We start from the raw sequence: 72,089 nt of genomic DNA, 5'->3' as shown, positions 1-72,089 counted from the left end.
ATCATGTCATAAAGTGCATGATTACAGCATTTAACACTACACATATTTTCTCAAATTCTCTAATGATTATAATAGTGCTCTGCTCTTACATAATGCTTTTCACCGATGGACCTCACAAATGGAAAGAACCATTTGGTAGGCGAGGAAGTGGAGGCACCGAGTGAGTACGAGGGGCAGCTCGCTTCAGAGCACTGACAAAGTCCATGACACAGGATATCCAAGCACTCATTCAGTGCTTTCACCCCTAGGCAGCATGGTCAACCTCTGGCCCAATCTCCAGCCAACAAGTGCAGCCTAAAGATAGCTCACAACAGAGCGCCACAGAGGAAGAAATCCTTTCTTCCTACCTCTGCAGTAACAGACTTTTAATAGCACTTCTTCCCAATGAGGGAAAAATCTCAGCAAGGTCACCTACCTTCTGTAACTCCCACCAAATCAAAACTGGTGCTGGGACCTGCACGTAAGCTCGTCGTCCAAAGGAAAGGGCATGGCCGCAGAACCAGCCCCCTGAGGAGCCGCTGGCGGCTGTGTCACGGCACGCTTTCCTTCAGATGGAATCGCTCCCAACGTAAAGCGATCAAAATTGGGAAACCTCTCCAAACCTCTTCATAAGCTTAGAAACCACAGTGAATGTCACAGCACTACAGAAACAAAAATAGTCTCACACACTAGGCAGAAATGGTTTCTTTCCAGGGTATTAATCAGTCAGCCTTATTTTAAAATAAGCCTATTATTAATTTCTGCTGTGGTAAATTTTAGAGTAATGCTAATTGCTTAATATTACAAGCCAAGAAAAGTACGGTAGTTCATATTGCTAGGTTTTGGGGTTTTTTTTTCCAAAGGACAAAATACCATGGCATCTTCTATTTTTATCAGCTTCCTTTTGAAATTTATATTAAGCTGGGGCATGATGACCATAGTAGAGTCATCCCTAGCTTATAGTACATTTTGAATGTGGTCTGACACCAATATTGGAGCTTGTTACAGTTACAGGTGCTAAGTCTTTTAGCTGATAAGGGAAATAGCAGTCTTCCTCACAACAGATGTTATTGCAAGCTGTACGAGAGTTCTTTATTACACATATAACACGACAGCACAGTGTCCTACTGCTTTTTTGACTTCTGCACAGGTGCTGTTGTATTCCTCTCTGACAACCCTACACAAGCACAGAATGATATTCCAGGCCTAGCCTGCAAAGTATAAGTGAAGTCCCTTTATACTTTGTCAGATTCGCTTCTACTTTTGCATTTGATCAGATATAAATTGGCCTTGGAGTAGTGATGGCCTCCCTTTAATTTCTTATGGTTAATTATTTTTTGCATGCTGTACAATAAACATAGTATAAAGACAAACACAACTAAAGTTTACTAAAAAAACACATAACACACAAATCCCAGCTGCTGCTCTGGTTAGAGTCTGACAGTTTCCAAAAGAGCACAGGGACACTGCTTAGCAAGACAGGACTTCTCCTCGATTTTGGCCACTTCAGCACATCCCTACTTTATGTGTGCTAGGTGCTTTTAACTTCTGACATTCCCCAAGCAAGGTCTAGGCCACTCTAACCTTCGCGGTGCATAATCTGTCACCTATTTTGGTGGCACCAAATTTTATATCAATTTTAATTTGAGCTTCTCTAGCTTTTTCCTCTTGACTGCCTCTGGTTTCTTGATAATGCATCTCTTTCCTTGATGCGTTTTCTTCCCTGCAGTTTCATTTCATGGCACTGTTTTGAAACAGATGCTCTGGCTACTTGCACAGTCACTCCTGCCAGCTTCATGATTCCTCCTTGCTGTTTTTGACTGTAACCCTCAATTTACTAAGGCCTAATTGTAAGAGATAATGTGAAAAAAGATCAAGTAGGCAAAAGAAATGTAATGTAATGTAACTTCAGCATACATTTTCTATGGCATATTTTATTTTTCAGGAAAAGAATTTCTGGGTTCATGCTTTTGATTTTGGATGAAATAAAAATATGTTCTTTCTGTAATTTAGTTAAAATAACATGAGCTATATAATAGGATAGAACCTCTTGGAAGAAAATTGGGAGATACTCTTCTGCTTCTCATTTACACCTTACTTGAGTGTTTCACTTAGTTCAGAATTATCAGCATGGTTGCTTAAAGCTAGGTGCATAAATCTGTATTTTGAAACATAGATTGCTTGCTTTATGTATAAGAATGACATATAGTATCACTAATACATAACTGAGGAGTCTGTATATTCAACATCTCTGAGAACCAAGAATGTCCATATGACATAGGTATCTAATTTTAGGCATCCAGATTTGACATTTTCAGCCTTAATGCTAATCTCACTTTTTAGTTCGTGCAAAAGTTTCCCATAAGCACAGCAGAAAAGCCAGTATTTATCTACGGAAATTTTTATACCTGAAAAGACCTTGGATTTCAGCATTTATGACTTGAATTTTGGTGTTATAAGATGGCAGTACATTTATTTGTAAAATGAGATATGATTTCCTAAAGGAAGCGTAGACAATTAGTAAGCTTTTAGCAAAAACTTTCCTATTCACATTTCTCTTTCTGTGATTTTTTTTCTGTCTTCTAAGGAGAAGAAATGGGCTCTCTAGACCACATTTCAGTCAGTGATTTCCAGGAAAGCAGACTGCTGCTGTAGTACGTCTGTGCTCAATGGTTTGCACTGGCCATTGGCATTTATAGTTCCTAATGTTAAGACCGTTCATTGCATATGAGACCATTCATTAGTCATAAGGCCACTACACAGAAGCCATTAAGCATGCTTCTGTCAATTTCATATAGAAAAGTGTACTTGACCTTGATGATTAGAGATGACATTATGGAAAGATTCAGATGAAGAGATAAAGGTAAAACTATGTGTTAATTAGCCTGGCTTTACCTCTCATGACAGTATTTACACCAATACAGCAAAAACAGAAAACATTAAAGCAAGACAGACTTTTTCAGTGAGAACTTCAAAGTCTAAGGCATGAAGAAGGCAAGATGTCGTCCAATTAGATTTAAAATGTTAAGGTGTTTAGAGAAGAAGAGTGATCTGAATACCATGGGGAATGTTTCTCAAGGCAAAATAAAACTCCTGGTGGTTGATGTGGTAAAATAAAACCACAGATAGCACCAGAGTTCACATATGATTCCAAAATTCCTGCACAAATACGATTTTTCAAGCATATGCTTCCTCATATAAAAACTGCTGGGAAATAAGAAAATCCATAAAACTATGAAGTGCTATTTGTAACCCTGCTGTATATGAAAGTCCTGTAGCTATTTTGAATGTAGCATTCATTAACATGGGTCAGTTTTTTAAAATGTGATACTATAAGGTTATGCATACCCTAATAATTCAAGCGAGATGGATAGTTAAGATAGGTTAGATGATTTTGACCTCAAATCAACAAAGTTCATTGTTTTTCACTGGGTTTTGGGTTTCATTCAAAGCTGAAACTCACCACAGAACTCCAGGGTACTTCTCTGTGTTTTCTTGACCTTGAGCATGTTGCATTTCTACGTCATGAGGTAGAGTAGCCTGAATGAGCTAACCTTTCCGAAGTCCTCCAGAGCTGCTACCTTTGTTGATGATAACCAAGTTACAAAGGAGAGCACTGCATCCCTTCCACACCAGAATGAAATTAGAGGGGTCCTTTTTATGGGAACCAATCCCTTTGGTAGGCTACACTGGATTTAGGGATGGCACAAAAAGTGACTTAGGCAGCCGGAAGAATCTGGGCTGGGGAGGACACATGTATATGCATGAAAAGCAAAAGAAAAGTTTACACAGAGACTTGGAGAGAAAAACTGCAGTGCCTACCTTTCCTGTAAAAGCAAAATATTCCTGTGAGAAGAAACGGGTTCAGGATCTCTTCAGGGGTACAAATTCCACAGAACATGCAGCTGATCTGCCCTCAAGCCCCATATATTTATGTCTCAAATGAGTTGGTCAATGGTCGGTCTACAAGCCAGGCAGAAAAGCTGCAAGCAAGCCTGGATGGTGATGAATGCTTAACTATAAACTGGTCACAGTCTGTCATGTTATTCATGCCATTGCGAACCGTTGCAATTTTAAATGGACTATATTTTACTTTGAAATCTTAAACAATAGAAAATGTCAGGTTCAGTTATATGTTTTCAGATTTGAGGAGTAAATAGCCTTTTATACCTACAGACACACTATTTTGATAGAGGCTGTAAAACACATGTACAGCATGGAATATCAAAGGAGTGGAAAAAATAAATGTCACACGATTATATTCTGCACTCAAGCTGAAATTTCAGCCTTTCTCAGAACACCCACAGTCAGACATCTAAAGTTTTCTTTGGAGTCTCACAAAGGGTTAAGGCAGCTTGTTTGGCATTAGATATTTGTATAATGAGCTTTTACTGAAGTAATTAAAATTTGTTTATAATTAATACAGATGAATTGGTTTCTGCACAATAATAGTTAGGAGATTAACAAAGGCCACATTTTGGCAACAGGACTACATTCTTTTCCAAGTGCTGTGGGACTTTATCCAATGAATGTCTGTCCAATCCGGCTGATTCTTCAGAGATGCCATATGGCACTGCTATGCATTACAATTTTTTTTTTAAAAGGCAGCCATATGACATAACTGATCTTCAAAACGTTGTCAGAAGGCATTACCTAGGTAGGCTGTGAGCTGCTTTCCAAAAACTTAGCAAGCACAGGGGCTATTAATTATGAGCAAAAGAAATGTGCACACACACGCTGGAAAGTTGGCATCCTTTCCTCTCTAGTCACAGCTGAGCATCTCTTAAAACTGCTCAAGCTAGGAAAGTGAAGAGGGTTTTATCCTTTTTTAACTTTACACATCTTTCTCTAAAACATTAATGCAGCAATTTCACAATCAAGTTATCTCAGAAGTGTCAGCACATCTGACCCTAAGTACCCATGAATGTCTTATTTTACCAGCAGCGTGTGTTCTTATATTAACTCACCTGCTTTCACAAGCACATTTTCTTAGATCAAGAAATTGTTGCATTTCCTCACCCTCACATATGTCCTCTGAAACCAAGATGATCCTTGAAGACAGCTATATTACAGAAAAGGGACTAAAGGTCCCAATGTCTGCAATAGCTGGCATGAGTGATGTCGTGAATGACACCTGAAGACCTTGATGTTGGTCCTTCTTATAGTGCAGGAAATGCTGCATCACCGTGGGTGGTTCATGCGGCTTTTCTTAGGATGTTTTTTTCTTAGAGCCTTATTAGCCCAATGGGCACAACAGTGCTCTTTTACTCTGAAAAATCTCCTGAACCCGTCAGCACTAGGGATCTGTCAGAGCAGCTCTCCTACAACTTACACTGGGGACCTTTGTAGTAGTTCTCAGGTTGGAATAGTTCTGCAAAACTGGGAATATGTTAAGGGCTTGCCTGCACTGTAACTGGCACTGATTTTCAACTAACTCTTTTACTCTGCTTTCCCATGGAGGCAAGCCTTTTGCCTGAAGCAGAAATCATTTTTAATAGATTTACTTAGAGGTGGGAATAGCATATAGGTCTCTCCTACCCACCCCTCCACTTTCTCCTGATCATTAAAGTATTTGGGCATGTCTGCACTTAAGATTTGCTGTGTGCTTTTTTGTATTCCTTAAAAATGTTAAATGATCTGTAACAACTACTGAATGATCTTTATGGCCGCACTATATCACTGTTGTCCACACTTCTATATGATTTTGGTCTCAGATGGTGAAATTTTAGCAGAAATACCCTGAATTCCAATTATATACCCCAAAATGCATAATGCATTGCTCAGCTAATGTTTTGTGGTTCTTCATATTTTCCACTGTAGGATTCCTAATAGAGAACAACAAAACTGTAGAGGTTGGAGTCAAATGAAATTATTAATGTGATTCTTCTTCCCTCATACTGCTCTTAAGGTATTGCCAGGCCATGTGAATATGCTCTTCTCCTGGTGATTAATAAAATAGGCTTCTGCCAGGCTATCAACAAATCATAAAGGGATTGGAGAATTAAGGCATGAAGGCTCTCGAAAAGAGGAAGCTCCTACCAAAGACCTTCCACATGGAACTTTTAGCCTGAAGTGGCTTTACGTTTTGCACATCAGACTATGCTGAAGGATTGGTGTGATTGGCATTGCAGAAGTGGTGACAGAATTACTGCATGCTGAACTGTCTCCATGTAATAGGTTTCTAGAGCAGTGAATGTTTTACATGAAAACTATCCACATGCTACAGCTATCTGCAAGCCTGACATATTTCATGGCTACCAATGTGCAGGAAAGGAGTTCGAGGCCGATAAAACAGCTTGTGACATTGGTGTAAAGGATTTATCAGGATGATGCTGGACCAAAAGACAGGGTACCATACAGAAGCTATTAATAATGTTTCATGATTAGGTTTCCTGAAGTGTTTAGTGGCGGTGGGTGAGATATATGTTCTTTCCCTTTTCTCCTTACACTGGACTTTTGAACTCGTAAATGGAAACCATTATCTCTTCATGGTGTTTGAAAACCAGGCTGACAGCTGCTTGGAGAGCTCGACCATGCTGATGGGCTAGAGAACTTCATGACTTTTAATTTACTGGACATTTTCTGCAATGAGAAATGGAATTTTTGTTCTCTTGGTCTATATGGGAAGCGGTATTCACTCAGTCTTTGCAGAAGCTGCAGCTTCCCTAGGAAGATTTTCCTGGTCCCCTCAATGAGAGAAAAAAACTATTTATCTTTACCCTGAATATCTGTAGAAGAACGAAATGTACATTTAGGGGACTGAAGGAGAGAGGCTGATTTTTAACCTAGAATGTCACAGCCCGAGAGCAGGTTCCTGCTCTAGCCAGTGGTTACTTGGAAACCTGGAGTCAGCCATTTACCAGGTTTCAGAGAGGAAGCTGGGGACATCTGTGAGCAATACATGTTTTTATGTTTTGCTCATGATTGCAGCACATTACGTTAATGTGTAATTGCAGTGATGCATGCATCTATTAATGCTTCCTATGTGGGTTTTAGTATGATGTAACATATGTGAGTATTCTAGGAGTGTACGTTTGGATTTTAATATAGTGCTTGCTAAGGTGCAGTGAAAGCTGTAGCTTTAATAAAATGGTTTATGAATGAGGATAGAGGAGGTGGGCATTTTTATTAATCATTCTAGATTCAGAACCTCAATGGCAAATTAACATTTAATAAATAATGAATACACACATTCCTAACTTTGTCAGCAATTAAAAAAATGTCAAATGGACATAATGATTTAAAAAGTTATAAAGTGTAAAAACAGCAGAAGTGTTTTGTGGGTAAAGTCACAAATACGCATAAGCCCTCTGTGCTGTGGCTGCTGGTAAAATGGTATATTTCTTGATTGGGGTAGGACTGAGAGGAAATTGCTATGTCCAGAATTTTCCATATTGTCCTGTGGCACAGACAGTTTAGAGCGGGATTTCTGTCTGGGTGATGCAGGGAAAGGTGTGTCTGAGGATGCATAAGCTGCAGAGATAAAAGCCTGGAGGGGACGTGCAGATGACTACAAAATCCTAGAGAGAGCTCGCAGCTGCCACGTTCTCTCGAGTGTACGGCTGTCAGTCCCAGCCGCTTTGCCTGGGAGAACGTACTCTTTTTCTGTGTTTTCTTATTTACCCTTTGTCCTGTTTCACGAGCCCCGGCTAAGTGCTTTTCTGAATCAGGATCTAGGATACATCATGGGTTATTACACAGGGAGTTGTTCTAACACAAAAAATTATTGACTGTAACAGCTGTTTCATAAGTGTTAAAAGTTTACCATGAAAGCATGAATTAAGGCAGATTTATGAATATGTTATTTTTAACATCTCTTTGGGATAAAAGCATATTTAGAATATATGCAGTAAAACTGCTTATGAAAAGTAGTTACTTGACATGTAGAAGACACACTCTTAAAAGTTTAAGAACTTGTTACGTTTAATAACACAAAAAGCAATTAGAATACATTATGAGCTAATCTCATGTCAAACTATAACCTTGAATGGAAGAGTCATTGATTTATAGAAATTTTAAAAACGTCTTGAACTGATAAAATTTTTTCCATTTATACAATTGAAAGACATTCAAAACATCCAAGCCAAAGCTTTCTTAACTTCAAAAAATCTTTTTTCTTCTTCTTTTCTGGTGCCAAGTTTCATCTTGGAAGGAACTTTTATAGCTGATTTAAAACACTGTAGAAGAGGATTTATAATGGAAATCTCTACCCTTACTATAACAGCATTAGCGGGTGCCAGGCTCTAACAAAAGTCCATGCTTTGCCATGATGTACTGGAAGTAATGTGAATAGAATGCCATTATTTGAAGTGAGAGGAAATGAAATTCAATTCATCTACCTTAATAGAATAGTCTTATACTTAAGAGATAATGTCAGTAGAATAGAGCATTGTCACAGGAAAATTAACTGCTGCTGCTACATAAACGCCAAGGCAAAGCTGAGGTACTTGAACAAAATGAATTTTGGGGCTAAGCTGACGGTTACTTTTGAAACAGGAGATCCTGGTCTGGTGACAATGCTCCGTTATACAGGCTTCATGTTTATCCCGAAGTGTGGCAGAACCGCAGGACCAAGTGGCAATGGTGGCTTTAGAAGTCCCTGTTTCCCCTGCCCATTCCAGGCGTTGGTTCTCGCTCCCATTGCGATGTGCGCTCCTTTCCTGGCAGTTGGTTCGTGGCGATCTGTGCAATGGTGTGGGTTAGCAAGTACCTCCATGCTACCTCCCTGTTTTTTTAGGGAATTAATTTTCAGTCACCCATTTCCTGGTCTAGTTCCTCGCCCGGCTCCACAAAACCCTGTGTTGACACAACTGCAGCAGCAGCTCCACTGTGGCATGGGGAAATGACAACCAGCAACACCAACATCGTCAGTCATTAGCGTTGCCTCCAAAGTCAGCAGTGATGGAGCGATGGCCCCCAGCAGATGCAGACAGGACCATTTCGCCTGGCAGCAGATGTCGTGGCGGCGGTGCCCCCTTCGGCTGCTGACCTCCTGGGACGAGTGCACACAGGGGGGCTTAGAAAGGCAGTGCTGGAAAAAGTCCAAGGTGAGTCCCCTCTGCACCTCTTTGTGGTGCAGCCGAGCACTGAAACCAGGTGCAAAGCTTTTCAGCCAGGTGTTGAGCTGTGTCTTGGGACATTGAACCAAAGTCTGAATAGCAGCGGGGCTTGGGGTGTGCAAGAGATGTCTGCGTGATTTCAGTTCTGCCACTGGTGGCCACCGTGCGGTCCCTGCAGAGGCGAGAGAAAGCTGCTGCGGGCACTGCTCAGTGCTGGAGAAGGGCAGAGGGTTTGCATCCTGCCTCTGTGGCATTAACCCCGCTATTCTGTTACTCACAACACTGTTTCAAGCTTTATGAATACTGGCCAGAGAGGCAGGGACCAAAGCCTTTTCATCTTGGTGCCTTGTACAGTTAATGTACTATTTATAAACCGTCAAGTTGCTTCAAAATAGTGTGATCTGTCATTATTTAAAACCCTTTTGCACTATGGCATTCTTTAAATAGGGCGTGATTCTTTCCCTGGGCAGAGTGGCTAGTAATGCCACTGAAATTAATGAGACTCGCCATGCATAAGGGTGACAAAATTCAGCCTCTGAAGATCAGCAATGCAGTAACCTGAATGGCTGAATGAAGCCAATTTTATATCACAGATTTCATTTATTTTAAGGCCAGAAAGGACCACTGTGATAATCTAATCTAATTTCTTCCATTACCCAGGCCATAGAATTTCACTGAATGATTGCTGCATATAGTTCAATAATCTGTAATTGAGCCAGACTATTATTATTTCTCTCAAGATATGCAGACAAGGTTCCACGTGGTAGAGAATTACCATGGACCTGAGAAGTATCTTCCACTATTCAGTTAAACTCACATAAATTACAATTTCTAACATTATATGTGTATATTCCTAAGATTTTACCCTTTACCAGCTTTCTTGGCACTGACAAAAATGTTTTCTTTCTGTAGTAATACAAAGTTTGAATATAGATGACAGGTATTATAGGGAAACTTTTATTAAGCCATAATAAAACTAAATTATTTGAATATAAAATACTCCAACATATTTTGTTCTGCCATATTGTTTAACACTAATTCAAAGTTTGTTTATATTTAGTTATCAATGAACAAGGAGCTTTATGTCTTGATAACTGCAGTGATTTACAAACATCTGCAAATAGCCTATTATTGTTTTATTTTCCATGATTCCTGGCATTGCTCTCAAATATTTCCTTCTTCAGACAGCAGAAGCAAAGTCTTATTTGAATCAGCAATGACATTAAGCAGTGCAGTGGAGTTGAGGGCTGCTGGTTTCCAGTTTCTGCCTTCTTCCTTTCTCAGAGGTCTTTTCCCAGAAAGCTTCTTAGAAAGGTGTGCAAAGCAAACCTCGCTCTTCTGTGCCTCCTATCATCCCCCAGGAAAGCAACTATGAAGCTGCAAGACGCGGAGCAGTCAGGCTGGGCTAAGTATTTCTTCTAAGTAGTTGCTCTAGTAAGTGGAGCATTAACAAACAGACCAGTAATGGCCCTGATTCTCCATTCCCCGGATGAGATTTCACATGAGTTCACTTCAGCTACAGTGATCACACACTAACATCTATATAAGAATAACTAAGGCTGAGATGCTAAAGGAGATGAAATTAAAAATCCACTAAAAAAAAAATCCAGTCAACTAACGAAGCAACAGTGAGCTTGAAGAGGCCTGATATTTAGAGGCCTGATATTTAAATATCAGAGGATTGATATTTAGATTTCTTGGCTTCCTCACTGATAACTATTAAATCAGTGGCAACATATCAGATAAAAGTGTGTTAAGTCACATATCTTGGATAATAATGTCTAGCAATTTTAATCTTTCTCAGCAATAAAATATATAGTATCTTCTTTCGCCTGCAGTCTGTTCAAGGATGGTGTGTGTAAAGATACCTTCTCTTACCTTCTGTATGAGGAACAACTGCGTGGCCCAGGACATTTTTGGCTGGGAAAAAATGACTGAAGAGGAATGTGATGCACATCTCCATAGTCATGAGGGATGTAACGCAAAGCAGAATAGGCATCATATGAAACAGCAGATTCACAACAAATGAACAAAAATTGTCTTTTATGCGATATGTGCCTAAGATGTGGATTTCCAGATTGTGGGACAGATTTTAAAACCTCACATGCATTCACATATGATACACGCAAAAAGTGATTGAAAAGTGGACAAATTCATTGCAGAAAAACTCACTAAAAGGCTATTCTTGTGCCACACCCCTGTCTCAGAATGGCCCCAAGATACTGATTTTTTGAGACTGGGAACATATTCTGGGAAGATATCACTACATTTGCCCTTTTTTTAAGGAACTGTTGGTGCTTACTCTCAGGGGCTGACTGCAGGCTAAGATGAACTTTTTGTTCTGAACCGATACAGCTATTGTTATGTTCTCTGTTAAGATGTGAATTGTGCCATTTGATACTGAATGTGGTACATTCCAAGGGTAAATCAAAGTCATAAAGAATATAAAACTATTAGAATTTAAATGCTCTGTCTGGTTAGATTACATAGAGCTGACTGTTGGAGTGATGCATTTTGGGGGGGAGGTGTGGTTCAGTCTCAGTCTGTCCTTTCAGAACTACTATCAAGTGAGAACTGCCATAAATATATCACTATATATAAAACAATTGGCACTCAATCAGTTGTCAAAAGACTTGAAATTACGGATAGATCATATCTTCCTTTATCTGAGAAACCTCGTAGATATGTGATTCAGAGACAGGCAATTACTAGTCTAACAGGACAAGAACAGTTACAAAGTTAATTACCTGTGATTATCTTACAAAAGGTGGTGATTATATAGCTGAATGACAAAAGAAGAGTGTTCACAAAGACAAAAACACACAGTACCATAAACTGATAAAAACAGGGCCACCCATTGTTAAATTAGAAATAGCCCACTTTAGTTTATGTTTCTATTACAATAACACCTTCCCCTTTCTCCTAAATCTCAGTGCTTTTTCTCAAAGAAAGCACTAACCTCGTGAAAGAGCTACCATCCCTCCTTCACCTAAAGTTCTTTTTTTGTCTTTAAAGTTTCAATGTGATTTTTAAGGGCTGCTAAAGTAACAGCCAACACAGGGTACTGCTGGGAAAGGAGCAGCAAGTACCACGCAATCTTCTCCCAGCCTGTTGTTCATTTACCTTAATCTTCTTGACTTTATCATACCTACTTGACCCATGCTTTAGCCTGCTGAATAATGAAAATAATCAATTCAGTGAATTCTAGTTGCTGAAGAGTTAATACCAAGTCTGAATCCCTTTCACAATCCTAGCCTTGCCAACACAGGTGATGCCAATGGTAGGAATATGAATGCAGCAAGGCTTCTGAAGAATTTTATTCCAGAAGAAAACCTCATGATCAAAGAACCACACTCAAGGGAGAGTGTTCCCTAATGACATCCGTGGGGGAAATTTTACTTATCCAGTGCAAGAACCCAACCTTCCTCAGACAAACTGCCTTTGAAGTCTCACAAACATTTTGCCTTCTGTGGGATTTTTACTTCAGTTTAGAAATCAGTTTTCTTCTCAAGGTTTAGCATTTTGGCAATTGCAAGTTCCTGTGTTGGGGGTGTTAGATGGTTGCCTAATGGGAAAAATTATTCATGAACATCTAGGTGAGTCAGAATGTGGATGCACTGTATTAGTGCTCCTTTGGGTTTCTTTAACACTTATGTGAACTAAAGTTTTATTATACAAATATTAGTGGGATTCCGAATGTCCATAACTAGATGGTCCTCACGGCTTCCTTGTGACTTCTCAGAAACATGCCCATAGCACAGTTAGGAAGAACACTAGAGACTGTGTCCCTCACACCCAAATGCAGAGACTTTCATGAATGCAGTTAAATGTGATCAACATATAAAAGTGTCTTGTCACTGAAATATTTGAAAATAATCCAGCCAAATCCTGGGCACCAGAGATTGAAAAAAGACAATAAAATTAAGCCATACCATTGAAGATGGGATTGCATAAGCAGATGTGTTGACTATAGCCAGGTTTGCATGCTTGTGATATGGAAATAACTTAAAATATAACTCCAGATTTAAATAAGTGATGGAGCTACAGTTTCTCTCAGTGTGAGTAAATGCTCACCATGCCAATGTTGCCCCAGTTTTCAGAGTTTACACAGCTACTCTTGAAAGGTGGGAGCTGCATTACCTCTACAGTAAAAAGAGTCACTGTGCAAAGCTTCCAACCCTTGGATATCGCTACCTTACAAATGCAAAAGTCAGATCTTAATAAATGCTCCAATTCCGTCTGCCATGTTGTGCCTCAGATGTTTCATTTCAGTGGGTTATGGTCTGGATAAATTCTTAGGAAATTTCTTAGGAAAAATAGTCCACTGAAGACTACTAAACATGAAGTGCAACTTCTGGCCATCCCTGAAATGCAGCATTTTGGAGCCTGGGAGCACACATGGTATAGAGAAGTGTCGCTCGGCACTCTCTTTGCTCTTGTGCTCTTGCCCTAACTGCTCACCCCAGCCAGCCAGACACCGTGCACCACCTTCCTGGCTGGAAACCATAGGGACGCAATGTGGGAGCTTCTTGAGCAGTCAGGGAAGCAAAACAGCTGAGCCAATGCTGACGCCAGTCCTGCTGCACTGTCCTCCTGCTGATTTCAGTGGGTGTTGGATGCGCATCTTTGAAGGGCAAATTTACCTCCAGCTTAATAAGCATGATAAGTCATGGATTCACTAGGAGCGGGAGCAGAAGCCCTCCCGCATCTGTTAGCACATTATTAGCACAGCTTGTTATGGGGCCTCACGTGACTCAGTCCTGGTCGCGGGACGCAATTATGGATGGATTCCTGCTCTGCCTCCCCCACTGACTCAGCAGCACAGCTGGAGCAAGCCATAGTCACATTGCAGGAGGTGAAAGGTACTCTGAATTATAGATTGCCTTTGACCCTTTTTGGTTTAAATTAAGGATAACATTCAGGAAAGTGCCTCCAGCCAGGACACTGCTTAAACATATGTTGAATTTCCACCAGGGGCTTGTGTTCATCAATGGAGATGAAGCGCTTGCTTACAGTATATGCGAAGATGTTACCCCAGTGATGATTAAATGCTTTTCTGAACAGGAGCATAAATGACTGTTTCCTTTACAAACATGGTAACCAGCATAGCTCTTGAAATCCAGAAACATTCTCAAACCTATGAAAATATTCACTTAAAATTAGGAGCAGATGCTGAATTTCAGTCATAGCATATAGATACATTAAAGGGAAGCACTATGAAAATCATATGTCTTTAAAAAGATAAAAGAAACAAAGACCATTAGTGAAGAAAATCAAAATCTGATGGGAGTATGTCATCACACAGGGATCTCTGTCTGAGCAAACTCCCTTACGAACCCACTAAAAAGGAATTAAGGTCGATTTAAAGTCTTTTCATCAGACTGTTTTCTATGATAACTTTGTAAGTGCTCTTAATATATAACAAATAATCTCAGGGCAAAGATCTGTTTGAAGGAGATATGATTGATGACCTATCATCCCTAATTCACTGTTTATACTCGTAGTGAGCCTACTGGGAAAATACCTCATTCATCAGGGTATTAGTGAATTCAACCAATGTATGGCACCTTCATTTTAACAAACTAAAGGAGAAAAGCTAAATGGGGGAAAATTGACAACCATCTCTGATTCTATGATAATGCAATTAGGTTGCTCCTCTCCAGAGCTTTTGCTAATTCACAAAACAGCTTCAGTCGGCAGGTCATAAATATATGATCATTTTTCACACTTTGAAAAGTAATGATGCCTTGACATGAATCAATAAATCTTGGTGAAGTCATTTATACTTTTGTGATATGCATACAAGTCAGTTTTAAAACAACTATATGTTAATTCTGACTTTTTATATAGTCTTTGTTTACACAAACTAATTTTGCAGAGACATCTGCATGGCTTGTGTACCCCAAACTCATCACTGCCCTTTTTCAGAACTCAGGAATTATAGATCAGACTTTATGGTTTTTCATATATTTTCTGTCTTATGAAAATGTAAAAGGAAGAAGGAGGGTGAAAGGGGAATGAGGCAAAATAGCATTCTCTCTTATTTCCTTCTCCTCTAGCCTTGGCCTTCCCTCTGAAATATATTGGGGTTTTCCCAGTAAATATTGATACTCTCATTATTAATTTATGTAAGCTCCCATGCTGTACATTGAGTGCTTTCTGGGGAAGCACAGGTTTTAGGCTAGCCATTGGTATCCTAGCCTACTTTTTTATGCATTGTAATGTTGTTATGAGGAAGAAAAGGAGAGAAGCAGTTCAAGAAGAAAGGGTATGAGGGCTTCAAAACTTTTCCCTCGGTCTTAGGAAAGACGCTAGAAGAACCACACCCAACGGCGGCACAAGAACTGAATTTAGCCAGGTCTCATTTAGCAGAAAGTTTAAACCCTGACGCTCTTTCTAGTGTAATCTCACAGGATTCTGACATGTTATGTGTTAAGGTAAATATAATAAAATGCCAGATATATGTGAGTATGCCAATATGAACAATGCATGTCTGTATTCTGTGACAGATGAGAGTTATTTCTTTCTGTCTCCTAAGTGTTGCAGTTAATAACTGAATAAAATCTGACTATGTTCCTTATATCATGTGAATGATAGAACTTTATCTGAGGTGGACCTGTGCAAAGATAACCAATAAAATTGAAATACTAGCCCCCGATTCAGTGATAAAAATGCTTTGTACAATTTTGCAAAACATAAATCACATCATGCAATCTCTCTATACATTCAGAAGCAGTACAAATTCACAAATAGGTACTATGGTACACAAAGGAATGATCACGAATGATCCACAGTAAATGTGAAGATGTGCAAGCTGATAAATACCTCAGGTAGCTGCTAATGTTTGCCTTGTTATTAAAATATCTACATGTTGCCAATTTACAGCAGTTACACTGTATGGAATAGAACATTTTTACTTTTTATACCTGAAATGCTTGACAATTTTGCAGCATGCAAAGAGAAATGACACTAAATCACAAGTGTACCTGCTGTGCTGTCATTTTCATTAGAATCTCTCTTTTGTTTAGTTTATTCACTGCTGCTTGTTCTTTAAGAAAGCGTTTTTTTAAGAGGGGTGGACAAAAACCCACATTATCAGGGGGCCGAAAAGAAAAACGTTTTTAAGTTGAGAACAAAAACAAAATGGCATTTGGATTCTTCACAACTCCAGTTAAATCATTCTGAATTGCTGATTAAAATAAATATTGTACTGAAAATTGTTTTTGTAGTCTCTGTGTATTCTGCCCTGTCTCCATTATTTGATCTCTGTTACGGTAAGTAGCCAGTTTGCGATACACTGTGCAACTAAGCCAAATGCACACAGTATATTGCTGAAAATTTAACAATGCATTAAAGTGCAAGCTCTCATGTTTATGTAATTTAGATTTTACAGACTTAAGTAATAAAGTAATAATACTTTAGACAAAGACAGGATGTATTTTTTTAATAGACATAAAATACAGCATTATGAAATGATACTTCAGTAGTAATTTTACACAGTGCTAGTTTCCAATCATATATTCTGTAATATGTATTTTAATAAAATACAGAGGACTGGATCTCGAGCTGATGGCAATTAATCTGGCTTTGCTGAAGTTAGAGGGAATTTATCACATGCTTAAAGTGTATGTGATTTTCTGAACCGGTGCCAGGTGAGAATCTAGTCCATTGTGTCTCTCCCTCATGCTTCTCAACCTCGTGATTTTTAAATTTCAAGGGAGCAAGAAAAAGTGCCTCAATAATTGTGTCACTGGCCTGCTTACCAGAGACCCCTGCTGCCCTCCAAGCATCCATAACTGCATCATCTTTTGTCACTTTAACCTGGTTCCCAGCTCTGCTGAAGGTGTGGTATGCATTTTATGAAGGTTCTTGCAAGGAAAATATTTGGATTAATGATATAATTTAGTGGCAATTTAGTGACAGTAGGTCTCAGCAGAGTGACAATAGGATTGAAAAAGTAAACCAGTGGGATATACTTGATTGTGGCTGTTGGGCCGGCAGCAGGGAAGCTGCAGGGGTCACACTGATTGGCATTGTCACTTTCCCCATTCATCAGGCAGGGCCAGACTTCCCGAATCATTTACCAGATGGGGCAGCTCGTCAGTTTAAACACCTGATATGAAGCCATCCGTCATCTGATAACATGATCGTTCGGCTGCAGCTGGCTCGGTGCTCTGCAGCCTGAGTGCACATGTGATGGACTGGAGCCAGGGAAGGCGGCTTAGCGGTGCTGCACTCCCCTGATAGGATTTGCAGCCCTCCACTGGACCATGGAACAGGTGGAGACGGAGAGAGAATGAAAAAATTACCATGTGTTGCAGGGATTAGAGAGCACACACTTACCACTCCACTTGAATACCAATCAAAGGACAACCTTGAGCCAGACAAATTTAAGGCCATCCGTGATGTAATATGGAGAATATAGGTTTGTGCATATGCTAATATGCCTTCATTTTCCTACTGCATTTTGGACTGATACCCCCCAATACTATAACTTGTATTTTGTTTTCTCCTACATGAGAGAGAACAGATATTTGGAAATTTGGGTTTTTTTCTTCTTTTCCCTTCTTTTTTTTCTTTTTCCTCCTTCCTCTCTTTTCCCTCTTTCCTCTTTTCTTTTCAAAAGGCATCTTAATATAGGTTATCTCTTACCAAAAGATTGTATATTTCTAGGAACTGATCAAAGATCTCATTATTTTTTGCTCATCAAGGCAAAAAGCTGTGAGAATGAAGAGAAAGAACTATGAACTCAAAATATGATGATGATGCTTACTGAAAGCCAGTCCCATGCCCAGATTCTCCCAGTTAGTGCAGTGGTCGGATCTCCCTGATTTCGAAGGGGTTAGGCACCTAAATGGCTTTGAGGATCTGTCTTTTAGTGGTTCCTCTAGAGCCATATTTCAAGTACATTTTAAGTCAAGAGACACCAGGGCTTTGATCTTTACCTCTTGGTAAAACTGCTTAGAGGGAACTTCTATGCCATAGTGTTAAGAGGTACACTAAATGTACCTCTTAGTACACACAGATGCCTTCTAGAAAGTGAGCTGCTTTGCAGCTCCAGCATGACATTTACACAGTCCAGGAGATACGTCAGAATGAGGGCAACCTCCCTGGGGGCTTCAGCACGACGTGGCTGCTTTGCAGCAGTGGGCACAAATGACCTCGTGTAGAGGCATCCTGGATCCCATCTCAGCACACCTCCTCTGCAAAGCTTACTCCATGCTGGTGCGAGAAGGACCAGAAACATATAATTTAGGTGGCCTTTGCCCAGCAGGCAAGGGGTTAAGGGAAGAGTGACAGTCTCTCCCCATCTAGCTTGATGACAAATGAAAGTCTCAGCAAATCAGGCACACACTTTTTTCTGACTCCTTGTTTTCACACAATTGCAGCTTCCTTAACATCAATGGAATTTCTCCCGATTTACAAAGAAAGGAGAAATAGAACCAGATTCTATACCTGGGACATTAAATTCAATGGGAAGGATCAGACCCTTTATTGCTATCAAGAAATCAGTATAAATAAGTATTTTCTGACTTCGTCTTCTTTTAGCCATGAATACACACTGCCTGTATATGTTCATGTATGTGTAACTATATAAAAGCACACACAAAAATGCTGGGGACTAAGAGGAGAGGCTGGCAGAGAAACCAAAAAGCTGTTGCCTCCTCTGCTCCCTCAGCCCTGAGGACTGCTGGGGACAGAGCCCAGGAGCCTGGCGCTGCGGTCAGTGTGCTGCCGTCACCGTTCCTCTTCCCATTTCCACCCCAAGGGTGGCAGTGGGTGCCCGCACCGCAGGGGCACGGCACCAGTGCATGGTGGGCTGCAGGCTGAGCCACCAGGCAGCTCTCTGCCCCCGGGCTTCTAATCCAAGTAGCAGGAGCATTTTGTCCGCCTCCTTCCAGAGAGCAGATCCCGAACGCTCTCTGGTCTTCAGGCACCATCTCGGCATGAATAACAAGTCTACGTGAGTCTACCGGCAGGATCAGCGCTGCAGCCATTCAGGGACGGGGGCAGCAGGGAACCTGCCCCGGCGGGCGTCACGTGGCCAAGGGCAGGCCGCAAGGTGCGTGGCGTCGGTGTGCATATGCCTTTCCCTTTAGAGACCATCGCCTGAACAAAATTCCTCCCCGGCTGTGCTTTTTCCTTCCTGAAGGCTGTTGTCTGCTGGAGATCTGCCTGTGGGTGGAGAGTGACTTCTTTCACTTCTGATCAGGTATTATGAGGGGCCCTTGAAACTGTTTTGGGATTGAATTGCTCCTTTTTATAAAAATACTATTTTAAGATGTGCTGCATTTCTGTAAACTGAACTAATTATATGATTTTTATTTTCCAAACAGCGGCAAAGGAGACGTTGCTGTTTTGCTTGTTAAAAGGTTTTGTGTTCTCTTGAGAGGTAAGTTGCAAACACAATATGAAACGATTGACTCCTTTTGTGGGAAGGAGACCATATTTTGCAGGAAAACACTTAGCCCAACCTCAAGATGCTTAGAAGGTACTACATGTAGAAGATACTACAACTCATATTTGAGATTAATGGAGTAAAATTGTAAATGATTTGTAGAAGAGCAAGTTAAGAATATGTTCTTTGTTTATTGTTATATACCGTCTTTCATCTTCCTTTGTCTTTGTTTAGGCAATGGCATATGACACACATATATATATATACACACATGCTCACACACACACACACACACACACATGTGTATATATGTATATTTCTACAGGGCTTACTCTATTTGACCAGTCCTGCTTCCTTTCCTATTTTAATGAATCATCTTTTGTAAGATTGAAAACAGGGGACTATTTCAGGGGATAAGAAAAGTTTAAAAGACGTATAGAAGATGTGTTTAGAGAAACAGCATTAAAACTCTCACAAACTGAACATAGGAAATATGCCACTTTCTGAGAACGAATCAGACCTCTTTAGATACATACAAAGATATCCCTCATTCCAGCAGAAACAGCTGAAAAGTTTAGCAGAAACCTGAGAATGAATTACTGGTAAAAATAAATGCCCCCATGGCTCATTAGCAAAAATGATTCATGATATTTTAGAGCTGAAACAAAAGGTTTTATGCTGGTAATATACCTTTAAATCTGTTTCTTTTGCCAACTGCTTTTATCTATCTGTAGAATAATAATTAGCAACTTCAAACAACAGCTAGGCTATTTTATGAGAGGAAGCATTACTTTATTACCAGCATAAAAATAGGGAAGCTGAGGCAGATGAAGTGAGTTGATATTCCTGTGAGGATTAAATCAGGTGCTCACAACACAGATTTGTTTTTAAGCTGGTTATATTTCCCAATAAGAAAGTTTGTTTGGTTGTTGGGGGTTCTTTTCTTTCTTTTAATATAGCAGCTAAATAATACCCACAGATGAATTACTTACAGATGACTTGTAAAGAAAACTTAACCTGCTGCTAATAGTAATAACATGGGGTGTTATAGATGTCATGGTGTGTGGCAGTGCAGGGCGGGAAAATAAGATGGAAATGATAAAATGTGTTAGATGGTGATGGAAGGTTATTTTCCTTTTAAATTTGTCTGTGTATTTAAGAGAGAGTCTTAGTTACTGATTTAATCTGTGGGTGCCTTTAGGTGCCTGTATTTCCCAAGTACAGTGTTACAGAAGCAAATAGCTGAATTAATTTAATTGTTGTTTCCCTGATTTTATTTTTCAAATCGTGAGAAATCATAATAAACAACTCCCCAAAACAACATCAGCTGTTGAAATGGAAACCGAATTTTCAGAAGCAGGCAAAACAGAAAATATTCAACTCTGCAACTAGATACCCCTAAACATAAAACATCCCAGGTTTTCAAATGAATTCCTCACATCTTTTGGGCCTTCATCCACGTCCCACTGAAAGGAATGGGAGCTTTTTCTCCTAGATGCTGAAGACAAACTGAGTCCTCTCCATACAGCACCCCACAGTAATATAATAATAAACCCAATAAAAATAGTAGTTGTCATGGTGTACAAAAAATTGTAAAAGATGACCAAAGCAGTGAAAACTACATATTTACATGTCTTCTCTGCATCTTTAACACAGAAGTAAAATTTATGTCTTGCTTATAACCTTAGTGCCAAAATGTCAAACATTCTCTTTTTATTCTTTCTTTTGCAGTTGCAAAAAAGCGTTACAATCCTCATATGCAAATTCTATAAGCTTTACTGTTCTCCTCAGGTGTGCATGCCAAGTTTTCATTATGAAGGCTCCCTGCTGTGAAAAAAAGGTACATTTTCACTTTCATGTGTCTTTTCCTTTGTGGTAGAAAGGCTTGAAACATTAATGAGTAAACTAAACTAAAACTGTACAGACATTCCTGCAGGAAATTGGGTAAGTTTCTGATTCTGAGGGGAAGAAATTCAACTAGGTCAATAAAATTGTGTGGTTTTTGACACTGTGAAATCAGTTGTCACTAAGGAATTACCCCTGCTATTTTTATTCATGTTAATGGCATTTTATGCCCTGGTGTTTTTGATTTGAAGATTTATCCCACTGAACCAGAAGAATTGCAAAAAAACCCAAATGCATGAAAAAGAAAAAGAATTTCTTTGCAAGTTCATACAATCTACCCTTAAAGATACATGTCTGTAGTGACTTTTTACTTTCTCAAACCATTCTAGTAAGTCATCACACCATGTTACCTTAAGGTATGTTGTCAGATATGGCATTATGGGGAAGTATGATATCTTCATTAAGTCATTATTATATACGGCTACATAACACTGTACATTAGGTTAAATAGTTTAGTGACAACATATTTTTGAGTCTAGTGTATATATCAATATTTTTATATATGCAGGTTAAAAACAATGCCAATGCTTTTTAAGAAAAAAAAGGGGGGGGGGGATATTTTGTCCTTTCCTAGCTGCTCCACAGGTAAGATGCATATGCAGCAGAGCTCATTGAAAATTATACAGAAAAATGGATTTGATTGACAACGGAGGAGTAGTTGATTAAAAAAAAGTCATCTTAGAAAAATGTCTTTTCTGTCAAGGAAATCTCTTTGAAATGAGCAACCTAATGGAAAAAAGAAAAAAACTTTTAGCTCTTGGAGAAAACTTAAAGCTTTATTTTTAAAATTTAGGTAGGAAATAACTCTTTTCCAACCTGCTCTAGAATTTTGGTTTTCTCATGGATGAAACAGACACTGAGGCTGAGATTCAAGAAGGAATTCCTTGTAGACAATTCAGTCTCACCAAACCTATCACAGCACAGCATCATGAATTTCTTCTGAAACAAACCCCTGGGGATCCAGATCCTGCACTCAGAATGACAACTAGCTCTTGCCTTAAAAAAAAGAAAGAAAGAAAGAAAGTGGCTGCATCTTAGAGGTAACTCTGATTCTTAAGTGTTAATGAAAATAGGCTTAATTAATGATTATTTCTTAAAAGAAAAAGAGAAATGTAATACAATATTCAGGACACATTAGGAAGTCAATCATCACTCCATATTATTCTGGCTAAACCTGCAATGGAAGTAGGAGAATAGTCTTTTTTCCCTCTGAAAGGCAGTTGGGCAGCTCAATAGTCTGATAAGCAGCTGGGAGTTGCCAGCCTGTCCTTAATTTCAGCCCTGACCCCTGCTCCCTGTGTACAAAAGCAGCTGATGGCTCACACCCAGTCTTTATGCACAGCCTAAGGCTAAGGCAAACAGTGCTTATATCCAGTAGGACTTTATTTGACAGTAACAGAGGCTGTTTGAAGTTAGCATTCTGCTGCCAATCGGTTGGTGACACAAAATGCTGGCTGATTCCCCTCTTCATTTCCCTTCAATAGTTAAACGTCTTTGATGACAGGGGGAAAGCTGGACCATACCTTCATGCCAGTCTTTATAATTGCATGTAGGTCTCTCTATTTCTGTATGGCACGTGTCTCATGATGCAACCTATTTGAGTGGAGACACCTGATCGTGGACAAAGATCCCTGTGATACCACTGTTTTCTGTGGTGTTATAGAATCACATCTGCTAAACGATATAGTAGTGTAATTTATGATCTCAAAGTGCTTGACAAGCATTTTTGAATTACTCTCCATACCATCATAAGACAGCTAAGTTTTATTTTCCACATTTCACAGATGGAGAAAGTGAGAGGTAAGGGTGATAGGTGACTTGACCAGAAATCAAATAAGTCCTGGAGCTGGAAATACAGGCCCTCGTGCAGGAAGGCACTGAAGCAGATGCTTAACTTCAAGTGTAGAAACATTCTGATTCCAGACAAACACTCTTAACAGAAGGGCAAAATACTGCATGGAAAATTCTCCAGTCGGCCCACTGGTCAGCTATCACAAAGAGAGAATATTAGCCTTAACTAGTCATCTAACAGCCTGTAAATAGCCCCTGACATACAATACAATAGTATTGCACTCTACTGTCTATTCACTTTCCCCAAATAGTATTGATTCCAGCTCTGGAGCACTGCTGAATCCAATGTAGTAGAATAAAGGGAGCAGACATATTGATTTTTTTTTTAAGATTTGGATCATTGCTTGCTAAGGAAGGAATCCATCTTTAGATACATATACTGCAAGGGGAACAAAAGATCCTGCAGAGTAAAATATTACAGGATGCAATTAAGTGTTTTGTTAGTGATGGATTACTTGATTCCTGCTCTGTCTCTTTAGGCGTGTTTCTTTGCTGACAGACCTAGTCTTATCAGAAGCTCTTGAGATTCAGCTGGGATAAGCATTCTGACTTAAACAAAATCCCTTAGATTCAAAATTATACAGTAAATCTCAGGAGAAGTGTTCATCAGATCTACGGTAAATTTTAGTATGGACCCGTCAGAAATACCTGAGATTACCTTTTTGGTGTTTTCTGCCCTTGACAAGGGTCTGAGGCAAGAAATGGTAGAGTATGAACATTTTAAACACACACGTAACTCAAACTTCTTAGCGCCTAAGGAAGAATTCAGTTTAAACCTGGTTCAACAAACTTTTCCTCAGTAAATATGTCAGTACCACAGTTATAAATTAGAATTTGAAAAGAGCAGCCTTGACTTTGAATCCTAGCACCCATGACTCACTTCTGAGCATGTGAATAGTGAAGCCTGTTCTTCTGTAAGTTCCTAAGGCTTGACTGATCCTTGCCAGCAAAGGGAGGGAAAAGCAGATCCTATTTTGACCATGTAGAGTGCACTGCTCTTGAGAAGCTTTCTGCCAAAGCCCACCCTCACAATTTCGCTTTTTATGGGGGCTCCAGTTTTGTTCTTCAGGCAAGAATGCTGCAGTGATGCATCTACCCAGTGCTTCCCTACCATCCCCGATGAGCGTCGCCCGTCCTTTGCATGGTTTTGTCCATGGAGGATGGCAGGGTGGAGAGAGAACTGCAGCTAAGTTGTGCCACTTCAGCTTTCCTTTAATTAATTTGTCTTCCATGGCCTTTTAGGGTCTTAATCCACAGAGCCAGGAGTCTGAATACACAATAGCTAAATTTGATTCATACACACTAGCTTGGAAGTGAATATACCCTTATGATATGTGTGCTTGCATGTAAATCTATTATGGGACTATTTAGAGCCATATACAAGGAAGCAGGCTGAAACCATGTGTGTAAGCATGGGGAGCGAACTACGCATGACGAACAAATTTGGCCATTTCCTTTTTATATTACCTACTAAATACTCTGTATTTAGATATTTAGCTATTTATTCTTTTTTTTTTTTTTTTTTTTTTCAATTGTGTGTGCTGAGATGGCCTCCTGAGGGATCCTCAATTGTTTAATATGAACACAAACTACTGGGACCAGCGGAACATTAAGATCTGGGATAATCTCTAAAACTGTATTTTGGTGTCTGTCATTTCAAGGCTCATCTCAGGAGTTTAAAAGCTGTGTGTGAGAACTCACCATTCATCTGTTTTAAATCTTGGAAGGGAGAATGAACATGGCAGTGGTAAGACCACAAAGTCTATAAAGTGCCCAACTGGATCATTCTAAGAGAATAATAAATATTTTTAAATACATGAATAAATATTTCTTATTTTCTAAAATTTAGCATGGAAAACAATACTGCCTACTCACTATTTCAACACATTATCTGGGTTTAATATAAAGATATGGGACTCTCACCAAAAATCTTGATTCTTTCTCAGCTCTTCAGGAGTTGTAGAATTAATAGGCTGCTTCCATCAAGAGAATATTTTCTTTTTTTAAGTGTGGTTTTAAGTAACACATGGACTATTTCCTATGATCTTGATGTATGTTGTAAAGAAATGACAAGTACTAGGTACTTATTTTTAGATGACAGTTATTTTAGGAGCTAAGTGCTATGAATACTGTGCAGCATATATTCTAACAATACATCTAACACTGATGTATGTGACTGATTTTTAATAACAGAACACACAATATTTGAAGTAGATGAGGTCTTTGCTGGATATGAATTCAGGTAGTATGAGCTAAGCAGCAGCTTTTCTTGCATTTATGTTAGAAAAGTAGAATAGTAAGGTGTTAAACCTCTTCAGTCTACCTGTGTAACAAACCTGTTCGCTTATAATAAAGGTGTCATCTCAGCCTCAGTTTTGCTCAAGTAAGATAATCACAAGTTTGAGTAAAAAACATACTTTATTCACTCAGTTTATGTAACCCTACTCTTCTCTCTTTCTGCCAGCTGAAGAGTAAGTCTAATTTGCTGATGAATACAATTAGAAGCAAATGATCCATTACATTAACTTTAATGAGCTGCAGCAGGTCACTTGGTTATGGATGGCACTATGCAAAGGTTACAGTTCAGGGCAATGCTAAATTTCTAACAGTCATCCACACCTTTTATGCAGTAGATACAAAAAAGATACTTTCCAAGTCCTGCTCATGGAAATGATGTATTTCGTAGCCCTTTGCTATATGCTATAGTTTTAATTCTACAGTTTAAGAGCTTAATAATTCTTAATTAGCTCTTAAAAGGGCATTAACTTAGAAGTGGTCTTGTAGTGTAGGGGTGTGAGAGCAGGCTTTTCATATCTAGCATATTTTCTCAGATGAAGTTCAAAGAACTCATTCCAAGTTTACGTTTACTTCTCAAGCACTGAAAAAGTAATGAACAATATAGCCATAAAACCCAAAGTAGTCAAATGCAACATAAGATCTCATCTGTACTATCAAAAGGAGTTAGGCTCACAGAAGGAATCTTCATTTCATAATATTAATATTGATAAACTATAAAAGGTAAAAATAGCTGAGTGAATGACTTAAAATACTGGTATACAGTGTTGTCATTGCTTAGGTAGTATTCTGTGACTAAAATCTTGAAGCTCCAGAATGTTGTTACGGGAGGAAGCAGCCTACTCCATATTCACATCTAGGTACTCCTTTTATTCCTCAAACATGATTACCCTGACTGAGCCAAGCTTACTATGGGCATAATCAGATAACTTCTTATGGATCCAGTCTGAGCTCCGCAAGAAGTTACCGTCCAAACAAGCTGGAGTCTCTGAGCTGAGTCGGCAGAATGTGGGAGCCTCCTCTCATGGGCTCAGGGCAAAGTAGGAAGCTTGTCTGGGATCATGGCTGGAGGAGATCCCAGCTAACCTGGGAATCACTTAGACAGGTTGGAGTGAGCTCAGGCTATTTATTCTGCTGATCATCTCCAGCAGAAGGGAGGAAGCAGGCAACTGGAATCAGGATCTGTTATGCTACCACAGCTGTTTCTGACCACAGATGAGTTGAAAATTTATTCTAGTTTAGAGATTTTTAATTCCAGTAGGTATGTAATATTAAATGTTGATTTCTAGGGTGATTGCAGATAGATTTATTAATCTGAGGCAGATAGATTTATTAATTTGAGGTAATATTCACTCATATGTTGTCCTTTATTCCTGAACTATCTACAAGTCATCTTTATTTTGAAAAGGTTAAATTTAATAGATGATTAACTATTTTAAGACCGTGATGAACGGCTTAATTTGACTGCTTGTTACTTATTTTCGATTCGCATTTGATCACCTAGGTCATGCACCTTGAGTGGACAACAAACACTTCAAAAAGGGGAATAATGGTAGAAAAGCACAAATAAGCAATGGTGAACGAGGAACACTCTTGTTCACATACAAATACCCTTGTTTGCACATGAATATGGGGTTTTGTATGAAAAAGACCCATTCTCCAAACATGCATGTGAAGAGAAACCCATTCAGCGTGAATGTTTGTGAACCCTGAATAACAAGTGGATGGACAAGCCTGAATCAAGCAGCCGTTCAGACTTTGAGCAAATGGCCGCCAGGGCCAGTTGGCATTATCTGCGCCGCCGGTTCTGTGAACCGCCATCTGCTCCAGAACTGATAATGGACATGGAAGTTGGGTTGTTTGGTAGATATGGCTCATCGGAGAGACAATAGCTATCTCTTTGCAGGATTTCTGCTCGGTCTGTTGCAGGGGGAGACTCTGTTCTTGTTGATCTTTGATATCGGGTTGCTCGCTCTCTCCCTTCTGCCAAGATAAGGTTTCGCTTAATATATATTTTAAAATAGACTTGTGTGTAAAAATACAGAGAGACGCAAACACACCTACATGCATATATATTGACTGTTGCTGAGTCTTATGTAATATTTAAAACATCTTAAATTCAGGCACATGAGTATCTTATTGACTAAGGTCATGTTTTCAGGCCTAGATTTGTAAAGATAAACACCTGTGTATCTTTGAAAATCTGTCTTAAGCATCTTCTAAATTTAAGATCAAATGGAGTAACATTTTGCAGGATTATACTCATCTGTGTTCTGAAGAAAATAACCTGCACTTTTATCAGTGTTTTATAACCACAGTAAAAAAATCAGTACTTTTCAGATATCAGGACAAAGAGTTTGAAACAAAAACTTCCCCGTGCTGTTTCTGAACCAAGTCCTCCTCACTAATTTGAACCCTTCCTATCCAAGAGATAATAATTTTGCTCCACCTTTTTAAAAGTGCTTCTATGTGAGAATATTTAAATACAGACAACTTGTCTGGACTGGGTAGTGCAGTATATTTATCCCAGGTATTTCAGTGAATAATGAGCCTGTTTAAATCTATACAGGGGTTGTAATTGCTTTTGTTCTTCCTATGACAGTTTGGTAGCTATATTTCTATGCAACTGATTTAGTGTAATTTATCTTAAAGTCTGAAATCTTTCCAAGTACTTTTATGGCTTTTGTAACCCCTAAATGACATATTTCTTTTGGGTTAGAAAACATCAAAGTAATGTCTGCATAAAGTGCCAATTTATATTTTTGATTACTGATCTCAGCTTCCTGTAGTCTTAACAATATCCTTTATCATTCCTGGGAGCAGTTGGTTCCATTGTCAGGGCAAGTACCAAAGGTAAAAAAAGCCTAGCATATCTATCCATCAAATATATTTCCAATCAGTGCGGGGTATTCATCAACCTTGTTTTAGCACTTGTTTAGAATGTAAAGTAAAATTTTTCTTTTCACTCTATCCCCCCTGCAGCTTTCTTACCCTAAGGATGCCTAAGTGCACTTCTCACAACAATTGAAATAATTATAAAAGCAAGGATATCATAAATTAAGATGATAGCTGCACCTGGTTCCTAAACTGTACGTCTCTAATTCCTTGATTCTTCACTTTGTCAGCACAGCTATAAGCTTACTCTAACATGCATATGATTCAATATTTACACATTTCAGGGAACTAAAGAATCAAATCTCTATACACAAACTTTGTTCCAACATTCCAATGTTACTTGTAAAGCAGTTGCTCCAATTCTAATCTGAAAATTACAATCTCAGCAAGTATACATAATCATACCTCAGATAGAAAAAAGAGAAACAATTGATTACAAGTTAAAAAAACCCAACAGTTTCATCTCTATTTAATGTGAAAAAAGATATATCATACATGGCAAATATGTACACACCTTTTCAGTTTTACAGTGACAATTTTAATAACAAATTAACACACTGAGTTAGAATTGTAATATGTTTTTTTCAATGCTATTGAAAAACCCACAAAGAACTGAAAGGAAGGGTGTTAGAGAGTGATGATGCTGACTTGTGATAGTCTTGCAGTGCATGTGAATGCAACCGTAACTTATGATTACCTTGCCTTTTTAGAATTTACCTTGCACTGTACAAGAGATTGGAGTATCTGTAGCTCTAAAGCAGTCAGTCAAGTGATGGATAGGAGAAATTGCTTGATTTAAAAAGCAAACAGTATGCAAAAGTAATGGCTGGAGCTATTGGCCAGCTGACGGGTGATGAAGAAAGACTGAAACGGCACTGATCCCAGGGAGAGTCTATTTTCAGCAGACTATTTTGAGGAGCAGTTCTTATCGGAGTTTTAAGAAACATTGAACATTTTTTATGAGAAACAGATTCTTTGGTGCTCAGCTGTTGAAAAGGGGGTGGCTGATCGGCTTTTTGCTTTTCCAGTAAAACCTGGAAAATGTAAAGAAGCAAAACTATCCCATGAAAATACTCTTCTTACTCATTCATTTTTGTTAAATAATAATTTTAGCACCCCCCACCCCCACGCCCAGCTTTCTGAGGCTTGGGGCTTTTCCCGGCGAGCGTGGCGTGGCTGCCATCCTTTGCCGTGAGGACTGCCTTTTAACACTGCAGAAGCCATCTGCGTGGATGCCTTTGTGTCCAAACGAATTACGAAGGATCAATGATACGAGCACATGTTGCACGTCATTAGAGGCTGGATGCGAGTGTGGTCTCTGTGGCACTCTCAGAGGACCGGGAGGCTAGAAAGGAAAGGCTGCCTGTGTGCAGTTTGGCTTCTTGAAAAACTGCCATGTTTCCAGGGAAAGCAGGAAAGTCCCTTTCTGGAGGAAACGTGGGTCATTTCCTTTAATAATGGGCCTAGACCTTTCCTGTGTTTTTACCGACCAAGAGAGGTTCAAACCAGTGTCGCAAATTGGTGGGTCGGGTACTCCAACAGGCGTAGCAATATTTACACAGTCAGAAAGTCAAGCAACTGTGAACAAGTATGTATTATCCAAAGTTTATAAAGAAAATCTTTGTACGGCCAAATGTCAGATTCCTTCATATGTAGTAAAGGGAAGAAGTATGTATTTCTCCTTGTCCATGGGGAAACCTGGCTCCCAGAATCGGCCTGGGCCACCAGGACATGCCCAGCTGAACGTAGCTGCCAGCCGCAGCTTCCCGCAAACCGCAGAGGCGCTGGCGCTGCCAGGGACTTTCCTGGGCGAGGGGGACCTGGCGGCTCACCCGCTGCCAGCCGGGGGACCGAGGCCTCTCCGTCCCGCCAGAGGATTTGTCCTGCTCTTTCTGCAGTAAACTCAGCTGAGCTGCAGCATTAATTATTTATTTGGCCAACTTTTCGTCGGCCGTCTGTTTTGTGTTTTTGTTCAAGGGCCTCAGCTCCTTTCTGGAAGACTTCTCTGGCCTGTTTCAGACCTAGCGCTGGGCTAAAAACATTGCCTCTGATTACAGCCTTGGCTGCATGCCAGATCATACCTTTGAGTACATTACGAGGCTGTCTGAACCCTGTAGAGTTCAGTTCACAAAGGGGCTTGTGAATTGAACCATGCTGCTTAGGGGCTGGTAGCAAACCTGCAAGAGCAAGCTGCCCTCTGCTGCACCTCCACCCCTGCGAGCACTGGTCAGGCCCCCAGCTCTCGTCCCAGCACATCTTCCTCCTCTCAGCACCTTCGTGAGACTTGCTGGGATTCAGGAAAAGGACAGATGTCTGTTCTGGGGGTGGAGGTTGCCAGCAGTCGCGGGACATGTCGTATGAAGCTTGCCAGGCGTACGCTGAATTTGAGCTACTGTAGGAATTACTGTAACGCTTGCTAACTCCTCCCAGTAAAACTTTTGCTTTAGATAAAATATTATGAATTGTTAAATACATATCTTTACTAAATGTGAATTCTCCTGATTAGGAATGTGAATTGTCTCAGTTGTGATAGCTTCTTGCTTAAAGACTGCATTGCCCAACAAATCTTTGCTATCTATGTCTTTTATTTCAGCTTCAGAAGAAAATGAGTTTTCACAAGAATGATTTCTTTGCACATCCAATGTATATATATATATACAATCTGATATATAATTTGATAATAAAATATATAATTTGAGCATGTTTTCCTTGAGTTGGATTTATCCATCTCTACGATAAAATCTTTTTAAAGATATTTGTTACTAAAACTAAACAATGACTAGAAAAACAAATGCAAACTGATTGTGTCAAAAGAGACATTTTCTGATTGATCGTTAAAATATAAAAAATATGTTTGCACTTTAATAATAAACATAGAACTAACAATAAAGCTTTATGTTCCTATCTCTGTGTTTACAAACTAAATGATTTTGGTCTTTGCTTCTCAGTCAGTTGCAGAACCCAAAATGGTTTGTTTCTCCGAAATTTGCTTAATGGAAGGAACACTTATTAGGTATTGATATATTTTTAGTCAAATTAGGATCCTGACATCCTGCCATAAAACTCTTATCTTTAGTAAACAAAATATAAAGAAATGCATACATACAAACACATGTAATTATAAACCTATCAGTATGTGTACATACACATATGTGCATATATGTATATGTGTATATATATATGTATATACATATATATGTATATAATCTACAAAGTATGCACACACAGAGACAACTGCTTAATTTCACAGGACAGTAAGAATTAAAACAGTTATATCAATGATTTCCTTTTTTTCCTAAAGGCAGAACACTTCTGTCGTTACTCTGAAGTATTTTGATACTATTCAGTAAAGTCCCTATGACATGCAACTTCTGTATCTTCCATACTACATTTAATCCAAACATAAGGGAAAATCTGTTTTTGGGACAGTGGACTAAAGCCATGCTCAGTTTATATTCACATGTAGCATGTCAATCTGATAAATATGGTCAAAATCACTGGGACTGACCCATAGTTGCTGCCGGCTCCCAGTAGAAGAGGGCTGGAGGAGCATCTCTTCGGTGCATAGACAGAGCTTTTTCTGCCTGAAATCCTGGAAGCTCACACCCCAGGAGGAAAATGCTGTCCCTAAAGACATGTGTATTTATACCTTTCAGGTGTGCAGGGTAAGGTGATCCTGCTTGTCCCATTAGCTAACCGGTACCCCCAGCTCTTCTTCCTCCCCTTTCCACACCCCCAGGGGATGAGCATTTCTCCCAGCTTCTTTGCTGTGCCCTTTTATCTCCTCCCTAAAAATGTCACCTTTTTCTTTGCCTCTGCCTTGTTTCCTTTCTCTAGCTAACCAGCGTGGGTGTCCATTAACACCCATGAATGTTATTAATACATTGGGAGTGGGATTACTCCTTTGCATTCTCCATGAAAACTGAGGTAAAAGCTCCTACTACTCCCATTTTTGTCTGTCTTTTCTGGAAGGGGAAGTCTTAAGTCTTCTCCCCTAAGAATAAAGGTAAACAGCCCCGATTTGGCTTAGCTTGTCTCCTCCCGGTTCCTTCTTGCTGATCCAGAAGGAGCACTGTTGTTCGACCGGGCAAGCAAAAGGCTGCTGGTAGACAGCTGGAGGCACGGTGGTGTGGCAGCTTAAGTTCAAGATCAAACATTTGCCCTACTAGAATAAAAAACATATTCAGGTGTGTGCAGTATTAATTGTACATGTTGAGACCCTGAATCATCTTCATTCTTAGCCTATCAATAAGCAAAATAGAGTTTTATGTTAATGTTAGTTTCAATGGCAATTTTACTTATTCTCTCCTTTATGATCTTTTGAGGATAAACTGAATATGTTTTTACTTTGGCTTTAATAAAGTTACTTGAATAAAACATGTAACAACAGGAGAATAATACAGTGAAATAAGTGTGTCCTTCTGGAAGCACAGGCCCTCCTATGGTTACAGTTTCTCCTGTTCTGACTTCCTGGTGATGCGTTTGGGTGAAGTGAGGAGCACAATCAGTTCAGAGTTAGTCTGGTAAAATCAATTTTGCCTACTTAGACGGATGTGTTATATGAAACAGTGAGATAAATAAAGTAATATGGAAGATGTAATAAAATTCAGAATTGACAGACCGTGTAATGAAAACCTTTAATGATCCTGGATACGAGCGTCACACACATGCCTGTGCTCTTACAATGCAGTGTAGGCAGTGTAGGTGTGATGGCAATGCAATGCAGTGTAGGTGTGATTTTGGTGTGATTTTGGGGGACCAGTGAATGCTCGGTTTGTCTCAGCGGGAGGCACTAAGTGAGAAGCCCTATGGAAAAATCAGGAAACCCACTTTGGTGCCTACATTTGGACTGAAGAGCCTAGCACTATAAAAGACAACCATCCTTCTGCAGGTTTGGCTTATAGATCTTGACCAGAGCGTTTTCTCAGTCAATAAGCTGATACTGATGAGGGCACTTTTGGTACCCCGATCTCCTCTTACACAGTGTATGAAACAGTGGAGCCTAAGTTAGGCTCTGTCCATTTGCAGGCAGATCATCTCAAAGTTAGGTTCTTAAATTTACTAGCCTTTCTGTTCCTCGAGATTTTCTGTATTGTGCCGTTATAAAGGTGCAATTATGTTCACATTTATGTAACTGTGACATAAAGATTCGGAAAAAGAATGATTTTCTTTTCAATCTGACCTTTTAAAAGTCGTTGTGTTATTTTGATTGGTTTTATCAATATTTTTGTGCTATATCCCATTTTTATCACAATGAGGTCAGTAATTGATTGGTTTTGCCTACTTTCTGTATTCTGGGAATATAACTAGGGGGGAGTAAATAACAAGAAAGCAAACTTCAGATCCACAAAAGACTTAAGAAGGAAAAAAAACCCTGAACCCAAAGCGGTAATAATGTAACTTAAAATCCAATACCTGGCAGAGTGTTTAGGAGATCTGAAGCACTGTATGGTTGTCTAAAGAATCAATGATTCATTTGTGCACTTGCAGCTGATATTTGGTTTAGTATTTAATTGTGTATCCCCCTGTGCTTATAAATAGCATTGGTGCCTTAGTAAAGCAGATTCTGAACTTTTTGCGTGGCACCCTCCCTCCCAAACAATTTCCTGTCACTTGTATAAACTGTCTCCAGTAATACCAAGGCAAATTCAAACACTGATTCATATTTCAAAGCTTCTTTGTGAATTGGACTGCATATGATGATACCCATTGCAGTGACCAGGCGCATCCCTCAGGGGAGTCACAAGGCGAAACTGCTAGCTTCACAGGAGCTCGTGCGGATCCTAAAGGTTATGGTGGGCGCAGGGTTTCCCCTCATGAGGTCTGTTGCCCTGCTCCTTGCTCTTACCAATTAATGTTCGCTCCTTAATACAGCACAGACAACAGCTTAATTGGTCTCAGTGGTTTACAGCCAAATGAAATTAATACATTTTCAGGCACCCAAGCGCCACAGTTACGGAAGGAAACCGTATGCTGAATAGCTGACCGACCAAACAAAGTGTAGTTATTTAACTTTTTAGCTATTTAGCTTTGGGTGCTCCCCTCCCTTCCCGAAACTTGAATTGTTATTATATATTGCCTTAGAATATACCTGACCTTGTCTAAGGCTGTGAAAACACAGAGCTTCATAACAAATATGCTTCTTTTCGTTGTTGCACTGGTACAATTTCTACCCTGTATATCTCTGTTTGACTTTTGCAGCTGACACAGTGACGTTGCATACCTTCTGCACACATCAGCACGTGCAAAGGATTACCACCGGTCTGTGTTAGTAATGTGCCTTGGGCTGGGCTGATTCATGCTACTAATGCTGCTGTTAGAGAAATAGGTCCTAATTTCCAAAGTCTTCACATCAAGTGGAGTACTACTTCTCTTTACAGGAGCTGACCTGGAGGAGGAAGGAGACATTGATAGTAGATTTACTCCTGGAGCCCCACAGCTTTATACCTACAAACTGGCTGAGTCCTGAGATGAGTGCTGCTTTTTAACTTTGCCTGCACAGTGGGAAAAGCTGCTGCCAGTTGGGTATGGGCACCTGCAGGCAGGTATGCATAGGATCATGGACTTTCTGCCTATTCTTCTTTTGCTTTCTACTACATATCTAGTAAGATTTTTAGCTTTACTTAGTAGAAGGTCCAGCTTCAGGACCATTTGTGCTGCTGTTGGTACTTATTTAAATTAAGATTTTTTTTTCTTTACACATACTTAAATTCAGTATCTTGCCTGGTTCTTATTTAAGTGTTTGTGTCTTTTTCTGAATATGCCTAATCAAATATAGCACCTCTGTTTTTCTTGCAGCACTACTGTATACTACCAATGGGGTAAAGTAAGCCAAGTTTCTTCTCCATGTAAAGTCTGATTTCTTCAGAAAGAAAATAAAAATTGCACAAAGTACAGTACTGATTCAATAAATATTATATTCAATCACATGGCTGAATCTGGTCATCTCAGCTTGGAAAGAGTGTAATGACTTCAGAATCGGGATATACTGGTAGAATCAGCAAATCCAAATATCAGAATCTTTGAAATATAGCGTACGCTCAGGATAGAATTTCATTATGAAGGTGGTGATCAAACTCCTCCCTCAGTGCAATGCGTCACCAGTGTCGTATTAAATGGATAGTGAACACCTTTTTGCCATAATAGGCATAATATATCACTACTTGTCCAAGTCAAGTTGACTGCTATTTGAGGGGATCTGGTACACCTTCATTTCTGGAAGTCCATCACATATTGTTTGAAAGAAGCTTGTTTTTTCTGAACAGGCTGAAAGTCCAGCCTCAAATATTTCAAGTTACCTGTTCCTCCTCCCCACCCAGCAACTCCAAAGATTAAATTACCCCAAACCTTTGCTATGCTTCTCAAAAGCTTACTGTTTTGCCTTGTCTTGAAGGAGTAATACAAGATTAAGTCAGTGTTTTGGAAGATTTTTTACCTTTACAATGTATATTTATGTCATCAGGTTGTTACTGTTTGAGCCTCTATTTAGGAAAAGGGTGCAGGACTGACTGACTCGGAAGCACCTTCTCTTTTGTTGTCTGTTTCTTCCTATTTAGCTCTTTCCTTATACCTGCTTTACCTAATAAAAGGGTTGGGGGGTTTTCCCCCAAAAGGAAAAATAGATTTATTTTCAAAAAACACGGCTATCACAAAGACCTTAAAATAGTCCTGACCATTGCTAAGATACACCAGGGAAACACTAAAAAAGGAGGCAAAAATAATATGAAGAAAAGTTGGAGGTGTTACAAGTTCTGCCAAAGCAAACAACCAGAAAAGGAAAAACAAACACCCTCCCCCTACTTCCCCAGAATGCACATGTAAATTCAATCACATTTACAAATAAATTTGCTTTGGTTGTGCTTACACCTTTACATGTGTGCTTTACATGAGTGATTGTCAACATTTACTTATGTAAATACCGAAGACCTGTGATTTTGATCTTTGTATATGCAAATATTTACGCTGGAAGTCATGTAGTAGGATATCACACCTCTGGAGCCACCAGCTGACGGTGTTCTCCCACCATTTGTCAGAGCCTTGGCGCAGCAAAGGCAAAACAGGCCGGAGAAATACTTGACCACGGGCTTTGAGAGCAGGATGGTGCAAGAGCTTAAATCTGTGTCTGTGACGCTGGAGTTAGAAAACAGCACAGCAGGAAATTCAGTGATACCCTTGGAAGCTTTTTTATGGGATGGAAAGCTCAGAACTTCCCTGAATTCTTTGCTGGAATAAAATACGTGAGCCAGATAAACACCATATTAGGAATCCTCCATTGCGCTGTGCAAACTGCCAGGAGAGACTCACATCTGAATCTTCACACTGTGCAGCTTTTTATTGAAAGTGATTTCTGGGAAAGGTATGTTTAGCTCAAAAGGGAAACTTTATCACCATTCATGGTAAGTTTTCTTTAGGCCTCTGTGCATTTGTCATCTATTCAAGAAAATAAAAAATGTAGGGAACTTAGATAAGTCAGCATAGCTCAGATTTAGTGTATGGACTTCGGTGCTGTTATAGGGAACTGTTTGCAATTCCTTCAGATAGGAGAAAAAAATTCCACAAAAATATAGTAAGTAGCTTTCTGCAATCAAGTTCAAGGTAATTTCTGCCTTCTTGAATGAAAAAAGGGCAAATGCACCACATCAAAGACTGATTCTGAGTCATTTGTTCAGCTTCTGAGCCTGGCTTCACATGTAAAATGTTCTGTCCCACACATTCATTTGTGCTTTTATTGTATACTTTAATATCTTCTGTTTGCAATTATAATTTGATCACACAAACAACTTCACATGGGCCAAAAGACTAGAATGCAAAAAAGGATGTTTAGGTCAACAGAAGAGGATGCAGAAGACAAGTTCTTTGTTTCAGTTGTTCTTTTCCACTGGATTTTGTTCTTATATACTCAAATGCACTCTTCTGAAAGGTCGCTCCTGATTCATATTAATTTACCTAACTCCTCATCCAAGCAATCAGCCTAATCCTCCCAGTTTGGAAGTCTTTCTTTTCCTTTTAGCTTAAAATTTTGGTCTGCCATCCTTTGCTGACATTTTCCCAAAGGTACAATAAACCTCTACTATCTTGCTATGTGTTTTATGTTTAAAATAATAAAAAAATAAAATGTGTTTAAAATATCCAAGTTTGCATTTTCATTTTAACTCTACAACAATATACTAACCCTTTCAGCTTAAGGACACACTTTTCAGAGAGAGCGCTGCTTCAGCCATTATTTCCAGAACATTTTAAGGCAGGTTCTGAAGAACATTACAGAAACTGCTAACCTGCAATGATGTCTCAGGCAATAGCAGGTTTTTCCAGGCTTCTAAACAGATGGTAGCCAATCCAAATTCAGCAGTGCTAGCAAGCAACACTCAATAAAACTGTAATTGATGCATATGGTACCTGCTAAGCTGTTTAAAAACTGGCTATGTGGCATTAAATGGAAATTGTTTAAATGTCCTGATAGAACTAGACCTGAATTTCAGAGCAAATCTATCAGATAAGAAGCCTCCACTTCATGTCTTTAGCTTCTAAATAAACCCCTCTGGTTTCATGTTACAGCAGCAGAGCGTTTCTGCCCCTCGTTTTCTAAATACCTGCCAGGGAAACCGTATCTAACGCCACGGTGAAGACGTGTATCAGGTCTTTCAGACTGTAGCAAGAAGCCAGGCAGAAGGGGTCGAGATGTTTTGGTGTGATTCCAAAGCAAATTGGAGACAAAGGAGCATAACGTGGCTTTTTCATCCTGATGATGTGCCCTGCTCAGCGTTTCACAGAAAACACCCCTTTCAGCAGTTTGCTCTCACTGTAACAACAGTGTCAGAAGTTGACTTTTTTGTGTCTTGCCTAAGCAAAAGGAAAGGAAAAACACAAGCATTCAGCTCTGCGTGACACTGAGACTGACTAGCCCACAGAACGACCTGGGAGAAGGTGTGCTGCACCACATTATGAACCACAGTAAGATTTTAATGGCGGCTGGTGAGGCCCGAGCTCACTTGTTAATTTATACAATAGCATGTGACACTGGATCTATTCCTAATTTGTCTCTACTAAAGAAATGAGGACAACTGCAATGTTCTTTTAATTGGTGAGATATTCTAGTAACTGGAATTCTACCCTGGAAATACCCAACTATCAGGTATCAGGGATCTGTTGAATGCATAGCATCCATCAGAAGATACTGGTTTTCAAATTCATCATCACAAATGCTCTCTTTTACCAAGAAAATGAATGAGATTCCTCAGTGCTTAAAGTAAGCAAAAATCTATAGCAAAGAGATATTTTAAGGTATGTTTGTTCTGCAGAGACTAATGCTGTGTAGAGAACCTTAAGCTGATTCTAAATGAGACTCCAGGAGGGTGAACTAGCCCCATTTTGACTATGTTGCTTCTGAAGCAGGCTTGCTTGTAAGGCCTGTCTGGCTCATTGAAAGGCATGTAGGCATACACATAGCACATGAAAAACATTTGAACAGACAGTGAAGGCCACTGAAGCTGCTTTACCCTTTTTTTTTTCTGTTTTTTTTTTTAAAGTATATAGTGACAATCCAAATTGTAGTTCTTTGGGTACACAAATTACGAAAAAATAGGGAGCATGACCTGAGAAGAAAAAAAGAGAACTGGAGTGAAACTGTGCCAGAGTATAGTCCTGCTTGAGAAGAAAATGAAACAGCAGTGGCAGCATGAAGGGTGGGAGCTTCTGCACAGCAGTGTCTAGTCACCCTGAGGTGTTCTGAGACATTGTGGAAACAGTGCTTCAGAGGAAGGATCTGAAGAAAGACAATGAGCAGACATTTACAGGACCTTCTTTTTGGTGTGGCCAGCAATACAGGAGAAAAAGGATGAAGATGTTTGTTGGCTTATTGAGGAAGTGACAGAAATAAACAGGAGCTGAATGGGGATGAGAACCGTCCTCCTAGCATTCACACCCTGAAAGATTATAGGTAGAGATAGGCCATGGTGATTTTGAATGTGGAAATAAGAAGACATTAGAGAGATTCCTAGCAGAGATGATGAAGTCCAAGTGATAGACTGGAAAAATAATCTGAGCAACTGACTACTGTTGGGACTATATTTCATGTAACATGGCAAAACAAAATAATAGAAAGGAGATGCAAGATGATGAGAGGCCAAAAGGATTCTTTTTTCCTAGGGAGATCAGAGAAATCTTAGCTTAGACATATCCTTCAGGTAGTGTGTGGGAAGCTAGCTCAAGCTGTAAGGTCTTAGGAAGGGATCTAAGCTGAGCTGGATACCTGAGTTACAGGCAGGATTGTGCTATTGTTGAAGCTGCTGTAGAAAGCATGTAGAAGGAGAGCTTGGTATAAGTACTGAAATCTCTATTTTAGCCAGTCTGAGCCTGAAGTAACAATTAGACACCCATGAGAAAGTTTCCAAGAAACAGGCCAAGATTTTGATTCGGGGTAGGCCTAAAATAGGAAGGGGTATCTATCTAGCTGTGTGAGCCTGGAGTAGAGAGGAAGATTTGGGGTTATCAGTAAGATTACTGTAGTCCTACTGAGAAAAGAGAAGGGATTTACAACAGAGTTTTGTGGGATCTTCACAGAAATCCAGAATGAACGTGGGGAAATTCCTGATTTAGCGCCTCCACTGCCTGCACATGAAGACAACCAAGAAAGCAAAGAGTTACAGACATTGAGGGAAAATGTGATCTCAGGAAGAGCTTTCAGGGGAACAACAAGGACTAAGGCAGAGCTCCCAAACGTGGCTAGAGACACAGGTAATAAGAAGTTTGGGTGGTAAGTGAATGTCCTTGGAAGCCAGACAGGGAAAGATGCCCAGTGGAGCTGTCAGGGAATCCCAGCCAGCAGTCCTAAACTGGACATGTAGCGAATTCAGAAATTAGGAGAGAGGCTGGATAAGGAAGTGGGGAGTAATATAGGATTAGGGGTGGGTTTTTCATTTTGTTTTTGTTTTAAAATGGGAAAGGCTAAACTGTGTTTGCCCTGTGAGAGAAAAGAGGCAACTGGGACTGAGAGGTAAAGGAAAAAGCTAATTCTGGAGCCAGTTTATCCTAATATGTCCTCAAAAGATTCATTTGAGTTGCTTAGAGCAAACACTTTGTAGCTTTGGGTTAAAGCCCAGGAGTATACTTTTTATCTAAAGAATCTCTTGATGACAACTCCGGTGCTGGAAACGTATGATGTTTTAAAGTTACAGCCATTTCAGCAAGTGCTAGAAACCGAAACCTGTCTGAGACACTACTCTGTTTACACTGATGAGTGGTAGCCTGTAGCAAATTGTTCCAGACAGCCTCTGGAGACAGATCAGGTATGGGCAAAGATAAAATGCTTGGCAAGTGCACAGGCATGCAGGAGATCCACAACCTTTCACAGGGGCTTAACAGTTCCAGGCTTTTGAGAGACCACAATCCACTAGCACCGGGTCCTGACAACTACCACGATTGTATTATAAAGCTCATGATCATCTGATCTTTTCTTAAAGTGCTCTGGTCCATCCTATTACATTAGGATATTAGCTCTCTTTTTTTAAAAAAATATTTCTAGTCCTCATAGTTACAGAAAACCTTGAAAATGTCCCCTAACAGCTCTGAAAAGAGGAGGCAAATAAAAAGAATTATGCAAGTACTACTTTTTAATATTTTGTGAGTTTTACCTCAAGATTTTTGCACAGCATGTTTGCAACGCTGCTTACTCATAATGAAAACTGAGCTAAGAGACCCTTAGAGGCTGGCTCACCTTTTATGTAAAGTTTAAAACCTACTGTAGAATATGCACTAAGGCAGTGGCTCCCAAAATGTCATTCGTCCATCAGATTATGGTAAAATGTCTACCATTTGCTGGATGGCTTTAGACTGTAATTCTTACAGTATAAGATGCCTTTATAGCATATTCAACTAAAAGGTGGAAGATAAGCCTTCAAAATGATGTGAGAAAGTGTAGTAGCCATTGTGAAATTCTGAGGATTGACGACTGGTCCAAAAAGCTTAAGAACTACTGTTATGAAGGTGCATTTTTTATTGCAAATGTAAGTGGGTTGTTCATTTTCAAGCTGCTCCCTTCCTGTTAGTCTGCAACACAAGAGAGCAATAATATTGCTGAGCAATGTGTGAGTTGCTGTGTTCCTATAGGTACCTTGCTCTCTTGAGAGGGACAGGAAAGCTATTTCTGTGCTTCATTCATGTCTATGTTTGCAGTGTTTTGGGAACCTACCAAAGCTACATTTCAACTAAAAGGCCCAGGTTGCATGAGAGTCTAGCCACAGCAGTAGGGAGCTTAATGTAGGTTAACCACGCAATTATTTGCCCTGCTTCCCAAGTGGGGTTTACAGCACATGCTGAGCCCTCTGCTACTGCAGCTATTCTGTGATCAGAATCTAAACTAATGAGATTAAATCTAGCCCTGAAATCTCTAGCATAGACCACTCTAAGATTTCTGAGGTGTAGCACATTTCTTGCACTGCAGTGGAGTTGCAGGGAATGGGTTCATTTGCTCATTGCCAGGGAGCTTTTATCTCCTTCTCTGGATGCAGAAATAAATAGTGGAGAAAAATTGGAGCACTGGTGGCCCCTCAACAAAGCTAATTTGCAATGACACTGCAGAAGTTTTGTGTTAGTACAAGGTAAAACACAAACACACTCAAAGTGGGGGTTTTCTGAGCAGATGTGACTTGAAGTAAGGTTTGGGTGAGTGCTGACATGTGGCCAAAACCAATCAATCACATTCTTCAGAAGAAAAAATGGACATAGTCATGGGAGGGTCTTGTAAAGTGAGAAAACAGTCAAAATGGAGAAACCAAAAATCTAATTGCACGAAGCTGATTAGCACAGTTATTTCTGCTGCTCAGGACATCCATAGCATTAGAAGGAGAGTGATGAAAGGGTTCAACTTACCACACGTGTATACTTGCTTCACAGATCTCTGCATGAGAGAAAGGTCTTACGAAGGCCTTTCAGAGTCCCAAAAGCACTCTGGTAGCAGTCCAGATGAGGGAAAAGCCCAACTATTCAGGCTAGCTTGTGAGCAGTCACCATGGCTACATTCTCAAGACTAGTGGGTAGAACATCATTTAAAACATAATACACTTAGCCAAAGCAACTACAAGGAATGAGTTATTAAAGGCAGTGGTGAAGAGATCACAGTCAAGAAAAAGACCAGTGTGAGCTGTGTAAGGGAACAGGGCAGGCAGAGGGACAGGCACTACTAAACTCACCTACAAGAAGGCAAGATAACTTTGCTAACTGTAGAGGTAAATATTAATTGTAGATGGCTTTAAAAAGCGTGAGTCTGAAGGATATACAATTTAAAGGCAGTGACAGGTGTTTTCAGTGGCAGTCTTTGTCTCAGAAAATTCAGATTTACTGAAATAGAAATAGGTGATAGGTGTATTCCAGCCTTGACAAGCTTCCCATAGAATGTGGAAAAGTTGTAAAGGAAATGTGCCTTATGGTCTTTTAATCTGTGCATTTTATTGCCTTTTCACTAATATGGCTTCCACATGCTTTTGCCACCTCAGTCTGTTGAGGTTCCTAGAGAGTACAGAGTTCAGAAGTATCATAGTTTTCAGATAAGCGATAATTGAGAAGCAAAAATTCGATTTTAAATTTGAGGGAAAATTAGACTTCATCTTATTTCGGAATGTTAATTTTTCTGAAACTCCAACACCTTTCATGAAAGTGAAACAAAGCCAGTTTTGCCTAGCAGATCACCTACATCTCTGAATGTTGAACTGTGTGACTCAAGCAGCAACAGTCACCAACGCCAATGTACGTTGCGGACAAGAAAAAGCTATTAATTTTGATTTTTACGTAACTAAGACCAGGGAAGAAGTATATTTCGGACCTTTTCTGGGAAAGAAGTGTGGTGTGAACTTTTTACAGCTAGCGGATGAATGGCATGAAGCAAAGGTGGCTGGAGAAATCCTGACGCATGTGCACGTGTGCACCATTTAGTGTCCAAACCTCTGAAGATTCCTCATGGGGAGAAAGCAAGAAGGAAATCTTTGTGATTTACCATTCACATTTATCTTGTGCCGACAAACCACAAATAACAATATATGTCTGGCAAAGGAGTTGAGCCTAACAGCAGCCTTATACAGGGACTTTAGCAGAGCGGGTGGGGAGGGAGGAAATGATTGTTATTTGAGCGGTAGCAGCACTGCTACCTGACGGACAGGTAGTGCTATGAGTTAAAAAAAGCAGCAGCATTTAATAAGGAAGACTATTTAAAGACAAATGAAACAAAAAGACAGACTGTAACTTGCTACCTTCTAGGATGAGCACTTATTTAAAACATTAATTTCTGTTCAGTCTAAAACAGAGAACCCACAAATGCACTTCCCAGACACACTATTGATTTCTGACCTACAAATTACTCTCCTTCAAGGAGGTTTGATGCAGAGTACAGACAGTGGGGGGAAGAGGGCTGGAGTAGACTGGGTACTTCTCAGCTGCAATCTGCATAATGTTTAGTATTCAGTGAGTTAAAGCATGCAATGAAAGGGAACTGTCAGCGCAATCTAGAAGATATAAAGAAATGAAGGGGTGAAAAAAAGCCGTATGCTAATAATCCACTCAGTAATTAAGTGAAGATCGCTGCCAAGCGCCACTGCCACTTTCAAAGGGTAATTTGTACAGGAAATCATAGAGTCATTGTCAAATCATTTCAGGATAAAAGGAAAGTCATCAACTAAGATAAGATAAATGCTGGGTGTCTGGCAGCATGTGCCCTAGGAAATGCCTTTGCTTTTTTATATTAAAAAAAAAAAAAACTTGCAAAAGTGGGGCTAGGAAAACTTGACATGTTGAAATGCACATTTACTATTAATAATAGGGGTGATATATGCGTAGATGCCTTATTAAATAGGTAACTGGAATGAAAAAAATGATCAAGTGAGCCAGCTAAAGGGGACTTAACTTTCGACAATCATACGTGACTTTCAAGTTGAACCTTCAATAAATCAGAGCATACTTCACATCCCACCCCCAAATTTTTCTTTTATAATTAATATAGTTTAATATTACTGTCTTGCAAGTGTGGGATAATCTGTGAGAGAGGCAGTTTTCTGCAACAAAAAGTTATTCATAAGAAAAGATTTGCAGCTTTATAAGGGCTAGTCCCAGTGCCTGCACATTGCCGCGCCACAGCAGCCTCAGAGCGGCCCAAGTCGGTGTGGCTGTGTCGTGGTGGTGGTGCAGCGAGAAGGAGTTTTTGGGACTGCAGACCCCACCTCCTTGCAGACAGGCATTATTCACCATTTGCTTAGGTGTCTGTTTTTAAACTTTCCCTATGTGTTCGGAGTGGCACAGATTTTTCAAAAATATATTTTCAACCATCAGCATGTTGTATTTAAGGCTCTGCTTCTGCAAAGGATGTGCTTTTGCTGGGGCTGTGCTCATGTGCGTCTAGAGCTGGCTGTTGGACTAATCAGTGTTTAATGTTCAAAACGGGGTTTAGTGGGATGGGGCCATGTATTAAGGGCTGGACTCAGGAAGGTTGCGATTAACTCCCGTGGGAGCTCTTCATTTCCCTGAGAACAGGATTTCAGCCTGTACATCAAATGTGGCCACACTTTAAGTCTGTCTAAGATAGCGTTAGAGGATGAAAATAAGAAGTTCAGGCATTTTAGTTCTTCATGCCATGTATTGAATGTGTTTACTTCAAATGAATGAAATGCCTGGGGAATGTCTCATGGATAATCATGTTTATTCTGCTTTATATTTAAAGATACATGGATTTACCCAAGCTTTTATACCATTGTACAGGTGATTTTTGACTATACTGTTTTCTTTCACCACATCTTGAAACCTTATAATAAAATTAGACCAATTTCTGATTCATATAATTAACTTTTATGTAATGATATTTGAATGTTGTTAAGCGCGTATTCTGTCTTGCGCTTAACCTATCACAGGTGTTCAATTCTATAGATGGATTTAATAATCAGAAGAAGGTATTTGTTTTCAAGAAACAGTGTTTACCAGAAGTGTAAAAAATCCTAGTTCATATATTTTTCCAAATATACTAACTGATCTTGTAAAAAGCGAGCAGGAGGCTCTTCAGATGTGCATGCAATTTTATTTCATGCCAATTATTTTGCACCTAATTCGGCAATCCAAACACAGAACCCAGATCTGAGAAACAACACAGACTCCTCACTGTATTTAACACAGAAGTCTAACACTCAGACAGCATGAGGGCTTGTTATGTTCTGGAGAGAGTTCTGATTTCTTTAAAACAGTGATAACGTTTCAGCCATCCAGATTTTTTCATCCATGACAGATATAGTATAGATCAAACAATTTGCATCATAAATAATTCAAGTCTAATTTAATAAAAGTTAATGATCTGCAATAGAAATAGCTTTAATTTTACTTTTAACTGTTTCACAACACTGTCCGTGAATGAAAAAACAGACTGGAAATGGACTCAGTGATAACAGACATGCTCCTGTGCATGTTTTAATGTACTACCTCTCCCCAAGAATAAATTTCAGAGTGTTTATAAAGTAATGCATTAAGACTTCTGCCAAAGAGTGGGAAGTCAAAAATGATCACAATAATGTACTAAATAACAGAGAAGGGAGAATAGAATGTCCTTCACACATACATTCCTACATTTTCTTTTGCTCCTCCCAGTTTGTAACATTATTACCTTATTTTTATACCTACATTTTTTCTTTTCTTATATGAAATTAGACTTCTGAACATTTTTATGTTTAGAAAATATCTTTTTTTTATTTGAAGGTGGAGTTATTTCTGGGTTCACTTTTGATTAGGATCTCACTTACATTGCATTTCAGACTAAGCCGCAGTAAAAGGATTCCCAGAATATTCATTGACTGACTATTATGTGATTATGGTGAACAAATATGTATTGGAATATATTATTTCACACAATGCAATATAAAACAAAAAAATAAAAAATGCTTTACCTTTCTATTTCAGGGCTATGCATATTTTGATCTGAACAGAGATAGAAGAGGGTCATATCTGTACTCAGCACAGAACAGTAAATCTCTAGGTATTAAAAAAAAAAAACATCAAAAAAGACCTGTTAGTGATCCTCTTGCTAACGAAAGTGATCTAAAATATACAGTGGTACAATTATACTCATATCTAATAATATGCAACATAGTTCCTGAAGAAGAAGAAGAAGAAGAAGAAAAGACTATTCACCAAGCCTTTTTTTTAGGATTAATGCATGTGAAGGATTCATTTGGGCCAAATTTCTTTCAGTTATATCTAGGCATAAAGGATCACTTGGAAAAAAAAATAGGGGTGTAGATGGCTGTATTTTCCACACTCTGGCAGGTGCTCAACTACCTCTGCCTCGTACAGGAGCTGCTTTCACGAGTAAATACCTGACATACAAAAGTGCAAACCCAACATAGGTCGCCCTTCCATGGCAAAGGAGCCCCAGAACGAAGCTATACAAAATCACAGGGCCAGGGTTTCAGTGTAGCTCCAGGCCCAATCAGAAATTTGGCTGCAATTGGATTTTACCAATAGGGAGAAATTAGCTGAAAGTTTACGAGGTGAAATGTTGTATTTCCTACAATAACAACGATGACTAATTTGTGATTGTATGGCGTATCCTAACAGCTGTGGTATATGTTGCTTTGAATTCATTTAGTTGTAACAATATTTGTTAATTTTTTCCCTCAGATGCCTGTTGTTGATATTTTCTAAATAAAGCCAAGGAAAAGAAAACGCCAGCATTTTAAAACGTAAAGCAATCTGTAAAATTAAAAAAGCTTTCGCTTCCCCCCACCTCACAAATGTATACCATATGCCAAAGCTACTCCTTAACTATAACCGACTGTTGTTACTGTAGTAATCAGTCTGTGTCAGAGCAATTACTTAAAATCATCCGTCCTGGTTGTTTTCCGCCGGCTGCGTCACACTGAGCCGAACAATGCAGCTGACAGCGCGCGCGGCGCCCGTGGCATTAGCGCCCCACGCGCGCCGCCTGATTGACGGGTGCCCGCGGGAAGGAGGCCGGACCCCCTCATCAGCTGCAACGCCGCCACGCGTGGCCCACGGCGCGGCCAGGGCGATGCCGGGCGACGCCGGGCGGGCAAAGGAAAGCTGGGGAAGCGTGCCCAAACTACTACGAGCATCCAAGCCTGGGTGAGGCAGGAAGAAGAGATGACCCCCCCCAGTAATCCTCCCCAGGGTGTCACATGTAGGTGTGCCAAAAATCATCCCAAATAGCGTGGAGCTTCAGCACGTCGAAGCCCCTTTCCAAGTCCCGCAGCTTAGGCATCACCAGTTGAAACACACTTGCTGCCCTTTCTAGCCTTAAGAACATACTTGTGCAATAGAAGAATAATGGCCCCCTAATCTCTATCATTTTCCCTAGCAGTTCTGAGATATTTTACTCTACACTACCCATGGACAGATTTTCAAGCACTTACTCACGTTTCATTTTATTAACAAATAAGCTCTGCTAGAAGAGAAAGCCATGCAAAATCAATTGGTAATTGAAAGGGTATGTATGCATTGATTTGTGCATCAATGATATATTGCACCAGTTATTGCGGAGTGAAATACTGTATAGGGGTAGGAATTGTTATACATTTATTGTTGCTTTCTTACTTTTTATTATTATTGAAAATTTTCTATTAGAGTGATGAGAGACACACAGTTGCTTCTGGATCTGTGAAGCAGTCGCTAACACATACAGGGGAAAGAGCACAGAATCTACAAAATGATAGTGATTTTGAAATTTCAAACCTTTGAAGCTTTTCTGTGGCCAAAAAAATTAAGAGTAAAAATCGAACATTCAGAAACCATAGCAGTATTAAGTTCACAGGAAGGGTTTGTTGCTCTGTTAATTACTGTCACAGTACCTGGTGAGATGGCACCATGACTGGAGTGCTCAGGATACTGCAATTGAAATAATAAATAATTATCTGACGTTTCTTAAAAGGCTGGCTTCTCTCTGAGTGCTGTTGTCTTTTATCAGCCTGCTTCATGCCTTTATCGCATTTGTTTTCATTCAGATCAGTGAAGGCTTTCATTTCTTCAACAGTCCCAAAAGCCAGGACTTGTAGGCTGTGTTCAGATTGATCTAAACCCAACCTAGTACAAAATAACTACAGAAGCAAAAAGGTGTTGCAGGTTCTTTTTTTCCCTTATGTCTTTTGACCACAAAATGATGACTGTTTGTTTTGGAGAAGCATTTTAAAATAGACTGTGTGTGCGTGTGCTCTCTTGCACACATACTGGCTATATACCGCACAGACCTATCATTGCAGATGCAATAGACCAGCAGAATCCTAAACATTAATACAAAGAAACACATTTTTTCTCAGCAGCAGAAACATCAATAAAAAAGCCAATTAGAAGAGATGAATTTTTATTACATGCTGATGATTAAATCTACATTAATCATAAACATCCACAGGCCACCAACAGGGCTTGTTTAATCATTTTCAACCATTTGTGTCTCTCTCTAGCTCCCATTCCGTTAGATTTTTCTACATTACTTCCATATTTGGTATTGGGATGTTAGAAAGTGAGAGTATACTCCTGGGTAATCAGAATTGCATGCAATATGACTCAGAAAAACATTCACAAAAGAACTCTTCTAAAAGGTTTCCAAACCTATGATTTGATGGGTCTTGCAGTTACCCGGCACTGTTTATGGGGCTCTTGTATCCCATATGACACTAACTGTGGAATGCATGGAGGTTATTTCAAGTATTAACTAACAGTTGAATTGGGTAGAGAGAAAACTCTATAAATGGGATAGATATAAAGGACATAATGCAGAGTGAAAGGTCAGGAAAGCCCCAGGTACAGTGACCTGAAGAGGACAAGAAATGACTTTAATATCAACCAGAGAAATTGTAATGAAATTTGTTTTGAGCAGCAGACTAGAAAAAAAGAATATATCATGTTGTCTCATTGCTAGAAGCAAGTAAATAATGCTACAGAAGAGTTCAGACCTAATTGGGAGTTGGAATAATTATAGATGATGATAAGCCAGCCACCAGAGAAATGCAATATTCAAGATGTGTGGTAACAAACACATTGATTAACATAAGCCAGGACAGGAAAGAACACAGCTTAGAAATACAGTGTGTAATTTATGACCACGGCAAAAATGGATATCAACAATAGATATCTAAAGAAAGAAATAAAATCATTAGAATTTCTCTCTCCCTTTTTTTTTTTTTTTTTTTGGATTTCACAGCGGTTTTGCGAAAGAAGAGCATTTAGTGAAGATTTTTCATTTAAGTATGAATTACATTGAAACTGAATACAGCCTTTCCCCTCCTCTCTTCTAAACACGCACAGAAATTTCACAGCAGTTTTTGGTGGGATACTGAGAAGTTTTTCTGCATACAGACATATTTCAAGTTGCCTAGTGCTGATCTTATTCTTTTTTTTTTTTCCAAGCAGATTTTTCTTATATGAAAAAGGGGGGGGGGGGTGAAGAGGTAAGCAGAAGCCATTTTAGTTTTTTCTTAGATAAATTAAGCCAGCAAAGATGCTCTTCGGAGATTTCCTATAGAAAAAGAAAATAAAAAACAAAAACACTTTCTGGGCTCTTATTCTTAAGCTATTTTTCATTCCAAACAGCTTGACAAAAGGCAGCATCTCTGTCTTAGAATTTCACAGAGTTTTGTATTTTTTCCTTGCCTTGGAAGGGTTTCGAGACTGCAGAGCCAGCGAGGACGCTATGATGGTCTAGTCTGACCTGGGCCAGCACTGTGTCCCACGACAGGGCCCTGTGCAGGATGCTGCGTGCAGCTGTGGCAGGGACCGGGAAACAGCCACATTCCATGACCTGGAGGTTTGATCTTACCACATCACACTTAAGAATGAAAAGGAGATGAGAAGGAGCTACAGCTCCACTACCAATAAATGTCTGTACAGCTAAGTTCACCCTTCAAACGCTGCAGGATTTCGGAAGGGCATGTGTCTGTGAGAGGGTGCTTCCTTTCTCCGGGAGCACCGTTCAGACTGCAGCACAAAGAATCAGGCATGCAGTGGCTGCTGGCTTTTCAGTAATCTGGTGTGGTGATTGCACCACCAGGCAATCTCTGCTTACTTCTCCCAGAAGCTAAACAACCTTACAGTGTGGCAATAGTTGGGCAAATCAAAGGCATTATGTGCTTTTTCTTTTTTCTTTTTTCTTTTTTCTTTTTTCTGTTTTCTTTTTTCTTTTTTCTTCTTTCTTTTTTTAGTGGAAGAGGAGATGCTCTAAGTTCTAATAAGTTCTAATTTTAAAATGCCACCTTCAGCAGCATGTGCTCCGTCAGCAGGGTATGCCTTGGCTGAACTCAGTCAGTGGGAAACTGCAAAGTTATAGTGCTTGAGTTAGTAGTTCTGTGCTCCAGACTGGTCATCTCTGAATTTCTGAAGCACCTCTGTGCACATATAACATCAAAATATTAACTGAAAACACTATTAAAGGCAGCATGGCTCATTGACCACATACCATGGCTTTGCTGTCAAGCAGTTATTTGTAGACAACACTTTGAGAACCACTCACTGAAACCATCCAAAATGAAGTGTGGAAAACACTATAAGAAATAGAACCAAGGAAATAATATAATGGCAAGGAAATGGAATCTAGCCTTGTTTTTTCCATCTCCGAATTACAGAGATATATGATAGCTCTATCAAAAGTAATGCCAGTCTATGTCAGAATATATGGTTAAGCACAAAGAAATAATTAGGGAACTGTCACAGCAGGCAAAAAGAGGTATAAGGAACAGTAAATGGCACTAAGCTGACAGAGGTATAAAATGGCGAGCACCATGAGAAAAGTGAAAGATGAAAGTTATCAGTCAGCCCAACGAGATGAATATGATGCAAAGCAGAACAGCTTTTAGTTAAGGTAGATCTCAGTTTCTTAACATTCTGTGAGGAAAGATTTGCAAAAGAATGGAGCAATGTGTGAAAATAAGAAACAGAAGGAGCAGAAGGAAGACAATATGGTAACACATGGTTACAGTTCCAAGACTTGAGAATATATTTCTTGTACTATATCCCTTTATGTTAAAATGCATTCTGTTTATTCTGGCTCAATGGCTCAGCTGGTACCATAGTGTAACACCCCACCACATGGCAGACCTAAGCTCAGGAGCAAGCTTGGGCCAACAGAGCTTGGGACTGTCATGGAGGTGATGCTGTTAGCTTCGGTGCTGGCGAATGCAGTACTGGGAAGGCAATGAATTGTGTGTTTCTCAGAGAATAACATTAAGAAAGGAAAATAATAAGCAAAGCAGGAGAAAATACATTTCAGAAGAATAAATGGATAAAAATATAAATCTCACATAGGTCTTGCTTTCTTAGGAAAGTGAGAACACCCTTTGCTCATGGTTTTCTGCAGGAGTGGTAGAAGATGCTGGCGTCTGTACTGTAAATGTTAATTTCCAAAATAGATTTTATTTGCTTCCTGAATACTTCATGCATTAGTATGGATATGGAAAGTGAACTGAGATGAACAGCAAGATTGCTAAATTTAGAGCTAGAATGATAGCTAGTTATGAGAGTGAATGCTATGAACAACGATCTTTGGGATCCCCTTGTAATCTAGATACGATTAAATATCAGGACTACATCTGCTCTCTGTTGAAGCTACCCTGCCTTCTGAATTTTAAGGTAAGTTGGAAGACAGCATGAAAGATAAACCCACTGGTTTCAGACATCCTGCAGCTAGCTTGCAGAAAGCTCATTTGAAACATTTATTACCTTGCAGTGTCAAAAAAGTGGGCTTTATCTAACTTCAGTGATCTAAATGTATTAATTATTTATTTTAGATACCTACTCCAGAATGAGGCCTGTCTCTTCTCCTAGACAGAAAAGTCAATTAAATTACAACAGATGCCTGATTTCCTGGCGAGTAATCTCAGGTGAGATGAAGCCTACCCAAGGAATACTGAATTGAGCAGACCTTAACTCCATGTATTGGATGCCACCTGCATCCATGTCTCTCAAGTATACCAACTACTGCAGTCTGAGAGAAATCAAACTGATTTATTCTGGCTCTCTCAATAGCAATGACACATCGATAATGGAGAACAAGTGGTTTCCCTCAGTAAAATTCATTCCTTGGTCTGCACTGTGGTAGTGCAACCTGATGAGTATTTTGTAACAAATGTTGCATAGACAGTATGGCTCTGAATTGTAAGCTGGTTCTTTTAGATCAGCTCAGTATCCTCCACATAGCCAGTAGCTTTTGATTTGTTCTAGGCGTGTGTTTTAGACAAAGCGTTCATACATATAAATATACATTATTCCAAAAATACTTCTTATCACAGCTGTGAGATTATGGACTTTTTTGTCAACAAATTTTCCTGAAGAAATAATCACGCAAAACATTTTCTTTAGGAAGCAAACTGAAACCTTTTCAGAAATTGCTTCTTCCTCCCTCCCCAAACTTGAAAATGCCGAGCAGATATCTGTGAGTTATTTCTGTAAAATATATTTAAATAAGAAAAGCATGGCCAGGGTCAGGAAGAAAAAAAAATAGGAACAAAGTTATAATTAAGTAAGATTTAAACTCTATACACAATTAAGTTTGATCAGCTCAGGGAAATAGGTACTTTTAGCCTGACAAAGATGGGTACATTTGCTTTGCCAGATCTGGGACAATGAATCTTTAAGTTACTGTGGCATTTCTTTTAAACACTACTTCAAAAATGTGGGAGGAGGGAGCATCTAAAGCAAATTTGCAAATGCAACTTTTGATTGTTATGATTTATTTTTAATTATCCTTTTCTCCTTTTGTCTTAATTGGATGGAGCCAGTCTAAACTTGTTCTGTGCAATTAAGAGCAGTTACATGCATAGAAAATTGAGACCTATTTTAAATCTCATTTGGACTGACTCATAGTTCAGCTTGCTACAGGAAAATTAGAGCAAGAAAATATATTTAAAAAGCTAATGAGCTTTAGTAAAAATATCCTCAACAAAATGATGTGCTGCGAAATTTTACACATTCACTTAAAACTGTATCAGACAGTAGGTTGGGGGAAAAGTGCTCTGCTCTTACAAGGCTTTCATAGGGGACACCAAGGCGCATGTTATCAGATCCTCTTAAAAATCCGTTCTGAAGTTTGAGCTATTTATTTCCAAGGCAACTAAACAAATATTTTCCAAATAACTCATATGTGTGGCTCAGGCGGGGGCTAATTCTGTGCCTGTTAATTTCATACCTCTCGCAAACGCAATTGGCACCCAGTGTACACAGCAGTGCACTTTCCAGTAGTTAAGGTAATAAAAACGCCGTAAGGTGAAGGCTGTGCTAAAGCACCTGCATAATGCCCATTAGTGTTAATAGGGGCTTGGGAGAACATATCCAATACCTCCATAAAAGGCCTCATGCAGCTTAGAATAAATGTGCAAAACAATAATAAATTAGTGAACCAGTATGAGAATAATTGTTTGAAATGAACCCAAATCCAAATATTGGAAATTTCTGGGGTTTCATGTTACACATGGGACTCATTTCCTAGATGCTTTTGCTAAGGTGCTTGGAAGGGGGAAGAGTGCCTGAATCTGTTCTGAAATCTGAATCTGAAACTCCGTCTCCTCTCATGGCTGCTTGAATGTAGCTGGTGGTTTGGGACACTGAGGAAGTTACACGCACAAGGAGCAATTGTGAAGAGGTTGAGCCTGCTTGGGATAAAAACATGTCTTCCGAGTCCCCTGGGCACTGCCATTCCCCCCTCCCCTGCTTCAGGTGCTGCATATGCTAATGAAAAAAACATACAAAGCCATTCTGAGCCAGGTATGTATTTGAAAGGCTGAGCTCACTGTTTGGAGAGAAAGTCAGTGTCCCGTGGCACAAATCTTTGCTTAAAATTCCTACTATTTTTTTCTTGAGACTTGAAATATACCATAAGTTTTATAATATTTTACAGTTTTTATTTATAATATTTATTATCCATTCTCTTTTATTGCTGTGCATCCTTGCCTTCTCTAGTGTCCAGCAAGAAACAGCAGTAGGAACATGTAGCAAATCAAACTTTTCTATTTCCCCTTTAAAGAAAGTTTCCAAAAACCAAGACACTTGAGACAATCTGAAGCTTCTTGGTAAAACTGCTTGTTTGTTTTAAACACCCTGTCTTTTCTGAACTCTTGTTTGCCCTATTGCCTTTTTGCCAAAGCCCTATGCTAAGGTCCAGCCTTGTTCATAACGTGTGAATTTCCATCAAGTCGGCTGAAATGAGAACTTGAACAATGGAGAGTTGGCTCCTCTCCAATCCTAAATATAGCTGTGTGAGAGCTCTCTGAAATCTGCCAAGCAGTCAGCCCCACTCTTAAAGAAATGAAAGGCCTGAAATAGTTACGTGACCTCAGTTTGCCTTATTCTTTTCTTGTTCTCCCACAGTTTTGAAGGTCCCCTTTTTCCCCTGTGACCAGTTAGACTCTGTCTACACTTCACAGCCACTGTTTGATGCAGGAGTCTGTGCACCTCCTGGTCACCTTCCCTTCTGAAAGAGGGCCTTCCCAGTGCCATCTCTGCTGGAATGAAATTTCAAGATGTAGAACAGCAAATCAGAGAGCTGCCGGGGCACAGTGTGCACAAACTAAGGGCCAGGGCTGCAGCTTACCCCAGTTAAGTGAAGGCTGAGAGCGCACGGGACTCAAACACATGAGCCTGGTGAGTGTCCTACGCTGGAGCTCTGCCAGGGTACACGACACCCATTCACTATGCTTTTTCACCCTTCAGCCAGATGTCTTTCTTCAGCTCTCAAATTCTCTGGCAGTTCCTCAAGACTGGTAGAGATTTAATAAAGAGTCCCCTGCTTCCATTTTTGTTGTTCCTTTTACTTTGCTCAATGCTTTTTGTATTGTTTTGGCTTGGCCTGTCATCTGCCCTCCTATTAGAGAGGGTCTGCAACAAAGACAGCAAAGCGCAAGCAAAGTCTTTCAGCTGACAGAGACTTAAAGGAATTCTCTGGTCTACCTATGTTGGGATTCAAGTTTTGGGCAAGAATTTCAATACAGATCTTCTCCTAATTCATCAGAGAGTTGAAGCATGTGCAGGAATGTACAGAAATTGGATCCTGTGGACAGACTCACAATAAGAGAAAAGACATCGTGACTATTGTACGTTTTCAAGGCCCTTGTAAGAAGAAATAGCTCATGAATAGCTTTCAAAATGACAATTTTGTTTCAGATAGCAGATCATACATTTCTTGGGATTGATGATAGATTATAACTGGATGAGAAAATTGGGGCAGTAACAGGTGAGGCAGTCTGTTCCTGAGGAGCCCTCCCCTCGGCTGCAGATTTCAGAGGCGAAAGAAGGGCTCTTGATGCTTTTGCCCAGCAGCGTGCCGCAACCTAGAGAACGAGGTTCCTAAGCTCACAGGTGCATATTTATGTCTCACACCTAGGGGTGCCAAGAAAGATAGGGAAGGAAAGGAAAATAGAGAGAATGAAGAGAAAATGAGATACAGTTCCAATCCTTCTGAAGCTCCAAGACATCAATATCCATGTAGAAGGATTTTTTCTCATACATCATTAAAAGAGAGAAAGCACATTTCAGGGTACATTTTGTAAAGAGAACATTTCTGATGTTAGAGTCAGATTCTCAGTGTGAAAAAATGATATTTTTTCACACTAAGTATCTTTCTTCTCAATTTATTTAAATTCTTCATGTTTTAGCCAGGCTTTTCTGAACCTGGGAAACATATACAAAAAATGGCTCTAGCTTGAAGACAACAAATAGACATAACGCAATGCTGACACTACAAAACAGAATTTTCACTTGTGGCTGATCTAACACCTAATCTCTGGCTGTTAATGCCTGGTGTGTTAATTACTCTATGATCTTAAAAGTCCCTAAAAACTTAGGAACAGAGAAATTTAGTACTGGGTACACTGAATAAACAGGCCTGCCAAACTTTGCATAAACTGAACAGCTGCATCTTATATGATTTTTTTCTTCTGAATTTTTTTTTCTCCTCTCTATTTCCCATGGAAGGCTGTTTCAGAACCTCACTGCTCTTATGGTTAGATTTTTTCTTATTTCCAGTCTAAATTTATCCTTGGCTAGATGATATCAAACTCTTTTTGGCCCAACACTGTCCTTTCTTTAAATAGTTCTTATCCCTGCCTAATGTTTATTCCACAGTAAAAAGCAATCACATCTCCTTTCAGGCTTTGTTTTGATAGGCTGACAAGCTAAATATTTTAATTTTCCTTCTTTGAGATAGGCTGTTCTTTCTCCCCATTATCCTCATAGCTGTTTTCTGAAACAGTTCCAGTCAGAGCACATCTATCTTGAACATGGATGACCAGCACAGAGATGCTGCATTTCAGATGAGGTCTTGGTAGTGCCTTGTACTAGGGCATGAATACTTTCCTATCTCTAGTGGAAATACTTCACCTGACACATGTAGGATCTCATTTGCCTTTTTCCCCAACTGCAACATCTCTGCTGGCTCAGAAAGGTGGTTCCTCTTCTTCCTCCCTTTTTGTTTCAACTGATGAACTCCAGATTGCAGCAGGAAACCTAATTAGTCTGTGATTGCATAACCTTACACTGAAATTAAAAATGTACCCTTTCATTTGTTTGTTTTTAATTTCTTACTTCTTTAGGAAAGTACATGGTTTCCCTCCTCACACAGATGCCCTTGATACAGTGAAGTCTACTGGGACAGGTTGTCTACAAAGTCATCTAGAGATAATATTGACCCAAACATAGCTACTTTTCAAAAAGCCAGATCTGGGCACAATCCAGTCCAGTTGAGCTCTTTCTGTCAAAATTTCATAATATCTTAGCTGCTGAGGTGCTCTGATCACTGGTTAACAGTCTGAACAAGAGCTCATTGCATTTTCTCAACTCTTTGTTTAACCAGATAGTCTTTCTGCTATAGAGTGCAGGCTGGTGTGGACAGAAACCAAACTTTTTACTACAAGATTATACTGTGCTCCACAAAGTAGGGCTCTGATACTAGTGGGACTGGATTCCCAGAGACTTATGGGAACCACAAAAAATACCTCATACAGGAAACCAAATGAAAATCCTAAATAAAAATTTTTGAAAGGAATAGAAAAATCCAGATATAGATCTGAATTTTCAGTATTAATCAGTATTAAATAAAATGCTTGAATATCTTAAATAATTCTATCTAAAAAAAAGAAATACTAAATTAAAACACATTTTATAATGTAGAGATCTGATCTGGGACAGTATATAACAATGAGTATCTCCTGTATTTAGGAAAGTACATGGCTTACTGTGACATACTTTCTGCAAAGGAAGTGCTTTCCCTAAACTGAAATGAGATTTACTTCTGGAACAGGTTGAAAATGGGAGTGCTGGTTTCACCAATTGTCCAATCATCCAAAATGCCCCTGGCTTTATTTTGAAGGTGAGGATCCAGTTTTTAGAAGCATTAATCACAAATTTTTAAAAGCACTGAAAAATTTTACTGAAACAGCTTTAGCATCTTTGTTTTTTAAAATGGTCTCTTTAATTCTTCCTTTCTTTATATTATTAAATTTTCAATATCTAAAATGGATTTTTTGTGGCCCTCGGATCCTGTAGGTAATTTATGTGTGATCTGTAAGACAGGTATCAGTATGACAATTCTAAGACATCTGGAGCACCCAAGTGTCTCAAAAAGGCACTCCACTATACTGAAACATTTTGAAATATAGACTTTCTCCCCTATAAATGTAAAGCCAGTCTCAAACTATGATCTCTGAATACAAGAAAACAGTAAACAGTAGAAAAAGTAAAAGCAGTAGAAAATTATGCTTTCTGTTTGTAAGGAACTTCCTGTAATAATACTGAGAAAGTTTTTTTTCTTTCAGCTTAGGTATCTTCCCAGTACAAACTTTATTCAGTGATGGAGGAGATTTTTTTCAGGATCAAAGGTCTTTTTTACCCCCTCCAGAAAATACTCCCCTCTCCAACCCAAAGATATAATTATGTTGTACCCTGGGCTTCTATGTCTGCCAAGCATTGTAGACAATAGCAAAAGGTGTTTCAACCTTACTTACTCAGCTATCAGAAGAGATGAATTTTTAACTAAGAGACAAGAAAGCTATTTTATTGCATTACTTAGGGGCAGAAAGCTATTTTATTGCATTACTTAGGGGCAGAAAGACAAAGAGTTTACTGTATACTCACCCAGCTGTAGCTATGGAGGCTGACACAGAATATACAATTGCACTGAAAACACTACAGCAGCACTTTTAAATGACTGTTAATGGTTTTGGAGAATGCCACAAATACAAGAAGTAGAGCACAGGGTATAAATGAGCCTATACACAGTTACGTGGCTGCTCTAAGAGCATGTGAATTTGGTACCATGCAGGACAAAATGCTACAGGATCAACTAGCGGAGAAATCTTCTGTTCTGTGTATTCGGGAACAATTGCTGTTTAAAAGGAAAACTAACAGTGGTCCTTATAGATGACTAGAAATTGCCCACAGCCCTCAGTCAAAGCTTGAAAAGGTTATAGGACAGGAAGATTTACCTCAGCATTCTGCACAGGTAATTTTGCTCTTGGCTAGCTCAAATCCACCAAAGAACTACACTATTCACCGTTTTTTCTTTCAGCCGGGATGACAGGGACATATTTGCAGTTTACAGCAGGTGCCCAGCCAAGTCAACAAAGTGCAAACTATGCAGTAAAAAATAATATATAAAAAAGGTCACTTTGCCAGGGTATGCCGCTCCAGCAAGTTTCAGCACCTTATAGAGAAAATTACTGAATCCAATGACCGGAGTGATACTATGCTCACCACACTGTTAGTAAAAGCTTTGTGTTGTCCCCTGTTAATGCATGCAAAGACTTTTCAGATGTTTCTCAGCTCTTGTCCTGACAGTCATTACTACACCTGTTTCTTTGAAAAAGAAAAATTTTCAGCCTATTCATTGATAGCCTCCAGGTGTACACCTTGGGGCTTGTGACAAAAGGTCGTTCTTCCTGGCAGCCTTTTCCAAATGAGACCTATAATGTCAGGTCACTTTGCTGAAGGGTTTCATGACACACGTTCACCTGGCCCTCTACAAGGAGTAGTGGCCTGACTCCATGGCCCCTCAGATGACCATGACTTCTGTATCTTCCTATTGAGGACGAAGGAGGTAGAATTAAATATCTTGCAATTAACTGCACTGCACATGAAAGACATCTGTCATTAAAATTTGGGTACACTCTGAAAATTATGAGTCCATTGATTCAGTTTCAGCCAAATTTGATAAATGGCTAGAGGTCTCAATTACATTAAGATCTGAAAAGTTTCACAGAAACTTTTATATATGTATATATGTATGTATATATGTATTTATCTATGTATATGTATATAAATCAATTGTATATGTATATCTATATAAAGCAATTATAAACTTTCATAAGTGGCCAGGCTGAAGGAAAAAAAATTTAGTGCCTCTGCTAAGTGAAAAGTTGCAGAGTAAACTCACCTATACTTGATATCAAAGACTCTACATGGGTGATATTACAACTCAAATGTGGTAGAAGCTTAAGCTGGAATTTGTGTTCTAGTGAATACCAGATCCCTGCACACAAGTACCAAAAAGCAGCTTCATTAACTTTGCTTCTCACAGGATTAGTTTTTTTCTGTCATACTTGGGTTTCTCTAAGGCATTGTCCATCCACTGAGAAACTGGATAGGGGAGTGTTTCTCTGGTGAGTAATTTCTAAATTTTTCTGACGACTCCCATGGGAGAAATAAATAACGTGTTGCTCAAACAGGGAGACTGAGTGATAAACAGCAGAGACATAGCTATGCACTTCAGCCTCTCTTTATTAACCCCAGTAAGTATGAATACGTAAAGAGGGAGTGGTCTTGCTAACCATGCCTAAAAAGGAGCTAGGGAAAAACTGCAGAAAGAAAAGATGCTGATTAACTGGAAGGCTGTTAAGGAAGATGGAGAATTTCCTCTCTAAAGTGAAGTAATGGTCGTACAGCATGGCAAATGAAGGTGAGTTACAGGTGGGAAAGTGGGATTCTTTACATAAGAAACAATCCCATAGGCAAGACAATGAGTACAGTCCTAATACTTATGCAGAAAGCCAGTCAAATTCACATTTGTTGGCCTTGCTGTGAGCAGAATAGAATATATATATGAAGTTATAACCATGACTGCACTAGATCTGCATTGATAATGAGAGACAGTATGTACTTGCCTTGTCACATGCCCTCTCTACTCTACATGACCTACATGTCAGTCTGCACTTGTTTCCTGCAAGTGCCTTGGGCCATTTCATACCAGCATAACCTCCCACCACAGAGTGCTTTCTCAAGAGTCTATCTATGTGAGTCGATCTGAAGTTCATCTATTTACTAATCTTTACAGTGTGCCCTGCAGGTCAGCTGACTCAGACTTTCTTGGAATGGAAAAGAGGGCGGAATTTCAGCACTGTGGACCTTCAGTGAAGATGTCCTTTCTGCAGCACCCAGATGTTTAAATCAGTGCTTGAATATCTCAGGTGGTCTCAGTAGCTGATGGAAAACAGGAGAACAGAAGCAGTTTGCTCACAACAAGCAGCTAATAGTTGAGCCAGTTTGAGACATATTTTAATTTTTAATTACGTTCCCCCCCCCCCCCCCCCCCCAAATTTAAACTGTGCTTCTGCCTCCTGGAAGCATTATAGAAAGAAGCAGAGAAAAAATAATGGAGACGTTCATTTTTCATTAATTAACCATCTGGGACTGAACTCTGTAAAATTCTTATTTAAAAATACTTTTTGTAGTCCTTAAAACAAGCACAGTTTCCTTTGATAACTGAGGACCAGAGTCCCTTTAAAACTGTGGGAGTTTTTCCCACTGATTTCATGGGTTCCTGGATCTGGGTCCCAGTACCACATTTTCAAAGGTACATAAGGTACTAGACAGCTAGTATGGAGGCAAAATCTCGCCTTTCTCCATACTAAGACTTCTGAACACTTTTGAAAATGTATTGCTTAGCAAACTTTAGGTGTTAAAAGGTTAGATTTCAAGTAAAGGCTAAATTTACATTCCCTTCATGGTCAATGGACTTCTGTGAGGGCCCTTCTGTCACTCAGTCACCCGAAGCCAAAAAGAATGAAGACAATGGCTAGCTGGGAAAGCCCCACCATTTCAACCCACCTCTTGGGCACCTATCTTAAAATGGAATGAAGTGCTTGTGGAACAACTTTCTAGCTCTCTTTCCATAAACATAGCGCAGTGCTAAATGCTCCTATATAGACACCTCTGAAGTGACCTGGTTAAAATCCAAGGCCTTGTTTACAGTGGGATTGACCTATCACCTAGGTAGCCAAGAATAACTGTTTTTCTATAGCTGTCACAGAATAATTCTTCACTTAAAACTGAAAGGTTCAATACAAGTAAAATTTGTTGAAAAAGTGGAACTTATCCTTGTTGAATAACATTGTCTGCCTTTTCTTTGAGGTGCTCTAGGGTGCTTATATTAGGAACTTAGAAACTGAGTAAGGAAAAGCTTCCTTGGCAATACTCTACCTTTTATTCCTAATTAAAATTTGCTGAGGATTCCCCAGCTTCATAAGCTTTTGAAAAGAGATTGATTTCTTCATTATCAGCAGACACTTCACAGTGAGTATTTCAGCAGCTGAAATGTGAGTCCTCACTGAACATTACACCAATCCCAGGGTGAGGACAGCAGCTCCTGTGGCTCAGTTCTGGGTGGTGTGATGTTGAATGCGAGTCTGGAGAGGTACCAACAACAAGCAGATCATCTTTCTTATCCTTCCAGTACTGGTCTTCCCATACTGATGCCAAGCATAGAGTAGAGCTAATATGTCCTCTAAATATAAAGGAGATGAGCTACATATGTAAAGAAATGCAGATTAGGACATGGTAGGGGATTTTGAAGTGGAGAGGAAGGAATTGAAGACAAGGAGCATATTTAAAGAAATTTAAGCAAAGAGTAGGCAGGGGCAGCAAAAAGGAGCTGGTATTGGGAGACTGAGAAGAAATGGTGAATGGAGAGGACAGGGATTGGGGGAACGGAGGAAAACCTGAGTCTGGCTGAAGAAATGAAGGAGGCATAGTGAGACTTTGAGTTGCTGGGAACATGACTACTAGGCTGAGGCTGTGGGCGGAAAAGAGCATCTAAACCCAGAGTAAAGAAGTAAGCTAATTAGTATGCATATTCAAGAACAGTTTAAATGGGCATGTCAATAATAGATGTGTGGGAAGACTGGGAGAGAACTTGGTAAGGTCCAGTGGGTAAAACAAGCACTCACAGGGAGAAACACTTTGTTCAAAAGTTGATGGACAGAATATGGGAACGTGTAGGTGACAAGAATGGACATGGAGAAAGAGCCAGGATGGGGAAGAGAACAAAACTGAGCCAGGGACAAACTGGAAAAGGTGGGATGGGCATAAAGGGCATAGAGGATCATTTGTGTGTGTTAGCAACAGGATCTCTGCCTTTTAGAGCAGACTCTTTTCAAAAGCCACAAATAGAGGGCAAGAGTTGTGAACCTCACTTTTCATCTGCAGTCAGGATCTGTGAAATCCACTAGCCAAGGGCTCCTTTCCTCTAGTACCATTTCACAGAGACCAGCAATCTACTAAGTAAGTTACTCCTTTGGTGCAGAGAGGACTACGATTCCCAGTCCTGGTGATGTCCAGTGGCACAGAGAAGATATGCTGTATGTCAGAAATGAGATTTCTAATTTGTAATATGCTCAGAAATTATACAACACACATGCAAACTAACCTAAAAAGGTTGCACTATGAAACATTTAAATGTTAGGAAATACTGGACTTCAAGTCATCTTCCTGAGATCTTCCATTTCATTCACTAAGCATTGTATTTCTGTTCCAGATGATTCAGGGAATTTATTAGAATCAACAACCTTTGCAGCTGATGTCTTCCCAATGCAATGGCTACCCTGAGTGCTGGAAGAGATGAGGGTCCAATTAAAAAAAAAAAAGTATGCAAACATATTATGTAGGACTGTAGCATATAGTGCGGGCATGTTTTGAATCAAGAAAAAAAATGCTCTAAAATGAAGAAAGGCTCTCCCTATCTTTCCCAAAGAAAACAGAGTGACTCAGTTCTGGAGATTGATTTTTCCTCCCTAAATATTTATAAAGGGTCTGCCATGGCTCCTTTTTCAGCCTTTTCCACATTACAGGTTTATGCTGAATTAAAAAAAAGGACAACTACAGGATTTTTTTTTCTGCTGAATTTGCAGATCCCCATATAACATTAATATGAGAATTTCTAGTTCTACCTGATTTAGCATTCATTTCTCCAGCCTTGTTTCTTTAGCAGAAACAATACAGAGATCATGGGTTTCTGCATTTTTTCTGACACTGGGTAGTAATTTACTCACGAGAATCATCTGACTATAGACACCATGATTGTTCACATAAGCGTTGCTTAGCAAAAGGAGGGCAGAGTTGGACCCTCCTGGGGTCCAGCTTTACATAGTTATAGAATCAGTGAAACATGTGATGAATACATAGGAGTGGGAATGGAGAAAGCAAAACAAGTTTGTGAGCTGAAAAAAAAGAGCATGTTTGATTATCTTAAGTCTCCTGTGTACCTTCTCTCCATATCTGCAGAAGAGAGAATATTCTCTGGCAGCTATCATTTATTATTTATTTTTTATGCTTTAATTATTTGCGGAAACCCTTGGCTTCTGCTTGTTCAACCAGCTCCTCTGACAGTAAAGTTTACACATTAAGATGTGGGAGGTGAAGCTCTGGTTCCATGGAAAGAAGGAAGGAAGAAATATTGCTTCTTCTGCTAGTGATGTAATATTGACCATCTGCAATTTTTATACTTTAATCTGCTCCTGTATATTTTTCAAATAAAAACTTATACAGATGATGACTGACTTCTTATCTGGCTATTTCCATTACATTCTGGGCTGTTTTATTTAGGTCTTCATGCTGGTGATATAACCTTTCTATGTTTGAATTTAAGGTTTGAGTAAGAGCCAAAGTATTTGACTTCTTATCCAAACTTCATTCATTCTTTTCTAAAGGTTTTATTTCTCATTATTCTTGTTCCATCTCATCTCTTACATTTCTCTGTTTCTCCTGCTCTTCTTTTCTGACAGACAGCCCACTCTTTCTGGGATGGCATCCGAGTTTTCTTGGATACTTCTACTTTTTCCACCTGGAAATTTTGTCTGGTTGCAGTTTGAAGGTTTGGGGCAATTGTCAGGGATTTCTGGACATCTGGCAATCCATTTGGAACAGAATGGGAAACTTCATATGTCTCTCTGCCCACATGCAGGTGATGCCTACAGCATATGTACAGGCAATCACACAGGTCCCGGGAGCACTGGCCTGCTGAGGATGTGCTGCACAGGTGGTCTCAAGAAGGCTGTTAATTCCAACGCGTTTAAGAATATCAGACTTCCAATGTGTGCGCAAGTATTCTAGGCAGTGACTGTGTAGGAGTGGTGATGTGTCCCAACCTGCTGGGCTGATTTCATACACACATTTAATGCTGTCTCCTAAACAGCAGCATGTGTTGCACAGACAGCCTGATTTCTTCCTTTCATTCAGCTGCTCCTGTGCTTCTCTGTCCTCGGACCTTTACTATCCCCCCCTCCCCCTTCCAGCTAGGACAGTGGAAATTTGGAGGTTCATGGCTCTTCCCGCTACTCTTGGGACAGAGCTCAACTAACAGGCTTGGGGGCGGCTGAGAGCTTAGGAACTTTTGTCAAAACTTTTCAAACCTGGTGAGATGTACAGTGTTGAGTGATATTTAGGCTAATTCTCTCCCTCCGTTCTTTTCAGAATTGGCTTATCTCACCTGATAATCATTGTCGGTAATAATACCTAGGCTTAAGTTCCAAAAGGATTTTAGGTGATATTGAAACCAACTGAGCATTAAATACCTACAAGAAATTCATTCTCTGGGCTTTAGTGCTTATGATCCCCCAGTCCCCAAGGGGGTTTAAGAAAGAGGTAAGCTTTATTATTCACAATTTGCAGCTTGGAAAGAGAGGCACTAAAGATGATTTTTTTTCCACAGGTACCACCTAGCAAAGCAAAGTCCCCAGAATCCCAGCAAAACTGCCATAGATTAGATCACACTGTTGTTGTTTCTAATATTTGTTCTGTTCTAAAAACTTCCCTCTGGAGGAGAACTCTTCATCCTTGCCTAACAGAAATCTCTATTGATATATATTTGTCTGTTTCTCTTCAACTAACCCTAAAATCAGAACTGCTTTATAAGACGGATATAAACAGAGGAGCGATAGAGCGAAAAATAAAGCATTTCCTCAGGAATGCTGGGTACAATACATGAGCCAGGATTCTGGGAAAGTAACCTTTGTATTTTGATATAATACATTTGATGCCTAAAAATTCAAACCAAATGACTTAAATAGATTTCATAGATGCTGCCAGGAAGCGTTCTAGAGACAGTAATAGTACATGGAAAATCAATGTTTATTATCATTTTAACTGAAAAATTGAAAAGATTTGCCATAAAATACAAGTGCTTTGCAACATTTTGCATGTTCAGAGCATGCCCTCTAGGGTACTATTAATATAGTGTGTCAAATGAATGATACATTGTTTATGTAAGTATAGAAATGTAGCCAAACCTTGTCTCTCTCCCTCTCTCCCTCTTCTCAAGTGGTGGCAGCCCGTAGCTGGAGCTGATGGATCATTTCTAGACCTCTGCAGTAAGGAATGTATATCTGCAGAAGTAATCTACTAATTGGTTATGCAGACCATCTCCCAGATGTGTCCTAGCGCCTAGTGCTGGGAAATCCAAGCTCTTAGGTCTGGAAAGGGTAATGCAATAGAAACCTGTTATCATGTGGTAATTGAGGTCCAAGGTTTACAGCGGTGCCATAAACATGATGCATTCTAATGCAGAAGGCCAGAGTAACTCGGGCTTGGGCAGGAGCACTGGAGGTTTATTAGTACTCTAAGGCCCCGGTGAACTTGCTACTTCAATGCATATTGAATTTGGAAAGGCTTAAATGCAGCTTTTAAATAACTTTTCACAGTTTATTTTCCTTTAGCAGACACATTTACTGTTGTGACTTGCTGGATGTCACTCAGCACTTGTTTTCTGTGGAGCAGGGCATTTTTTTCCATGAACTTTCACCTTCTTTCTTTTTCACTTGAAAGCCAAGAACCAAAAATGGAGCAGGCACAACATCTTGCACATGTGTCACTTTAATCAGGTTTTCCATATTTCCCTTTAAAATCACAAAGGCCTGGACTTGCATAATTTGCTGATGCTGTATTATTGATGGATAAAAACGCTCCTAAGGTGTTTTGCACTACCATTGATCAGATGCTGACCTTGTTTCTCCATCCTAAGTGCTGGGAACTGACTTTATAGTCATTCATAAAAATATGTCTCCATCATTCACAAAATGTTCCAGAGACTCATGAGGCCAAGACTTCTGTTATTAATACAAGCAAAAATCCTGAAAAATAACAGACTTACTCTGGTACTAATGTGGATTAATTGGGCAAAACACAATAATACCCAGGTACTTCAAAAAGGCATACTGATAAAACTCACAATGTAGCATTTTTCTATGACTGAACCAGGGAAATCAGCTTGATGTCTTCTGATGCTCCAGTAAAAAACTAAATAATTACACAGCAAAGATATTTCAAACTTTTTGCACCAAACTACAAACAAGGCTCACTATTTTTCACTAACCACAGTTAAATCTGCGGATTTGTAGTGAATAATAGATTTATGACTAACAAGTCAAAAAATGGCTCTAATTAGTTCTGCTAGAGATGTTACAGAACAGAGACTCCTCTTTCTGACTTTTGCACAGAAAGAGCTTATAGTTTAATTTTTCAATAAATTAATTGGGCCAGAATCTAATTACAATTCTAAAAAATTGAATCAGTGGACTCTTGGACTTTCAAGAGTTACCTTTGACTTACTATAGCATGGAGGAAAAAATAAATCAGATCAATGTGTGAAGTTTACCCGGTATTGTATTCTGCTATGAAGGAAGGAAGGAAGTTGCTATATTTCTTTAAGTCTTTGTTTACTGAAATGAATGCAATAAAGACATATACCCCTCCCTCCAAAAAAAGATAGGATTTTTGTTTGTACAAAGAATGGTGCTTATATCAGCTGAAAGGAATTAAAAAGATTATACACAATCATATATCTAGCTAAGGGATAGATATGAACTTGTGTGAACAGGATGAAAATTGTTGAAGGAGATACTGATTTCCACATATAGTAGCAATATATCTGCCCCTCGAAATTATGCTCAATATCACTTTTAAATAGAGTATTTCTGCTGTTCATAGCACACATCTTACATTTTTTGCGCTTATGCTTACCTGTAGTCTTGTAAGTCTCATGTCTTGCAATACACTTCATGCGGGTGATGGTATGATTTGCAGCAAGCACAAAAATGGATCAGGATTCTTAAAATAAGAGGAGGACTTGAGGAACAAGAGAAAAGCAAGTGGAGAACTGCCAACAAATGGCAAATGTGCAGGGAACTTCTGAGGAACTCAGCCTATGTCTGTACTGGAAGCCAAGATTGGGAGATTTAAGAATATGGCTACTTAGCCTCTTTGAATAAAATAAAATAGAAACCTTACTGGACTTAAAGGGTAAATTGCTTTTCAGCCTCTAAAAAACTTCACTCTTTTCTGGTTTTCTTTATCCACTGGGATCTAGCTATTTCCTCCATCCTAAATCTTTTGAAATTATTTTTTTACTCTTCTTACACTTTCTTTAAAAGGAAGATACCAGTGGGAAATTTGTATGCCTTCCGCTGAAAGTCTCATAGCAGATGATTAATATCTGCTACTTTGATAGGGAGCCTGAAATGTCAAGACCCAAGAATTCAAGTGTTTTGCTGCTAGCAGTTTGCTCTGCCCTGGAACCAGTGGCTCAGACCAGCTGGAAGCCTGCCCATCATCAGGATATGCTAAAGATTGCCAAGCGATTTCATTTCGAGTAAAGAGAGGGAGACTAAACAGTGTAAGCACAGAGGGGAGATAGCTTTAAAAACAGAAAGACTACAAGCTCGCAAATGTAAGATGGAGAGAAGGGGATGTCCTCTCCTGATCCCTGCTCACCTCCTTATTCTCCCTCCCTGTGTCAGGTATCTCACAGAGAATAACAGAGAGAGGAAAGGCGACCTTAATTTCAAAGAATGGCAAAAAAAGGAAGCACAGGGTCTGGACTGGACGGGTTTTGTTTATGTCCCAGTTAATCCAAGCAACATGTTCAGCTGGAATCAGCACAGCCTTTGTTTAAGGCAGGTCTGTTTGCTACATCCACTGCAAAATATAGACTATCCTGACTGGAGGCAGGAGGTGGAGAAAAGCAGCTAGTGGATAAAAGGCAGAGAGATGAAGCAGAATCTAAAACGTAAGGACAGAACTTTCTTCTCTGAGTGTTCAGTGTGAGTGTGCTCAGCATTGACGGTTTGATCTGCCTTCCTTGACAACCAGGTGTTTATTTGACATAAAGCTCTTGCTATTTTCCAGATATTTGATACCAACTACTTCAGCTCATATCCATGCCATAATGCAGCATTGTTCATGTTTTGACTGTTGTTTTGACTTACAGAGAACCATGTCCTATTTAATGGGCAAGAAATGTTGAATTTGGAGCTATAGTTGTGTATACTAAGTAAAGCATGGCGTACAGATAAATTCAGGACACTGCTGCCTATGAACTGCAGATACAATCTTTCTTTGGTTCCTTAACACATTAAATCTTACAATGTTTCTATGAAGTAATGAAAGAGGGGCAAGGGGCAGGAGAGAAAGGAATGATGTAACAATTGAGATCAACAAAAACCAAATGTCTAATCACCAATTTGAACTGGACACTTGCCAAGTTTAACTTTAACTACTGTTAAAATTGGCTTTTTTTTTTTTTTTTTTTTTTTTTTTTTTTTAAGAAAGCTAATATTGGTGATAACAATGACTTCCAGCTGCCAAGCTTTATATTCTACCTCTCACCCCAATAATTAGTGCATGGGTGTTCCTCATTGGTGTCATGGACACTCTTAGCAAGATTGCTGACATTAAGGTATCTTTTATATCTCTTATACACAGGACCTATTGCTACCCAAGCCTTTGTACGTGCAGTTCATTACCAGAGGCACATGTGGGAAGCTGGTTTCTCAAAAGCGTTGTGTCTATTCTCACCTTGAACCAAAGTTTCTAGAACTACTGGTTTCTAGGGCTTCCCTTTATACGCAGAGGAGTTAAGTAACAGCATTCTCTGTGTAGTATTTGTTGATGCACTGTGACTTTTTTATAGGTAACATTTGTATCATGACAGATTGCCTATTTAAGAATTGTTATCAAAGGGAGCAAGAAAGGATGTGAAAAGCATGTTTTATTTAACTAGCTCTTGATTCTAGGAGATACCCAGAATTCTCTCTCTGACATTAACTGCAGGCTGAGTTAAGCATGTCGAGGTCCTTCATGAAAGGATCTAAAGGGAGAGAAATACCCCCGCAATAGCCTTTGAATTGTTAGCAATACCTTGTTTGTTTTCTTTTTCTTAGCAAGACATAAAGAGCACAGTCTGCAGTTTTTCTGCGGTAGCCTGGCCTCTGAGATCAGCCTGCTGTTTTGTATTACTGGACTCTATCCAGCAAGATGAAAATGGGGAGTATATTTCTGTCTTTTTTTGTTTTGTTTTGTTTTTCTGTTTGGATGCAATTGCTAGTGTCTTTTATTAGCTTAATTCTATTATATGTTCACAGTTCTGGCTCTAGACCTAATTACCACTTCTGGAAAACTACTTCCACACATACTGTATATCATGCTGTTCAGACCCCAGTGATTCCCAGTTCACTTAAAATTCCTAAATATTTTAGTTTCTACCCAATTCAGACCATAATCAAATGGTAGTAACCCCTTCTCCCCGCTGAAGCTCATACACCCCAAACTGAAATTTGCTGTGAACCAGAAACTCTGCCTGTTGGCCGGAGTTGTTCCCCGAAGTGCTACTGGCCTGTGCATCAAAGATTTCACTACACAAACTATTTGATTCAAATGAGCTGAAGAGTGTAAAATGATTGTCTGTGCCATGCTATAGCAAAAATTTACAAACTGCGAAATTTGTCTAGGGAAGGGCAAACTGCAGTAGAATAATAAGAATTTTCCCAAATGCTTCCCTAAGTCTACTATTGAATTGGAAACAACATTGTTTTAAACACTGAAAATAAATGGTAAATTTTGACATTTGGTAAGAAGTTATTTTAGTCATCATGAAAGGGCACAGGTATAAGATGGAGTAGGATGAGAAACACATATAGATACTGGGGACTCTGGAGAAGGAAAAATGAATAGTTCTGCTTGCTAAAAATGCTGCTTCAGCGGGGCCAGAATTATTCACTAACTTGGCAAATAGTTCCTGCTGAAAAAGTTCAGTCACATTGACACAGTTATTTGCAGCACTTTCAAAGTGTTGCAAGGCAGTGTGATTGTGAAGCAAGGCCATAAAAGCCTGCAGAGGCTTCAATGTGTTTTGCAGCATGTCAGTCTTCATGGTATCTTATTACCCCTGAGGGGTTTTACCTATCTAAGGAGTGCAGTGCTACTCTCTTTCTTAGCCCTCTCCCCCCCTGCCTTCCCCTCCCCATGTGTAATTATTTCTGTAATATGCAATTGCTTCAAACATAATCTAGTCACTGGTGCATTTGAGGTGGCCACTCATGTTCCTACTTCTTGTTTGAAACAGAGAAGGATTTAAAACCCTACAGTTCAGCACCTTCAGCAGGCATCCTAACCATTGGGTAAAAGACTACAAAGGGTGGTTCATCGCAAGCAATTTTTAAATGACTAAACTTAGAGGTGGTTTTGGCCACTGACATCAAATGCTTCCATTTAGGTGCCCACATATGTACTGAGCTCCCATGTGGTGTCTAGGCTCCCATTACAGCCAACAGGGACCTAGTCAATGCACTCAATGGGACCTGGAAAATTAATCAGTGCAGCTTAAACTGGACAGTTTCTGGCTGGTTATCTGAACAGCTCTCTAGGACCTCCTGATGATGCTGGCTAGATCTCAACTGACTGTAATGTGACCTTAGACTCCTGGGGGTTGATAGGTGAGATGAAATCCAGTCTTTTTCTCCAGTGAAATACACCCTTACTGTTCACCTTCAGAATCTGGATCCTGTTACAGACACATAAATTTCTTCTTCCAGTCCATTCCTTAAAATATTAGTGATACAGCTTACAACGACACTTGTAGTCTGACATTTATTTCAAAATAAAGATATATTTTGTATTTGTGTTGCTTAGCTTATGATGAACCTGAAGGATGTAGTCAAAACATCTTCTCTCCTCTCCATTTCTGATGCCAAGTCAAAGATTTCTGCAAGATTTGTTTATTTATTTATTTAGACCAGCTATGATACTCAGGTTTCACTGAGGTGTAGATATAGCCACCTGGTGTTGATGTGAAATGTGCACATTTATGGTGGAGGGGCTGAACCCACATAATGGTTAGAAAAAAAAAAATCACTGGATTTATTTGTGCAACCTGTCTATAGTTTTTGCCAATAAAACTCTTAGTTTTAATAGTAGTGCAGATTTTTGCATTGTAGACAAGTCCTTAATTTGTACACCAGTGAAGTCGATCTAAGAAGTGATTCTCTATTGCCTCGCACTCACCTCAAAGTCCATTTTAAGGAATTCTGCCATTGCTGTGGCAGACACACATGAAAGAAGAAGCACAGTCATTGCTGCTTTCATTCTATTCCACCTCAACTTCAAACATCGCTGTCATGGTGACATTAGGATCGTAGCTGAGTATTCATTAAAAA

At 39.4% G+C, this 72,089-nt stretch overlaps 1 long non-coding RNA gene across 1 annotated transcript; it reads left to right on the top strand.

Annotated features, from left to right (window-relative positions):
• Positions 1-18,845: 18,845 nt before the first annotated feature.
• Positions 18,846-35,563, top strand: LOC112982949 (uncharacterized). Its single transcript, XR_003259113.2, has 5 exons — positions 18,846-19,251; positions 19,376-19,431; positions 21,169-21,277; positions 34,764-34,928; positions 35,182-35,563. It is a non-coding gene; the product is annotated as an uncharacterized LOC112982949 (long non-coding RNA).
• Positions 35,564-72,089: the final 36,526 nt, after the last annotated feature.

This window comes from Dromaius novaehollandiae, chromosome 2 (genome assembly GCF_036370855.1).
Source record: "Dromaius novaehollandiae isolate bDroNov1 chromosome 2, bDroNov1.hap1, whole genome shotgun sequence".
Classification (NCBI taxonomy): Eukaryota; Metazoa; Chordata; class Aves; order Casuariiformes; family Dromaiidae; genus Dromaius; species Dromaius novaehollandiae.
The sequence above is the reverse complement of the archived record's forward strand: the minus strand, read 5'-3'. Positions and strand labels throughout refer to the sequence as shown.